At 38.6% G+C, this 63,047-nt stretch overlaps 4 protein-coding genes across 4 annotated transcripts; 3 read left to right on the top strand and 1 right to left on the bottom strand.

Moving 5' to 3' along the window:
- The first annotated feature begins 11,945 nt into the window (after window positions 1-11,945).
- On the top strand, window positions 11,946-13,579 carry LOC102722516 (acyl-[acyl-carrier-protein] desaturase 7, chloroplastic). Its single transcript, XM_015840036.2, has 2 exons — window positions 11,946-12,165; window positions 12,250-13,579. Exons 1-2 carry the CDS (start codon window positions 12,056-12,058, stop codon window positions 13,388-13,390), a joined length of 1,251 nt encoding a protein of 416 aa, XP_015695522.2. The 5' UTR covers window positions 11,946-12,055; the 3' UTR covers window positions 13,391-13,579.
- A 15,602-nt stretch (window positions 13,580-29,181) lies between these two features.
- On the top strand, window positions 29,182-30,524 carry LOC102722238 (acyl-[acyl-carrier-protein] desaturase 7, chloroplastic-like). Its single transcript, XM_006659853.2, has 2 exons — window positions 29,182-29,291; window positions 29,370-30,524. Exons 1-2 carry the CDS (start codon window positions 29,182-29,184, stop codon window positions 30,496-30,498), a joined length of 1,239 nt encoding a protein of 412 aa, XP_006659916.2. The 3' UTR covers window positions 30,499-30,524.
- A 10,994-nt stretch (window positions 30,525-41,518) lies between these two features.
- Window positions 41,519-43,174, top strand: LOC102721950 (acyl-[acyl-carrier-protein] desaturase 6, chloroplastic-like). The gene is made up of 2 exons (XM_040526974.1): window positions 41,519-41,734; window positions 41,853-43,174. Exons 1-2 carry the CDS (start codon window positions 41,628-41,630, stop codon window positions 42,982-42,984), a joined length of 1,239 nt encoding a protein of 412 aa, XP_040382908.1. The 5' UTR covers window positions 41,519-41,627; the 3' UTR covers window positions 42,985-43,174.
- A 6,818-nt stretch (window positions 43,175-49,992) lies between these two features.
- On the bottom strand, window positions 49,993-54,677 carry LOC102715500 (obg-like ATPase 1). The gene is made up of 12 exons (XM_006659141.3): window positions 54,505-54,677; window positions 53,399-53,566; window positions 53,173-53,296; window positions 52,867-52,958; window positions 52,681-52,779; window positions 52,439-52,552; window positions 51,797-51,861; window positions 51,591-51,707; window positions 51,176-51,251; window positions 50,795-50,887; window positions 50,401-50,451; window positions 49,993-50,303 (listed from the first exon to the last, which is right to left on the bottom strand). Exons 1-12 carry the CDS (start codon window positions 54,589-54,591, stop codon window positions 50,205-50,207), a joined length of 1,185 nt encoding a protein of 394 aa, XP_006659204.1. The 5' UTR covers window positions 54,592-54,677; the 3' UTR covers window positions 49,993-50,204.
- Window positions 54,678-63,047: the final 8,370 nt, after the last annotated feature.

Below are 63,047 nucleotides of genomic sequence, written 5' to 3'. Positions count from 1 at the left end.
ATGGGCATTATGGGCTTATGCAGGATGGCAGTGCAAACTTTTCAAATCTAGTATGAAACCACAGAACCAGGTAGAATAAGGCCTGTTCCTAAAATTTTTTTTTCAAAAACATCACATCGATTTTTTGGACACCTAAATAAAATATTAAATATAGATAAACCAAAAAACTAATTGCACAGTTACGAAAGAAATCTTGAGACGAATCTTTTGAGCCTAATTAGTCCATGATTAGCCATAAGTGCTATAGTAACCAACATGTGCTAATGATGGATTAATTATGCTCAAAAGATTCGTCTCGCGGTTTCCAGGCTAGCCGTGAAATTCGTTTTTTCATTCGTGTCCAAAAACCCCTTCCGATATTCGGTCAAACATTTGATGTGACACTTTTCCTAAAAATTTTCTCAATCTAAACACCACCTAAGCGGTCCTGTTTACTTCCAAAATCTTTTCCCAAAAACATCACATCAAATGTTTAGACATCTAAGTGTAGCATTAAATATATATGAATATTAAAACTAATTACATAGTTATGGAGAAAATCGTGAGATGAATCTTTTGAGCCTAATTAGGACTTGATTATCTATAAGTGCTACAGTAACCAATATGCGCTAATGATGGATTAATTAGACTCAAAAGATTCGTCTCACGGTTTCCAGACGGAATCTAAAATTTGTTTTATAATTAGGTTATGTTTAATATTTCAAATGTGTGTCCAAACATTTGATGTGATGTTTTTACAAACTAAATCATGCCTAAATTTAGCTATCAATATGAACATTGACTTTTTAAGGTTGAAAAAAATTAACTCAGCTCCGGATGAACAATGTTATCCCTTTGGAAATGAGCAGTTAAATGGATATATAAGACCAGGACAGACAAAGCTAGTGGTTTTTCCACCATAGTTGCCATGATTATCGCGATAATCATAATTATTGTGGTGAGAAACCAAATTATGCTCCACCGGACGACGGTTCAGGAGCTCTCCACGTAGCATGAACCATGGATAGGGCATTATGTATACATGCTACAGTAGTACAATTGGCACAAGTACCAATTTAGATTTTTGAAGTTCACAAATTTAACTCACTACAGTTAGTGGAGTACGTACTGTGCTTTCCCTCGCCCTATCCGGCACTGTTCTTCTGTGACATTGTTCCTCAGAATCAGAGGAACCTCTTTGGACAAAATCGTCTATTTTTTCGCTTGTTTTTATATTTAAATAAAAATTTAAATTTTAAATTTTAAATTTAGAGTTGATTTAGGGTTTTTCATTATAGTTTAGGGTTTAACATTTTACTCACTAATTATTTTTTATTTATAAATATGTCGTTTAGCTTTTTTTTTTTTCTAAAAACCAATCTTTTTCGTAAGTTTTCTAGTAGCTTATTCCAGGTTGATGCCACTCTATCTCTATCATTTGAATAATTCAGGTCTATGATGCATGATGCCACACGATGTTGCATTGATGATTTTATGGGCACTGATTATTCGTGAGTACCCATGACTCAAAATCGTTATATTCTTAAGTTCATAAATTTAACTCGCTACAGTACAATCAATGCATAGTTCTGTCCTACTGTACCATACTGTTCCTACGTGTGTATTAATTGATTCTCGACAGAAGAGCATCCTGGTAAAATTAAGCATGATAATTTTTTTGGGTAATTAGTTTTCCAAGTTTTTCTTCATTTCTAACTCGTGTCATTCCATCCATCCAACAATCACCTAAGATTTACACTCTTTTCAGTTAGCCAGCACGTATCCGTTGGAGGGCACCATAAAATTGGTAATTGGCTATAGGATAGTGGAGATCAATGATATTATTATTATACCTGCTATAATTGGAGAGAAACAACGACAAAATGTTTGAATATCTCCATGTCTCCATAAGTCAATCGCCTTGTAACAGTGATTGGTTGTGGTTCTTGTCTAGTCCTACTCCCCCTCTCCTCTCTCCCCAAAACCTAAAATAAGGGTGACGAGGGCAGTGACGAAATTGAACCATAGCCGTGCTCGCTCATCAACAGTTCTTTGATGAGCACGGAATCTGTCATACCTATTTGCCAATTGCCACTAGGCGTAAATCGTCACCCGCTGCTGCTGATTGTCGTAGCTGGCCCAAAAGCTATGGTTTGAGGGAGAAAATCGGGTAAAGGAGAATGTCCTAGGTCTAGTTCAAACCAAAGTGATTGGATTAGAATTAGTTGGACTATGGGCGATCTCGTGTTTAATGACTATCTCTCCATTCGTAGTAGACATAATAAAATAATATGACTAATGTCTAGCAACCATTTTCTTTTTTTTATGGTGCCCTGTAACAGAAACACGTTCTTGTGGTGACCAAGAGTAAAGAAAGCAAACTTTGAATATCCCGTAGTAAATTTTGCCAATTATAATATGCAAGGACATGCACATGATAACCATATGGTGTTTACTAATATACTTTGATGATTCATTTCGTGTTATGCACGATATTACCCCATGAGACTCAAATCTTGAAGAAATCAAGATATAGGAGTACAGTCAATATTCCCTATTTTTCACTGAGATCATTATTCAAGGCCAAACTGCAGTACTCTTAAATCCTCTACGCAGATCGATGGTAAGGCGTCAGCTGGCATCGAACGTGACAACGTGCCCACTGCAACTTGCATTGCACCCATGCAATGCAAGCACAATATTGGGACGGCTTTCCCCGGGTCAAACAGATCATCAAGTGACTGTACAAATATTAATTAATGGAGTAAGATCCTACTCTTATTTATTAATTTGACACACGAGCTTCACAACTTGTAACTACCTTATTTATTTCACTGTGTGTTTATTTATTCAGAAATAATCATGGCTCCATAATACAGATATTTTTTTTCAATTTCAAATTCAAAGATAACTCATTAGAATTATTAATAAGATACTTCTTATATGTTAGAAATATATTTATATTGGCCCTTTTTATTCGCTTTATTACATTTGTTCTAAACTCTAACTTTCATCCTTCGGAAATTTGTATAATCCACTTGCCTTCAGATTATTTTATCATTTACTTTTTTATCAGAATATTTGCTACTTTCATGTTCCAAAGCATTTCTAAGACAATTGAGATACTCTCCAGTACTACTGATCACCTACATGTGAACACACATATGTCAGTGAGCATTAATGTAGAAACAGGACGGTAGAAGATCCAGGTCCCTTCTATTCTTCTAAGGTGATTCTCTATGTCTATTCTTTGTTAATACGACCATATGCTCAGCTTTTAATCAAAATTAATGTTGCTTTGGAAAGCGATTAGAATATAGTTTCACGCTTGATATGAAGTTTGCGAGAATGACAAAAAATCTGAGATGGAGGTTATGATTGTCAAAATATGATCATAAATCGACAGTCGAGATCATTTCTAATGCCATTAATTTGCACCAAAGTTAATTTGGCAATTAATGTACTACAATAGGACCAAAGGCAACTAATTGATATCACATCCTTGTTGGAGATGCTCTCTCCAACAGTTTGATCCATACACACAACCCCATGCATGCACAACAGTCTGCAACTACTCACACGATACATCACCTTTTAGCACAAAACACGGTAGTACTGTTTAATTAGTGCTGCCCATAATTAATACAGTACTATCTCCTTCTCAGGTTTTCTCCCTTTTTAATTAATTAATTAATTAAGATTGTTATCTGCAGTGGTGCTTTCGGCGCTCTCTTGAACCACATTGCACGTACGTACGGGGATCCACATATATATTTAATGCCATTGTGCATTGTGGTGATGGTGTACTTCCACACGGCCATACCCCCAGCTAGAATATCTGATCAATGACCATAACGTGGGTACCGTTTGTTTATTAGAGCAAGTATAATAGCAGGATGTAAGCTGACTAAATACTTATGTGGAGAAGAGAGATGAGTAGTGAGCTGAAATCTTATAACCAACTTAGACACACGAACCAAGAAATTATGTGAGAGAGACATGTGTATGGGTAAGCATAAGAGAAGGCTATAAGAAATCTTATAGCCAGCTTGTTGACTATATTATTAGCCTTGCTATTAGCATGCAATAATTAATTTGATGCGACTAGATCATCCTGTTTGTCATCTCTGTACCAAAAAGATTTGTTTGTCACATGATGTAGAGATCACTCCTAGGGATATTGAATTAATGGACGTGTGTAGGGCAATGACGTTGAGGATGGCATTTATATATTTTTTATTTGTGAGGTCAACGGTGAGGTTCTGTTATACCCTCTCTATCCCGAAATACTGCTTTTGGTTCTTGACATGGTATTCAATTAAGATGTTATTTTGACCAATAATATTTATAAAAATATTTATTATAAATAACTTTTTTACTATCATCTGTTGAATAATAAATCTACTAACATAATTTTTAGGTGATCGTATATTTTGATTTTTTAATAATTATTAAATTTAAAATAATTGATTTAGCACTATTGTAAAAATAAGGTCTGTTTAGGGGAGCTTATGACAGCTGGTGCTTCTCACAGAATATCTAAAAGTCATAAGCTCTTCTAAACACTTAACTTCTGAGAATCTGGAGTTGTGGAATCTAGAAAAATAAACTAGAAGCTATAAGCTGAGAAACCTAAACATTTTCAGATTCTGAGAAGGACTTTTCAACTGCGGCTTCTTAGACTCTTAAGCTCCTTAAAGTGACCCATAGTTATACTTTAGGACAGAGGGAGTAGCGGCAAAATAGCGTGTAATTAACTATATTTCCAAAAATAAAACTCTCGACATGGAAATCATACATATTTCTTAAGAAAAAATGTGTAATTTTTACAAAGTAAGCAACATCGAAGGCAAGCTATCCCTTAGTTCTTTTTTTATTTGTCTGATAGAACATCGGCATATAATCATCAACGCACATTCTTATCATTTTTTGATAATATATTTATAGAATTTATTGAAAACATAACTATATGAAAAATTTTCACGACAAATCGACTCATATCATTTGTGCATATCAAATCCCAATACTTTTAACATATATTAGTGGTTTACGTTTTGAGATTTGACTGCATATCAATCAATCTCTCTAACCACCGCACCGCAGTATTGTCAGATGGACAGCTGAGACCATGTTTGGATGCCGAATGTTTAGAAACTAATTAGAAATATTAAATATAAACTATTAATAAAACTCACATACACTCTAGACTATTTTACGAGACGAATCTATTGAGCCTAATTAGTCCATGATTAACGAATATGATGCTACAATAAACATTTGCTAATCATGATTTAATTAGACTTAAAAAAATTGTCTAATAAAATAGCAATTGTTTATGTAATTAATTTTTTTATCGTCTATATTTAATACTCCTAATTAACGTCCAAACATCTGATATGACAAGAGACTTTAAAAAATCTCTAGATCCAAACAGTCACTAAGACACGTCATCGATTTTTTCGAGCCCCGATGACCTGGTCCCACCTCCACAAACGTGCTCAAAGATATATATAAATAAAATATAGAAGGGAGAGAAATTGGAGGCTGCATGCTTCCTTCAGTTTTACTACTGTACTTACTAAAATAGCACATGGTTTATTTGAATGGGATTAGGATCCCATACAGTCCCAACAGGACTGCACGTTAAGCTATTGTACAGTATAACCTTCGTCCAATTTTATGATGACTGATTTAGAGCGTGAGCTACACTAGCAATGCTACGGTACACCAGCGTACATGCTATAGTGCCGGAATGAATTTTAGGCCTTAGATTTGAAATATCAGTTGGGAGTGGACCGTATAAGTTGCAGTCACACTGCCTACACGTGATCTTGATCCATTTGAATGGATCCTCTCTTGGTACTGTCCGGTTAGAAATAAAATGTAACGGTGGTACATGGAATCACTCTAAGGCCTGCGTTTGGCACCACCGGTAAGATAACTAAACCCTTTCGTTTTTTACACACACGTTTCCCAAACTGCTAAACGGTGTATTTTTATAAAAAATTTTAATAGGAAATTTGTTTTAAAAATCATATTAGTCTATTATATATTTTTTAAATAATTAATAATTAATTAATCATGTACTAATCTATTATTATGTTTTCTGCGCTGGATACCTAACCCTCTCCCCCATACCACCAAACGCGGCCTAAATATGTTATTTAGGAGACCCTTGGTTTGGAATAAATTGGAAACCTAGTACAAGTTTCAAAAGCGTTTGTTTGGCCTTCAGTAAAAAATATACTCACTCCTTTTTTTAAAATTTTTTTCACCCGTTGACTTTTAGATTTACATTTAACCATTTTTCTCATTACAAAATTGTATAATTATTAATTAGTTTGTTATAATTTGATTTATTACTAAAACAACTTTAAAAATAACTTATAATTTTGCGTATTTGCACAAAAACTTTAAATAAGACGAATGAACCAACATATATAGATCTAATCATTAACAACATAAAACAAAAAACTGGAGGATGTACTTTCATTTTGGGGCGTGATTGTTTGGTTTTTCGTAGAAATAGCCAAACAACATAATAGTAAATGAAAAATGATTTTTGAATAAAAAAAATATATACATATTCTTAACAATCTAAAATCCAAGCCTGGGAAATAAACTTTGGTGAAAAAAACTCCAAAATCAACTCCAAATATATGATTTAAAATTAAAATTTTGATTTATAAACATAAGTATAAGCGAAAAGGTGGGGGTGTTTGAAAGCTCAAAAGAAAGGAATTTTCATGGTCGACTCCTTACACAAAGCTCTCATTATTACAAATACATAATGTTGTTCCAAGGAGTTTCATCTAAGATCAAAATATTGGATGCTTCAAGGACAAAGACAACACTTTGGAGAAAGAGGGATGCAAGAAGCGGAAAATTGGAATGTTGGACTTTTTTTCTGAGTTTGGTTGGAACTTAATTATTAGAGGTTTAGACTTCTTTCCTTATTGTGTTATGTTGCGTGAGGTTTGTTTGTAACCTTCCTGTAAGTTTTTTTTTTGCGATTATTCATGTAAGGATTACGGGTTTATGTACTCTTGTATTGTGTTTGGCTAAATTCCAAACCTTTTTTTTTTAAAAAAAAGACAAATCAGAACACAGTGTTCCTACTCACCTCAAATCACCTCAAGCTATGTTGGCACCGAAAGGAAGGATGTTCCAAAGTCTAAAAACAGATAGTCCATTCGTCCCAAAATAAATTAATTATTTACTTTTTACCTATAATTTTTGACTTTTTATCTTATTTTAAATTTTTTACGATTAATATATTTTTTATTAGATAATAAATTATGAATAGTATTTTATATGTGATTATTTTTTTAAAAAAAATTTAAAATTTTTTCTAATAAGACGGATGGTCAAACACGGGAACCGTATTTTTGAGACCCCCCATAAATGGTCATCGCATTTCTGGTGACCCACACGAAATTCTGTTTCACAACGTGCAGTTACTCCGCTATGACACCCTCTCCATCTCTCTGCCATTTCATCCTCTTTCTATGACACAGCAGCAAGTGTACATGCACACACAGAGATGACTCAGAGCAGCATTAAACTGAACATATATCCATCCATTGCCGATATTATCACGAGAATTAATCAGGATTTCAGGCTGCATGCATGCATTGGCTGCTCACGCAACTGTTTCGCCTAAAATTAAGCTGGGATTTTTATTGCCCCTGCCTGCCTGCTTGTGCCTACTGCTGCCGCCGCTGCCGCCACACAGGCCTTGTTGGCTGCTTCCCCTAAAATGGTTTTTTTAATCATATTTCAGAGAGATTAATATGGTTCGAAGAAAAATTATAATGCTCTTAAATAGACTAGCGATATATATAGTTTAGACTGGAAGAATAGATAGGTTAAAATAGGAAGATAATTAAGAGCGTATTTGGTTTGAAGGAAGGATTTGGTCCCATAAGAATAGGGGAAAAAATGGAGGAATAACAATAAATGCATAGAATAATCCGTATGAATTTTTCTTTAAGAGATTTGAGTGGGTGTAAATCTTTCTATCATGAATCTCTCACATGCATTGCAAATTTCTTTCACACATATGGTAGCTAGGAGGTCATATATCATCAAGTTCTCTAGCTAGCTGGGAGAGAACTTTCTTCTGCACATTATGCCCTCCTGATTGGTGGTCCTTGCATTGATTCATGACAAGTTGATAGATCTCCTTCGGTTGCATGAGCTCTCTCAAGAAAATATAGGAATGGTTCATAGAAACTAAACGACACTCATAGTAATTATTCTTTAGAAATCCAAATTATCTGTCTTTTATGTAGAATGAGGCCATAGTGGGATATAAAATGGATGGAGCAATGATACCCCAAAGTAAGTAGCTTTGGTCGAGTAACCGAGGAGAGCCAGAGTTCCCCTGCTTCCTCTCGCTCATACTTATAAAGAATTTTGAATTTAATAATTTTATTTAAAGTTCATTGTGTAGAATTTTAATCGTAATTTATTTGTTTTAAAAATGGTAAGTATATATATATATCAATTTTATGTATAAATTAGTTTTTTATAATAAGCCGTAGGGATAAGTACAGAAACAAGGAGGGTGCATCTAATCTCGTGCAAGTATTTGTGGACATAAATGGAAAACTTGAAAGAAAAAGAGAACTCTGTAGCTTGCACCGGCCGTGTACAGCTGATTGCAAAGTCATTGTCTGCAGTAGCTGGGCGGCCTGCATCTGCATGACACGGCTACCTGCTGTCAGAGAATTCATTGCGAAACAATCTCGTCAGATGCAGTACCACGATGTGTTTGGTTAATTTTGTGGTCTAATATATTGTGGCTTTTCAGGTCTATTGAGAATGAAAAACTGGAACGGTCGAATATGAAAAATATAGGATTATGATAGAAATGTATGTTTAAAATAGAGTATTGCAAGCACAGAAGAAAATATAGAAATGGTCGTTCGATTGGACCGCAGGAAAAACACAGGAATTCGAGGAGAGATAAAGACTCAAAGGATTTTTCTATGAGGTTCTACCTCTTGTTAAATTTCCTCCAAAACTTATATTAGAAGAAACATTCCATAGAAATTTCTTATGATTTCATAGGGTTCATTCCTTTGATTCAAAGGACTTTGTAGAAAAAGTTCCTACAGGAATGAAATCCTCTAAAATTCCTATGAATTTTCTTTGTCAAAGGGGGCCTGACTGCACATGTGTAGCATTTAATCATTTATGACTGATTTTTTGGTAACTCATAGTAGTATAGCATAAAGAGAGACCAGGGAAACAATATCTTGTACGATATGACAAAGCAGGTTATCGACAAGAGTGTTGTCAGAAGGCTACCTAGCATCCTCTGCTGTTTAAAGTATCATGAGAGATGCTTATATTATAATACAAGATTTAAATCTTAAAAATACATATATTTTAAAACGAAGAAACCAACCCTGTTGTACAAACCACTTCTCGACGTCTTTTGCATTTCCATCGATACCTATATCTAGTTAAGCTCTCGTAATATTATTTTGTTGACCAAATCACTTAAACATTTTGCATTTTAGACCTTATGGTAAAAACAAGACCTATATACCCACTCTTAAATACGTGGGGACCCACTTGTCAATTTCTCACCCTTCTTCTCCCCTCTCTCTCCCGATCACTCCTCCAGCAAGCTCGGGAGCTTGGACCCGAGCTCGTCGTCATCATCTCCTCCTCGCACATCCTCTGATGGCCAGCTCTCTTGTAGCTTCGCACCTACCTCTCCTCTACCCTCCTTATCTCCTTCGCAGCGTGACTCCTTTCCCTTTTCATGGCCTGAGGTTGCAGTGGCGGAGGTGACCTCAACAACAGCTTAGACGTTGGATCCAGTGACCCCGACTAACCAAGGATCCAAAATGACATGGCCGATGAGTTCACACATGGATGTTTTCATTGTAAAATCCTCCAAAGACCAAAGCCGGTGAAGAGGAGTCAGTTGTCTTGATGTCACCCTCCTACTTTGTCGAGAGCCCTATCTCCGCTCCTCCTCTGGAGCTCATAGTCACAAATCTAGCTCCGGTGTAGAATTATGCTATGGTAGTGTCCGTGGTGATAAGAACCTCTTTTCCCAATCTCATCCGTTGTGTAACTATATTTCTTTGACCATGGGGTCATTGTTTTTTTCAGAGTTAGAAAGGAGGGGTGTTGGGGGAGTCTGCTCTAAGGGTAAAGCTGTAGTCTTGCTCAAAGGCACAGTTGGCTCTGCAGGGACACTGTTTTATCTGAACTAGGGTGAAATGTCTGATGTGGTATGGGGCCACCATTCACTGCTTCACCGTGTCGTTCATGCTAGCAAAGATTCATTTAGAACATTATTGATTACTCAAAAAAGTAATATTTACTTTTCTTTAAGTAGCCACGCACATTCAGATATATATTGAGAGTACCGATCAATTATTCATGTTAATCAATACAAATTTTCGGCCACAATAAATATGGTGAGCCACGCTTTCCAAAGGAAAAAAAAAAGAAAACAATTAGTCATGTGTGGTGTGTGGAACTCAAAGCTAGACAGAGGAAGCCTCTAAAAGATTTTTCATTAGAAGTAACCATCTCAATAACACCTTGATATTATATTTATATAATTATGTTACCAAACTCAAGGACACCACTATAATAATATCTCAAAATGTCATGATACTTCTAGGTATCATCGCCTATCACGGGTGAATCTCGGTAATTATCCTATATCAAGGAGCACAGTCAACGTATTATAGAAATTCATGAAAGTATCTCAAAGATACTGCAAAATTATGCTAAAGATATCATGTTACTTGTATAATATCTTTCAGGTATTAATATATCATGATATTTGTATGACCCTTAATTTCAGGTATCATCAACGTCATGGTATAATATAGTATTGCGGGTGAATCACAAGTATGATCGTATATCAAGGAGTATCATCAATGTATAATACATATTCATGAAAAACTCTTGGAAAGTTTCAAATGCAATAAGAGAAAATCGAAAAAAATAGGAAACAAAGTCACAAATAAATGAAGGGAAAAAACAACTCATCCCGAAAACTTTTGCACATAATCACAACTGCCGTTCTAGTCACCAGCTAGACAGTATGACGTGGCACAGTATTCCTAGAAGTCGATGCCTACCTTTGACTTATCAGAGAAATAAATGGAAGTTCGCGTTTATAAATAAAAAATAATTTATAAATAAAACTTTTATACGTATGTTATTAGCGATTTAAAAAAAATAAAATACTATAAGGAAACCTAACTTTTTATTTAAGGTTAAAAGTTTAAATTTTGACTTATGAGCATAATCATAAGCGAAAGAACATTTTTCCCATCTTTAAAGAGGTACAACGAGATATCACTGTTTTCTATATACCAAAATTTACATAAAAAACAGTGGTATCTCATAGTACCTTCTCAAGGATGATAAAAATGCTCTAAGCGAAAAGAATGGAGGCGATTATTTCTGGAGTTCTAAAAAGTGGGAAATTGTTTTTGGTTGCAAGAGTAACTTCGCTGAGGCTTTAAAGAGAAGCTCAAACAAGATCCGAGGATCATGACCCTGTTGATTCTTCATGCATCAATTGTGAGGGCGACAGGCTTAATTAGCCCATGACGTCGATGCTTACCTTTTAGTTTAATCCTCTTCTTGGCAAAGCCTTAATTTGGACGGTAAGCTTAGCCCCACGTTTCCAAATGTTAGCCGAGTATCCTTCCAAATCGAAAGAAAAATATGCAACCTGCAGAACAACTATTTCAGTTTCAACCCTCCAGCATGCAGAATCTGCTTAAATTTTTTTAAAAAAACGGTCATTGCACGGCACGATATATACCGAGGCACGCAGCAGCCAGCCACCAACCAATTAATTAAAAATAAATCCTAATTAATTAAACAAAATTTGTATTTAATCAAATTCACCCAAGCTATATATATGTGTGTAGAGAGTGAGACGAACGTATGTATTCAAGGCAAGGGTGGCATCCATATATAGTTATCATCCAAATTCAGCCGGCTCGCCGTCGCCGTCGCCGTCGTCGTTCTTGTCTCTGATCAGACCATTCCAGTGGTAGCTAGCGTGCTTGCTAGCTCGACAATGGCGGCTGCAGCGACGTGCACCTTGGTGGCGGCGAGCAGGTTTGGATATCCGAACAGCAACGGCCGTCAGTGGAAGCCACGGCCGGCAACCGCCACTGTCCGATTCTGGTAAGGTTTTTAACTGTCAGTGTCACTAGTGTGGTGAGTAGTGTGTGCGTGCATGGCCGGCGTTGACGTGGCGGTGCGAAGCAGGCGGTGCAGGAGGAGCGCGGCGGCGGCGGTGGCGACGGCGGGCGTCGGCGGCGGGGCGCTGACACGGCGGGAGGCGGAGGGCGAGGAGGCGCGGGAGCTGAGGAGGTGCCTGGCGCCGGAGAGGCTGGAGGTGCTGGACCAGATGGAGCCGTGGGTGGAGGAGCACGTGCTGCCGCTGCTCAAGCCGGTGGAGGCGGCGTGGCAGCCGGCGGACATGGTGCCCGACGCGGCGGAGCTGGGCGCGGACGGGTTCCACGCGGCGTGCGTCGAGCTCCGGGAGCGGGCGGCCGGCGTGCCGGACGCGCACCTGGTGTGCCTGGTGGGGAACATGGTGACGGAGGAGGCGCTGCCGACGTACCAGAGCATGGCGAACCGGTTTCAGGCGGCGCGCGACGTCACCGGCGTCGACGACACCGCGTGGGCTCGCTGGATCCGCGGCTGGACCGCCGAGGAGAACCGCCACGGCGACCTGCTCAACCGGTACATGTACCTCTCCGGCCGCCTCGACATGCGCCAGGTGGAGCGCACCGTGCACCGCCTCATCAGCTCCGGCATGCCCATGCACGCGCCGGCGAGCCCCTACCACGGCTTCATCTACGTCGCCTTCCAGGAGCGCGCCACCGCCATCTCCCACGGCAACACGGCCCGCAACGTCCTCGCCCACGGCGACGCCGTGCTCGCCCGCATCTGCGGCGCCATCGCCGCCGACGAGAAGCGGCACGAGGCCGCCTACACCCGCGTCGTCGAGAGGCTCCTCGAGGCCGACCCTGACACAACCGTGCGCGCGCTGGCGTACATGATGCGCCGCCGGATCACCATGCCGGCCGCGCTCATGGACGACGGCCGCGACGCCGACCTGTTCGCGCACTACGCCGCCGCCGCGCAGCAGGCCGGCACGTACACCGCGTCCGACTACCGTGGAATCCTCGAGCACCTGATACGGCGGTGGCGCGTGGAGGAGCTGGAGGCGGGGCTCTCCGGCGAGGGGCGGCGCGCGAGGGACTACGTGTGCGCGCTGCCGCAGAAGATCCGGAGGATGGAGGAGAAGGCCCAGGACAGAGCGGCCCAAATGAGGAAGAGGCCCAAGACAGTTCCGTTTAGCTGGATCTTTGATAGGCCTGTGGATGTCATCATGCCCTAATTATTACTTTGGTTTGGTGTCTTTTGTGACAATTGCATGATGGGTGTGGAGCTTCTGGAGTAATCTGGTCATCCATGTTGTGTGTGTGTTTTTTTATATTTTTTATATAGGACCAAAGTTGTGTTCCTTGTATTTATCCACCTCAAACTAAATAAAAATCGGAAAGGGCAGCTAAAATGATGCAATATTGCTAGAAAATATGTTTAATCGACAAATTTTTAGCTCTTATGCAATTGATTCAATGTTGTTACTAAGGATAGCTAAAAGGATGTAATGTTGCTAGTATGCATGGCTGCTAGCATGGTAAGGAATGGAGAGGAGATAAGAGGGGGATGAACTAGAGCAATGGACGGCGTCAATGGGGGTAGAGGGTTCCTTTCATCATTGGATGTAGGGACAATGCTGGTGGTGAAGGATGCATGTGGAAAGAAAGATGTACAATAGATGAATTGTTGTAGGCTCATAGGTATGACATTGGTGACGGGAGGGAGAGGAGTGGAAGTGGCCGACTGCCTTCAGTCATTGCAGGAGAAGGGGGTTGCCTCTTGGAGCTATGCCAGAGTCAAGGGCTCAAGGCTTAGCTATGATTGATGCCTTGGTGGTGTGGCCTACTGGTAGGTTGGGATTCATTCCAACACAATTGGAGAAGGTTGGCATTCTTCTTAACCTAGTGGCATGATAGTCTCTTTGGTATTTACTTCTTGGAATGACGTTTTTCATCATCATTAGGCAGGATTGTTCATATATTCCTATAGACCAAAGTCAACTTGGATTCAATTCAAAGTATTTCATATAACGACTTCTCATCCATTTTTAGATTAGCCTTATGGATTTGGGGCATGTGCATTTTGAGAGGACAAAGTTTGAAAGATATGACAGTAATATCTCATGATGAGAGGGCAAAACTATTGGAGGCTTTGTCTAGGTGGTGCTTTGATCACCAATTCTTTGACTCTAGAGTTAAATTTCTAAGTCCGGTCATAGTTGGTTGTATCTAGCACTAACGGTTCGCTTCCTTCTTGAAGGCATTGTATGGAATTCAAAGGCAATTCCATATGAACTTTGTAAATATGATCATGACATCTACAAGACAATTTAGATATTATTTTTTTGTTGAAGTGGTGGCAATGATATCTTGGAGTATAAGGTGAGAAAGAAATTAATGATTTAATTTTCAGTAGCATTGTCCCAAACAAGTTTATGGAAGTTTCATTTCAAGGGAAATTTTGGTCTACATGTGCATACGGCAAAGGAAGCTGATAAATAAATGTGAACAACATGGCTAATAATCTCAGTTAAATTTATTTATGTACATTATTTTCTTGTAAGTAATCTTTCTTTTAATGAAAATCGAAAGTATGAAGCTCTCCTGCCTTTTCGTGGTAAAAAAATTTCTAAAGCTAGAACTGTAAAAAAGGCATATGCCATTTCGGTTGTATTTCAATATAATACAGTATAAGAATAAAATAGTCGGTGCAAAACAGAAACAATAGTCGACATGATCGAGAATTTTAGTACTGTTTTTTTAGATATGGGGGAGGATCTAGATTGCACCACTGAAGATGATGGTAGAAAGAAGAGGATGCTTCTGGTTTTTAATCAGAGAGATGCAAATAATTACTACGTTTGTTTCGTATCATAGTACATTTTAGTCCTATTTAGATTTATTTATGAATTATGAATATATATAATTTATATGTATTGTCTAAATTTGTTAGTATCCATATGGTCTGTAACCAGGGAGATGCAAATAATTACTACGTTCGTTTCATATCACAGTACATTTTAGCTTTATTTATTAATAAATATATATAGTTTATATGTATGTTTAAATTTATTGGTATCCATAGGAATTTAGCTAAAAAAAATCTTAAATGGCGAAACGGAGTGAGTAACTTCTGCATGCCATTTCAGAGAAATATATTAAGTGGTCCTGTTACAAGGTGATGGCATATCCGATGGACAAATGGGTTTAGATTTTAGAGGTTGCAATCGGCTGAAGGGTATTATAGGAGAGAGATTTAAATGGATGGATGTACAATACAGTGCTTTGATATTAAAGAAAATGGTTTAAAAATATTCCTTAAACAAAAAACATAGAATAAAGCGTCTCATATTCATATGTATGCCCATAAGTTTACATATATATCAAAATATAATTTATGATAAATCTATATAGGATGAAAAAAATCTAATAGTATAAAATAAAAAAAGTATATACTAAAACCATGTGAGCTATAGGTTAAAACTCGATCGAATCTTTTTCACACCTCTTATCTAATTAAACTCCAGCATAATTATTTTAATGAAAATGCTAGCATACGCTATATGGTCGACATATGAGTAGTATCGTCAAGCGAGCTCACGTGATTGCTCCGTGATCCAACGCGCGTGCGTCTCCCATCGTCCTTTCATGCACCATTCGAGGCACATGTACGAGGGACAAATAGCAGAAATACTAGAATATGGTGAACCACGCATGGTGTTATGGTCAGGATGGTTTTTATGTACTATCAACCGCTCAATCCGTTACTTGGTTTATTTAGTTATTATTTTATTCAATATATCATTTTTTTATTAGAATTAAGGTATTTTAAGGTATCATTTATCTTTAGAATATTATCTTAGAACCGACGAGTATCGGTGATACCATCTTGATATCACTAGTTATCGATAGGGTATTAATTGATGCACCCTACTATCAGGTAGTACCAACTAAGTATCAGTTAGAACCGTTCTAGTACTGGTATCAGCTAATACATGTGCGACATTAGATCTGATACCGATAATATATCATGTTTAATTTATCGTTGAAATCGTCCAATTTCAAAATAGAATACCATACCAAGCAATTCCATTAATTCAAAACTCACGTGTTTCATCCCTACTACTACGCTACTGATGCATCCCAATTTTCCATCAAAACTTTTGTATTCCTACTCTCAAGTAGTCGGTGAAAATGACACCCAAAATAAAACGCCGTGTATGAAGCATTTCTTTTTCATTTATAATTGTGCACCCAGCATGTTCATCAAAATGGACGGCCCAGAATGTTTGTTCCCTCTGTTGACATCTCTATTTGGGCCGTTCAAAATGGAAGGTCCAACTTATTGTGCCCATCGCAAGACAAAGCCCACACGCAATGGGTACGCATGGAAGACCCACCTGATGGGAGAGGCCCATGTACAAATTAACCATCTGAAAAGTAGGCCCAACATAAGAGCCATATACGACGGATGAGATGGGCCGAATATATGGCCCATGTATGTTCGGACGGGATTCCACTTCCCCTGCTGATATGCCAGCCCATTTGAGAGCGTGAGGGCCCAGTATTAGGCCCATGGAGGTGCACGCAAGTCCTACTGCTGCCAGCGGCAGACCGCCGTCGTCGTCTCCGGCTCCGGCAGACGTGCGCGCGGACGCACCGGTGATCTGGGTTGGTATCACTCTCTTCCGTGCCGGTGCCGGCGTTATCGAGCGTGACCTCGCGAATCCTTGACCTGGAACGGTGGTTTTTAGGGGTCGTTTGGTTAATGTATCCAATTTATTTAAAGTTGTCATAATACCTCTGGCTAATAAAAATTAATCCACACTCCCACTAATATATGATAAGTTTGTCACACTTCATTGCGTGATTAGCATGTAAGGCTGATATATTAAAAATAAAATCTTATTATAAGTGTAACATAAACCAAACACACGGTCAAATTACACAAGGTAAGTTACAAGGTTGCCGATCAACCGACCCCTTAATTGTTGGTCGATCATCAGTTAATCATTCCTGATTTATTTCCTTAATTAATTAAACCTGCACATGCTCTGCTCCTACCCAGGCTGCGGAGGTGGGCGCCAAGTACACACACTCCAACTCGTTCTAAGCGGTGCGCGGCGAGCTGCCCCTCCTCGATGCGCTCTTCGCCGAGCCACTCCGGCCTGCTCTCCTTCGGCGGCGCGGGCGTCGTCGGCTCCCACTGCCAGCCACCGCTGGCGTCGCCTCCCCTACCGATGGCTGCCGGCGCCGCCTCCTCCCTCACCGCCCGCTGTGGCCGGGCCGGCCACCGGCGGCGCCGCCTGATCTGCAGCAGCGCGAGCGCCTCCTCGCCGGCGTGAGAGCCCCTGGGGCGCGGCTTCCCCCAACCCCGCTCGGGCCCTCCTCCTCACCCTGGTGAGGACCGGGGGCCTCCTCAGCGCGCGCCTCCCCCCACTGCTCGAGGACGCCACCGGCTTGCCCGACGACGTCGCCGGCTAGCTCGGCGTCGCTCCGCCCTCGGCCCCGCTCAGCGCCGCCTCTCAGTCCTCCCCTCTCAGATCTGAGACTGAGAATGTGAATTGAGAGAGATGGAGAATATTACTAAGGGGCAGAATAGTCCATTCATATTTCAAATTTATTTTTTTTAATTTATTTAACCTAAACCCTAACGGCATGCATCAACCAACCAGGTCAGACGTGTGGTTCGCCTTTGAAAAAAAAGGGTCAAATTTGCAAAGTCGAAAAAAAAAGGTCAGATCCATATTTAACCTTCAAAGTAGGATCAGATATACAATTGTCCCTTTTCAATAACAAGTCACGTTAGATTTATTGCAAGTTAAAAAATCTTTTAGTTTGATAAAGTTTATCAAAATTAAATAATATTCGCAAAAAAATACCATGAAATATTTTCAATTGTAGATTTAATACTCCTCCGTAAAAAAAATATAATCAGTTTTAGAGGTGGGCACATGTGCTAAGAAAATAGGTGAGGATGATTGGAGGAATGTTGCGATTAATTGAAATGAGAAGACATGAGGGAAATAATGATATTTTAAAACAAATAATGGGTGTTAAAAATAAATTTATTTTAGGACGGGGGAGTAAGTTTGTATCTCTTGTTCATAGGTTATTCTTGGACACAAGATTTTACTTTTACACTTATAATTTTACATTTTTTAATTTATACAAGTTAAAACGACTAGTGATGCACCGGCCGGGTAGGCGGGTAACGAAGAAAAAGAAAAGGCTGGATGAGTTGATGGAATCACAGGAGGCAATGTACAAATTTTAAAACAGAAACAATGACTTCACGTATAGAAACGTGCACAGATACATTTAAGATAATACATATATTAAGTTTTTATACAAATATTGTTTTTAATACAATTTAAGTGTTTATCACATGGTCATCGATCGAAAATTTAGGACCGGACCTATCAGCAAAGTAAAATAATTAAAGGATTACAGTCACTACTTACTGTAGGTAATATTTAGATCAATTATATTGATCCGGCTTTGTGAAGAAAGCCCGATAAATATAGTTACAACCTGAAACAAAAATAAGGAAAACATAAGGACTGCGGTAACGAAAACCAAATTTAAATTTTTAAACTTAATATTGAAGTTGATTTTTTGGTTTGGCCATGGTAATTTATTTTATAAAATATTGTAAAACCATAACCTCAAATTTACATAGTATCTCTCTTGCACTTTTATCCTCGTTTCATGTAAAATAGTTAACCCAGAGATGCTATGCTTGGAGTGAGGTGGGTATATAAGCCGGCCCAAACCTATCCAAACTATCCATGTGAGACTAACCCCACCTGCCGAACATTTAGACCTAATGGGCTGAACCGGAAGAAGAGTGCACAAAAACGCTATCAATGGATTGGAGTATTACAATCCCCCTTCGGAGCTGATGCGCTTGGTAGCTTGTTGCTACTCGACATGATATCCATGATATCCTCTCGGAACCACAACACTGCGACGTATCTCCCTATGGGCTACCACATACGCACACCCGTGGAGTGTGGGTTGATATTCTAATATCACCTTTAACATCCTAGCCTCCAATCAATATAGTCCACTCTACATGATAAGTGGGGTGCTATGTGAACATGGTTTCACCCACCATATAGATTTGATTATGTGGATTTGGGGCATGGGTGTTACATATATGGTTCCCCTATTGTATGAAGATGACTTTAAAATGTTAAAATTGATAAAATTCATATCAAGCTATAGTGCTCGCACTCATTCTCTTGAAATAAATAGTTGGAGCTTCACCATAAAACAAGGCAACATTCATGTCGATCAAAATACTTAATATAAAAAAGAGCAAAATTAGAAAGCTCTAAAAAAACCGTCCTATGTTATATCTACTTTAGAATATGGCATTATCTTTAAAATGCTAACTTTATCAATAATATTCAAAAATACATTGTTTCAAATAAAAATATTTGTATATAATATTATGGTTGTTTGCTCAACGATAAATATAGCAACATCATTATTACGTAATCAATATTTTTTGTTATTAACAGGCAAGTTAAAAATGATTTACTTAGCACTATTTTAAAATTAATATTAGGAGCAAATATGTATGGAATACATGAATTTTAATGTCATTAATTTCTCTTAAAAATCAGGGCAAACATAAGTTTCAGTTAACAAAATAAAAATAAAATCTAAAAAAATAGTCGGGGGGGGGGGGGGTGGGTGGTGGGTTAAGAACGCAATTATACGTCCTCGGATGTAATGCATCTGTGTGTTCGTATGTTGATTAAGGATTAACGATAAAATATGAAAGATTATCTTTTTTAAACTACTAAAAAGTTTATAATCTATTTTTAAAATAATATAATAAACTTCTATATATAAAATTTTTTACTGGTTAAAAGCACGTGCGAAAATCCGAGAAAAAAAAGAGAATAAGCAGGAGAGAAGAACAGGTACTAAATTGAGACTTCATTCACTGTAAAGTGTAAAGCACTGTTCCGGTAAGGGTTATGTACTGTTCAGGCGCGTGACTGAAGAATTATTCCGGTAAGGATCGTACTGGCCAGTATATTCATTGCACTGGATCGGCTCGGCTCGGCTGGTGCTCCCTACATTCAATAAATAATATAAGGACGGTTTGGAGTTTTTTCTGGTCATTTAGTTGGTGTTTGGTTCTTTATTCCTAGAACTAAAAATTAGTCAATGAACTAAAATTTTTAGCCTCTACTATTTGGTTAGAGGGACTAAAAGTGCATCATATATAGAAATTTTGGTTAGGGGTAGGTGTAAAAGGAAGTTTTAGTCCTAATAAGTACCTCTAGAAATGACTAATATACTAATATAGTCCCTCCTGTCTGGGATTTTAGGGACTAGGATTAAATAAGACTAAAGTGGAGTGACTAATGGATTAGCCACCTAAACCAAACATGGCCTTAGGCCGAAAGAATGGAGGGTTATATTGATTAAGGCCGTGTTCGGCAACTCAAGTTAGATATATAATACCCCTCTTTTTTCGCGCGCACGCTTCCTGAACTACTAAACGGTGTATTTTTTGCGAAAATTTTTTATAGGAAAATTGTTTTAAAAAATCATATTAATCTATTTTATATTTTTTTAATAATTAATAATTAATTAATCATGTAATAATCTATTACTACGTTTTTCGCGCCGGATAACTAACCCACCCTCCCCTCCAAACGAACGCAGCGTAAGATGAGTAAATAAATGGAAAATAAGGAACTATTGTGATTGGTTCAGATTGATTGGGATTAGTAGATATGTGAACATATAACCGTATATTGTTATACCAAATTCGAACTATAGATAAATGTAAAGTGTACTAAATTAGTATTTCTATCAAGTTTATTATTATTAATTATCTGATGCACAAGCCAGTACTCCCTTTCACCTGAAGGAATATTTATATTTATAGTTCAAGCTTCAAGATAATAAAACTATCTTTATAGTTGAAATGGTAATTAATTTCAAACAGAGGTAGTATAAATGTTTTAGGACCCATGTTCGGAAGTAGGGTGGTGTGACTGCTCTGACGAACATGTTCGATCGGCACCAACGCATAGCCTGTGGCTATAACACATGCTTGCAACCCGATCTCCGACATGACCAAAGAATCTGTATGGAAGCGTTAATCACCCCCTGGGTGACCTGCGTAATCATGTTAATATTGGTCAGGAAATGCCCCCGACATAGCTTAAAGTTTGGTTTACAACTCAAGAAAGAAGAGAAGCTAGGGAACTCATCTATACACAATTCTATCTTATTTCTAACTTTTATATATTCTTAATTATATATGTCATATCTTCTAATCCGACTCATATTATTATTTGAAATTGTTAGACCGCCAACCGCACCCTGGTGCCTGGTGTATGGGGGCGGAATCAGAAATGTACGAAGCATAGGGCTTAACAATAAAATATAAATTTTTTAAAATAAATTTTAAGTAAAATATAGTAATTTTCCAATGTTAGCCCCACGTCTGGTGCCACCCCTGTATATTTGTGACATTTGATTAAAAAATTATTCATATAGGAGTTAAAATGGAGTATATGGGAAAGAAAATGTACCTTTCGTGTGTGTATAATGCATCCCTCGACACTTCACCACATTATTATTACTTGGGAGTAATTTGTTTACTAAAAAAATCTTGTGTAATTTGTTTACTAAAATAAGAGGAAAAGGGGAGACACTTATGAGACACGATCTCTATTACAAGTGCGTTTTTCTCCCGTTTTTCCATTCTCTCCGTCTACCTTCCGCATATGTGGTTTCTCTCGCTTTCCCTCTTTTTTGAGTAAATAAATAACTTGACACTCTCTCTAAATAAATAACTCGATCACAGGGGTATTGATCTAGACACAAATTTAGCGTAATATATATTCTAGTAAATATTTTACTATAGGTATTACATAATTAAAATGTATGGATTAGATATTCAAGAATAATTTCTCCCGCAACAAAGATTTTACTACAACTACTATGCAAAGAAAATATGAAGAAGGCAATAAATGGGTGGTGGTGGCTTTCTGGGTACGATGTGAGGGGTTTCTTTTAGCTATACTATACCCAAGATGTAGTATATAATAAACATTAATCTCTCTCTCTCTCTCTCTATATATATATATTCGTTTATTAATTCTCTTCACGTCATCGAATCATGTAGAATTTGACAATTTTATGTTGTACTACTAGTGAAAATGGTCAATAGAGAGATGAATTAGTTTGTCATTGCACTGATGGGGCCAAGACAATTAAGGTTGAGGTACACTCTTCAACAGTTCATGTTTGAACACGTACATCATCTATAGCTGTAACATTTAATCTGCAACTACTCAGTTATAATTCACATCTTACACAAAACAACAGTGTTGGCCCCACATAATAATCAACCCATTTTTATTCAATATACTAGCTCTGTTTCAAAATATAAGTATTTTTAGAAAACAAATTTTGTACCATAACATAAAAATTCTTACACAGATTCTCATGATTATGATTATTTCAATGATTCTATACCCAATCAGGAGCTTGAAACAGAATCTAATTAATTAAAAAATTATAAAAAGTGACTGCTTAAGTGATTAATAAGAAATATTTAACCTAACCTTAGCAGTTGCTAAATAATCTACAAATACTAATATAGTTAGAACAAAGGTAGGACTATGTTAATGATGCTTTCGCACTTTTTTATCCGCACCTTTAGTGTTGTTATAGTCTTGTGCCAAGGTATCATAGCTGATCATGGACCCCACCTAAATACTACTACCTCCATCCTAATATATAAGAGTTTTCTAATTTTTTAAGCAAGGATTAAGGTTGAGAGAAAAAGACTATGGTACCCCTTAATAAATGATGAATGGATGAGGGTGATAGGGTAGGTTGGGGCAAAATGGGAAGAATTTTAAGTAGGAAGTGATTGATGAGACATGTAGTAACGTGGATTGTGCTAGAAATGCTTGTATTTTGATACAAGATTCAAATACTAAAAATCCTTACATTTACAACAGAGAGAGTACCACTAGAGTATCTAAGATATCAAAATACTATTATGGATCCATAAATATAAGAAGTTTTAGCCCTATTTGGTTCGAAGGAATTTCTTTGGAACTTTAAGGGAGTTAGATTATTTCTTGTTAGGGTCCGTAAAATTCATGTCTTTCGAAGAATATCTTAAGTAAAGTTGTACACATGTATTTAATTAGAAAGCATGTGTAACTAAATGGAGAAATATTGTAATTGTTTAGGAGAAGTAATTAAGGATAGGAAAACAAAATTAATGGCTCCTTTGAAACGATGGACTTTTGGTAGATTTGAAAATATATTAGATATCATCCAATCTGATCCGCTCTAAATCCATCTGGTGTGAGGATAGGGTAAGGGTTTACAGATATCCGATGTATATGGATTCGCATGCAGGTTTGGATACGAATGTAGTATGGCCAATATCCAACAGATGTTGATTATTTGTCATTTCAAGATGGCTATCTAATAGTCATTTTGACGTATAATATGACTTTTAAGGCCATGTAACCATTCTATTCGTCCCATTAGAAATGAGTTACCTCATACAACCATCCGTACATCAAACCCAATAGCCCATCCATCTTAACATAACTTAGTAACTCTCTTTGGTTCCCTCTCTACTCATACGAACAAACTGCAAAACTCTAGATCATTTCCATTTGGCCTTTTCTATGTATTGCTATGTCGTATTTACAACTTATTAGTAATATTGTGTATGTGACTATTAGTGTTATGGATATGCCATATCTTATAGTCTTTTAGTAATATGTCCCCAGGAATACTATTTGGGTAGGTCTCATGGTACTTTTGAAATCATACAATAATAGAGGATGGGAATTGTGTCCGAATAAGGAAACATAATTAGTTCGATCCGGGTATTATCCAACCTACCCAGTCATATTAGCTAAAGTCTTCTTTATTTCTGACTTGGGGAATATAAGTACAAAGGCCTCCCAATAGTGGATGTGAACATATCTCAAGACAAACACAAGCCTCATTGGGTCAAGGATCAAGGGAGTTGCCTCTCTACTAGTCGTCGACTTCAATCCCACAAACTTGCTTGCCGCTTTGTAGTTGGATAGGCTACAAGAGTATTTTGCAGCCACTTTGTACTCAGAGTGACTTCTACTAAATATATATAAATAGGAGTATGGTTATTACTAATTGTTAGGAAGCTTGAGCTTGCATAAAAATCCATGTGTCCTTCTCATTGCTACTGTCTCGTGTATACCTTGGTATTAGTTTAACTCTATGTCCTCAAATACTATAGTTGGATCTCCATTCAATGAGAATGACAATTAGACATTATTTGTGGGCCCTATGTGTGATGTGATATTATGTTGTGTGTTTGTATGTTGTCGCGTGTTGATTCATTGTTTGTTTTGAATAAAGAGACAATGGATATGCTAATCATTTAATGCGGTATATTATGATGTGTGTTGTCATGTGTGGTTGAATTGATGTTTCATCTAATATTACTATTAAGTGCTTGTGATATTATTATTGTATTGTTAATTGTTTTATTGATGAGTTAATGTTCTATTGATTGCACATGCACATCTTATCCAATGATTTTAATCTATTTTTGAGCCGAGTTTGCACCACATTTGCCATCTGGAATAATCCACTCCACATTCTCACCCCCTTTAAATTCAATTATATATATACACACACACACATATAGTATAGGATATGCTATTATCACGATCCTTCAAAATCTGATATGATTTCATACCTTATTGTAGGTGTAAAAACATATAATTATAAAACATTAAAAAGGATAGAAATTATGGTTTGAAAATATCACCAAAAAAACACAGGAATTAGATAAGCAAGAGTTATTCAAGGAATTTTTCTAAAATGTTAGAGCTCTTGCTATTTTTTCTTGAAAATCTACATTGTGTCATTCCTTTGGATTTTCATAGAATTTGATAAACTCTAACACTTTGTTTCAAAGGCTATATAGATAAAAAAAATATTATAAAATTTGAACCCTACAAAATTCACGTACAAGCCCTAAACAGGGGCAAAAAGGTTAGGATTGGTTGAAAAGAGAATCTATGTAAAAAAAATACTTAGGCCGTGTTCGATTGGAGTAAAATGGGTGTTAGCTATCTGGCACAAAAAACATAGTAATAATTAGTAAATAATTAATTAATCTATTAATTATAAAAAATATAAAATACATTAATATGATTTTTAAAATATTTTTTCTATAGAAAATTTTCGCAAAAAATTACACCGTTTAGCAGTTTGGAAAGCATGCACACGAAAAACGAGAAAATCTGCGATGAGGAAGGGAGCAACTGAACGTGGCCTTATAATTTATAATTTAGGACTGATTTTAAATACTATAGGTAGAGTATCTATGTATGTCTAATATAAGGACGATTTCTAGCTTGTTGATTACCCTTCTCATTCCAAAATATAGCAAACTAGTATAGATATGATATATGTCATACTACTAATATGGACATACTAAGTTGATATATCTTATAAGAGAGAGAGAGAGAGAATGTAATAGTACAATTGATGTCGTTAGAGCAATGATAGCTAGGGAAGCGTCCTCTTCAAGAAGAAAATCTAAACTTAAATGTTACATAATTTCTTGAAGAAACTGTATCTAAAACAAACATAGATTGATGCTCTAAAGATACCGTGAATAGATAAATAATGATGGCATTAATGCATTATGTCGATCATACGTCCCCACCCTAACCACACACAAAGCATAACACGTGTAGTGTTTTGGTTAACGGAAAAGCTAGCGGACGGATTCATGTCTGACGGGATGATTAAAATAATCCCCTGCCTCTGCCACATCTCCTCGCACAAACTGATCGTCCTGTTCAACTGATCGCCCTGTTCCGCTCGCCCCACGCGGCGAGCGTCGTCGCCGGTGCTTTGGTCAGCGTACAACCCTGACGCCCACTTCTTCGGCCTGCTTCTTGCAGTAGGCGGCGCGCCTCTGCGGGAAGTTGTCGTCGTCTAGCACGGGCGACACCGTCGCGTCGGCCGGGATGATCCGATATCCGACGTCGTTCCCCATCCTCGTCTTCTTACCCGGTTTGACGAATGCCAGGTCGGCCGGTGGTCCGCTAGCACCGAGGTCTCCTCCCCGTCCGCCTCCCTCTCGGCTACCTCGCGCCGCACCATCCAGTAGCTCCTCCTCGGTGTGTCACATCCGGTGTCGCGGATAGCGGTGACGGTGCTCTTGACAAAGGAGTTGTTCGTGTCGTTGACGTTGAGGTCCTGGTGGTACGTGACGTAGTAGTCGTGGTACACGGCGATGGTGTTCTCCGACACCAGTGTGCCGTGCGCGTCCTGCTTCACCTCGTCGGCGTGCGTGTACACCGTCCCCTTCACCTCGAGCAGCCTGGTCAGAGACACCTGCGACGACGCACCATGAATCGACAAGCTAGCACTACACTCATTAGATATGATACCTGTTGATACTAAATGGTATCATGCGATACCACTTATTAACATATGATACATGTTGATACTATCTAGTGATACCATCTGATATCATGTGATACATGTTGATAACTTCTGATACCATGTGATACCACTTAGGACCTAGTGGATTGATACCTGTTGATAGCTTCTAGCATCTTTTGGTATCATCTGACACATGTTGATAGTAATCGGTATTATCCGGGTTTCCATATGGGAATCAAGCGATAACTATGGATACTTATTGATACATGTTGATACATGCTAACATCATATGATACCACTTAGAACTATATGGTACCGCTTTGGTACCAGTTGGTACCCTGTGATACATGCATCTTTTTTGAGCTTCTCTTGTCGCACGACATTATGATACCAGATGATACCAATTGGTATCACACCAGTGGTATCATCTGATACCATCTACACTGGTACGTGAGGCGCATCTGAGCACGAAGACGATGCGACACGCTGCGGCGAGAGCGCGACGTGGCGGCGCACAATGCGACGTCGGTGGAGGCGGGCAGACGATGGCGGAGGCGGGCGGACACGGGCGATGGTGGAGGCGAGCGGAGGCGGGGCGGCGGGGACATGCGGGAGGCGGGGCACATGGGTTTGCATGTGCGGGATTTGAATCATTAAATATCCCATACTGTAGCGGGATGCCGTGCTCTAACCGTTCTCTTTGGTTAATGTAAGAGCTTGCTTGACATGTTTGATTAGTATAGCTATATATTGTTGGTTATTTAGGATGGAGTGAACTATATTTTGATCACTTTTTGTCACCCAAATTTCACTTTAGATTACCCTTAAACTTAAATTTTCTGTTTAAAATGGGTAAATTTATCATTGTTAATTTTAGACAGTCACAAACAACCTTTTTAATGCAGTACACCAGCAAAGTCCACATTTATATGCAATCCACGTATTTACCAACGTAATACTAGATATTGTTAATTAGAAAATTGTGTTTGGTGGCTAAATAAAAAAAAGAGAAATATAATTTTTCAGGCTGGTGGTATAAATAGAAATTAAGTCTCATGACCCAATTTCTGTTATTTCGATGAAAAATATAATAACATATTAGATAAATATAGTGACATGTTATATTTTGTCCCATGTGACATTCTATTATTCTGATAAAAACAACCTACTTAAAGCACTAGAACTATCATAACGAAGTTAAATCACTACACGTTCCGAACTATATTATAAACTATAATAAAAAACATTAAAATCATCTTTAAATTTAAGATTAAAAATTTAAATTTTGACTTATAATTGCATAAGCAAAAGCCAAAAAGATCGGGGTGATTTATGTGATTTATAAATTTTTATTTTGCATGTATGCATGTAGTTTGGTATCTGTGACCCAACTGCTCTTTTAACATGAATTAAATATATTATTAGGGAGTTATTGTTCTTCTTGATATTAGTGTTCACACTTTTTATATGATGATTAAAGTACTACTCTCTGCGACCCAAAATTTGATAATTTTCAGTTTTTAGGTATAATATTTGACTCTTCATCTATTTAATTTTTATAATTAATATTTTAATTGTTGTTAGATAGGAAAATATATTTTATGTGTGACTAATTTTTTTATTATTTAAATAACACGCATGGCAAACGACGTAGAAACCAACAAAATACACTTTTTTGGATGGTCAAAATAGCTTTAGATGATGTGACATATGCTTATAGCCAGCAATTGGCTATAACAGTTTACTTAAATCGTGATGCTTATTTAATACAAAATTTCTGTCATACGTTGACTATTGAAATTAAGTCTAAGACCCTATTTATCTCTTCTTTCCATGATAAATATGATAACATGTTATGTAAATATAGTAACATGTTATATTTTATCCTATGTGACATTGTATTATTCTCATAAAAACATCCAACTTAAAGCACCGAGACTATCATAACGAAGTCAAATCAACACAAGTGTCTAAGGCTTTGTTTAGTTTCTAAAATTTTTCTCCAAAAACATCATATCGAATTTTTGGACATCTAAATAAAGCATTAAATATAGATGAACCAAAAAACTAATTGTACAGTTATAAAAGAAATCTTAAGACGAATCTTTTGAGTCTAATTAGCCCATGATTAGCCATAAGTGCTATAGTAACTAACTTGTGCTAATGACGAATTAATTAGACTCAAAAGATTTGTCTCGCGGTTTCCAGGCTAGCCCTGAAATTCGTTTTTTCATTCGTGTTCAAAAACCCCTTCCAACATCCGATCAAACATTTAACGTGACACTTCTTCCAAAAATTTTCTTAATGTAAACAGCATCTAACTATATCCAACTTAAAATATACAACTACCTAGTACAATGATAAGACACTATATAGTACAGCGAATTTAGATACATCCTTTTTAAATTCGTTGTATTAGTTAATGTCCCATCAATATACTGTATTAGATAGCTATATTTACGAGTTAGCTCTACAAATAGCCGTGCAACTCGCCAGCTAGTCTCATCCAAGCCGATTCCTCCTTGTCGTCGTCGTCGTCTGATCGATCGACTGCTCGAGCATGGCGGCAGCAACATCCTACACCTTGTTGGCAAGCTGGTTTGGGTATCCAAACAGCAACCGTCACTTCTTGAAGCCACCGGCTGCAACTGCCACGCTCATCCGATTCTGGTGAGCCTCTAACCGCTGCCACTGTGTGTGTCAGCTGCATGCATGTGTTGACGTGGTAGCTAGTGTGCACGCTTGCAGGCGGCGCAGGGCGAGTGCGTCGGCGATGACGGCGGCCGGCGGCGTGGCCGGAGGACGGGAGCTGGCGGTGGAGGAGGCGGAGGAGCTGAGGAGGTGCCTGGCTCCGGAGAGGCTTGAGGTGCTGGAGGAGATGGAGCCGTGGGTGGAGGCGCACGCGCTGCCGCTGCTCAAGCCGGCGGACGCGGCGTGGCAGCCGTCGGACATGGTGCCCGACGCGGCGGCGCTCGGCGCGGATGGGTTCCACGCGGCGTGCGTCGAGCTCCGGGAGCGGGCGGCCGCCGTGCCGGACGAGCAGCTGGTGTGTTTGGTGGGCAACATGGTGACGGAGGAGGCCCTGCCGACGTACCAGAGCGTGGTGAACCGCTTCGAGTCGGCGCGCGACGTCTCCGGCGCCGACGGGACAGCGTGGGCACGGTGGATCCGCGGCTGGTCCGCCGAGGAGAACCGCCACGGCGACGTGCTTAGCCGGTACATGTACCTCTCCGGCCGCCTCGACATGCGGCAGGTGGAGCGCACCGTGCACCGCCTCATCAGCTCCGGCATGGCCATGCACGCGCCGTCGAGCCCCTACCACGGCTTCATCTACGTCGCCTTCCAGGAGCGCGCCACCGCCATCTCCCACGGCAACACCGCGCGCAACGTCCTCGCCCACGGTGACGCCGTGCTCGCCCGCATCTGCGGCGCCATCGCCGCCGACGAGAAGCGGCACGAGGCGGCCTACACCCGCGTCGTCGAGAAGCTCCTCGAGGCCGAGCCGGACACAACCCTGCGCGCCCTGGCGTACATGATGCGCCGCCGGATCACCATGCCGGCCGCCCTCATGGACGACTGCCGCGACGCCGACCTGTTCGCGCACTACGCCGCCGCGGCGCAGCAGGCCGGGGTGTACACCGCATCTGACTACCGGGGTATCCTCGAGCACCTCATACGGCGATGGCGCGTGGATGAGATGGAGGCGGGGCTCTCCGGCGAGGGGCGGCGCGCGCGGGACTACGTGTGCGCGCTGCCGCAGAAGATCCGGAGGATGGAGGAGAAGGCCCAGGATAGAGCGGCCCAAATGAGGAAGAAGCCCAAGTCAATTCCATTTAGCTGGATCTTTGATAGGCCTGTGGATGTCTTCTTGACCTAAGTAGTTTTTTTTTTCCTTTTTTTTAGCAATAGACCACGGCCGTGGACCGAGTCATCGATAATCTTCTGGCTCTAATTTAATTAAATAAATTAAATTTTAAAATTAATTTATTTGGTTAAACTAGATCTGACCGTGAATTATCCGTGGGCCCTAACACATGCCCCTCCCTACCTTTACAGGTGATTTGGTTACTCACAAGGCTGTGCTCCATGTACGGTTGAGGAAAATAAAAGGGGACTCTACCCATGTTGTCCTTTTTCAATGTTTTGCTGTTGATGTTGTCAAATTTAAAAAATATATCAGTTTCAATGGTTATACGGTATGCTAACTTGGTAAGCCCCCTCCCCGGAAAAAAGTCATAATGAACAATAAAGATAAAATATTTATTATAAAATATCTTATTTGGTTTTTCTCTAAGAAAAGGTACGACTCATTTGGATGTAAATGAGAAACGTTCTCCCTATTTACAGCTCCTTCTCAAGTATCAAAACGTGTGCAATACGTTTCTCGCTCAATTCCCAATTCACATCTATCTACCACTCTTATTTCCTCTAACTAAGGAGTTAATAGCCTAACTTCTCATGCATGGTTAGGGTTAAAAATTGACGGGTATTTCCTGAGCGTCCGCCCGCCCATATTAATTTAGAACAAATTCGGGTCAGATATTCGGGTACTCAAGATTTTATATGGATCCGGAGCTGAATCCAGATATTTTAAGAGGGCAATATCCGACGAATAAGGGTTATCCAGGCTATATTATCCGGTTAACGGGCAACATTTCCAGCTTTCAACCTTTCAAGGCCCAAGCCAACCACTATGTCTCTCTGTCTCTCAACTCACGGGTCACGGCTCACGCTGTCACGCATACACGCACATAACCGGCCACCGCCCAAGCCTCCGGTCCGCCACCCGCCATGCGTCCGACGCCACCGGGCCATTCTTTTTCGCCCGACCACCAAGGCACTGAGCCGCCAACCGAACTCCACCGCTCGCCGCTGAGGTGCCGGCCGTCCTCCGTCGCGCATCCACCGTCGCTCGCCCAGCCTCCAACATGCGTCCACCGCCGCCCGCTTAGACTCCATCGCCGCTGCCCTGATTTTTGTTGCTCCATGTCTACTACTGTATTGTACCTAGTTACCTAATTGAAACTTTGCAATTGTACTGGCATGTTGTTGTGTGTACTACTGAAGTATTGATACTTTTGCTGCTATTTCGGTCTCGGTAGACATTAATATGCTGCTAGCCCATAATACAGTCGTATTTTGGGTATATGCAAATGTTTAATAGCTATTGTTTATGTGGTATATATGGTTGTTGTTTTGACTTAATATCCGCATAAATATTTATACTGTGAGTGTTTGTATTTGTCTTGTACATATTTGTATCATATTTGTACCCAGTATAATCAATGATTATATCCGTATTCGATAATATCCATGTTAAATCTGAATCCGATTGTAAAATATAGATTAGCATATGAAAAAGACGAAATCTGACCAAACCCAACCCGTTTTCACCCCAACGCATGGCCCAAACGCAACAGTTAACGCAGCCGGCGGCTGCTGGTTCGCCATTAATTCTCGGCTCCGGGTCCGGGAGACCTGCACGCAGACGTGCACCACACCGGCGATCGACCTGACGTGGTCTCTTCGTCGCCGGCGGCGGCATTTTCTACGTGGCCGGCCGCGTGAATCCATAACTTCCGCGCCGCGATCTTCTCCTGCTCGATTAATTGTTCTTGTTTTCTTTTCTTTGTATATAATGAACATGCTAATTAACGCATATGTTCAATAGCTATTGTTCATTGCTGCTTATTTTCTCCCCTTGTAAAAAGTCAATTAGTAGAACGATGCGCCATATCTTATCACCACACGCTTCCCTTCATGAACCTAGTTGCAGCGCTTCCCGCACCTAGCCGCAGCCCACAACGACGGTTCCATTAGAAATTAACACAAGGATTATGGGGTGGAACTGAGTCTGGGACAACTTGGGCCTTAACGCTACTCTTAAAACAAATATAGTGAATTAGTACCTATATATTATCGAAAAAAAGTTAAAACTCCAATAGTACGCCCACTCGTATGGACCAGTCCCACACAAAGTCTTTGGAGGCCCTAGGTTCCTAGCCCAATAGAATAGGTGGAGTGAAAAATATCAACAGCACTAGAGAAGAACTAGGACTTCAATGGCGAGTTTAAGTCCGTACAAATTCGTAAATATGTGTTGAATTCAATAAATAAAAAGCACATACTGTCATAAAATTGGAAGGTTTTTCAGACCCTAAAATTCTTTTAGTTCCAATAGTCTGTACAATCCATCACAAAAGGTCTGTCTCCACAATTCATGGATCCGTGTTATGTAAAAAAAGAAGCACGAAGTAAGTATCAAACCACTAAACCAGCAAGCTATGTCTTGAGATCATATAAAATCCCATTTAGCTTCGAAGTTACGTACAATCCATCACAGATTTTTTTTTCACACACTTCTATGAAAAAAAACAAATGAGAAAATGAATAAGTAATTCGGATAGATTTATAGAAAATTACTTTTGAACAATGAAAAGGCTACTTCCCATTAATGTTGAAGTTACTTTAGAATTGTGAAACTTTCTTCTATAAAGCACGAAACTTTTACATCTTATACATGATTTGTTTTTGTTACTTACTTCATCAATTAACGTTATTTACAATATTCATCACCTGTTTCATCTTCTTTTCTCATACTACATGAAAAAAGGTGAAAGGAAAAAAATGAACCAATGCGTAAAACAAATTTATAGTAAGTTACTTCTGAACCATGTGAAAGTTAATTCCCATTAATTAACATTGAAGTTCCTTTTAAAAATTGTTAAACTTACTTCTAAAGCCATAAAACTTTGCATCTTATAAATTATTAGTTCTCATTAGTTACTCCATTAATGTTATTTACAATTCATCACGTGTTGTGTCTTATTTTCTCATACTACATGAAAAAAAGTAAAAGTGAAAAATGGATCAGTGCTTAATATAAAACAAATTTATGGCAAGTTACTTGTGAAGCATGTGAATGGAAAGTTACTTCTAAAGCCCTAAAACTTTGCATCTTACAAATGAATAGTTCTCATTAGTTACTCTGATGCTGTTTACCCACTATCGTAGGCTTTATCTTTTTTCTTATGCTGCATGAAAAAGCGAAAGGGTAAAAATGAATCAGTACTTTAACAGAGGGTAAAAATGAAAAATCTATCCTTTTAGTCATATCTGCCCCACGTCACCTATAATTTTTTCTTAATTTTTTTAACATAGGGGTATTTTTACCTGGCCTTGTGTCCAGTCAGATATATACAACCTTTTTAAATTGGGAGCTTAGCCTAAGTATGAAACTAGCACCTCAAATAATCTGATATGAAATTCACTACATAGGAGATTCGAACTCGATCAGAACCTTTGGTGTTACATTGTATAGCGAAATGGACAAAATCATTGCCAAATCGAGATCGACTGGAAGTCTACTGCAAGCTACCAAATCACCACAATTGAGATGTTATAATGTGGGATTTGGAGAAGAAAAATGTGTTCTCTTCTAAATCTCTTTATCGGTTTCTATCTTTCAGAGGTGTGGTAGATAAGAGAATGGAGATTATGTGGGATGCTCCTATCCCTTTGAAAAAACATTTTATTTGGCTGTTGTTGAGAGATAGGATTCAGGCGACGAAAACTTTGAAAGATAAACAGTGGGATGGCTCTGAGCTTTGTAAGCTTTGTGGAGAGATTGAATCACCTTAGTATCTAATTTTCTGCTGTCCTGTCTCTAGGTTTGTTTGGTGTGTTTGCAGAGATATTTTGGGTTGGCAAATGGTGCCAGGAATTTCCTTTTTGGCGCAGTGGAGCAGCTTAGCAAGGCGGGATGAAGAGTCGCAAGTGACTGAAGTGAGGATGAAGTTTCTGGAGGGGGTTTACAAGTTAAGTCCGAGGAGGGGTGTGGCCTAGTTTTAGTTTGTTTTCTGCTTCTAGTTTTAGTCTGTTTTGGATGTTTAGTGGTCGTTGTTACTAGCTCCTGTTTTGGCCTGAGCTCTTCCTGTGAGTTTTTATGATAGTTGTTGTCTGAGTCTGACTTTTGTAAGCTGACGTCCCCAGAAAAACTTTATATTTGCTTTTAAAAAGCAGGGCCGTGAGCCTTTCCTCTAAAAAAAACCCCATGCACCTCCAACAACAAGGTGAAGTTAGTACATGCTCTTCCTCGCCAAATCAACCACCGCATGAACACTGAACTGCACGATCAGGTGAAGAAGCTAGCCGCCGTGGCTTGCCCCAGCTAGCACGCGCAAGTTAACTGGATCGACCATCATGTCATCGCCATTGCCGATGTGGTAACCATCCTCACTTCGCCTAATTTGGATGGATATTATCTTCCTCAACGAAGGACTCGTGAGTCAGGCCTCTCTCTGATCATGTGATGTGGTTCCCAATTTTGACTAGTGGTGCATGGTTGGTTCAATCAAAACCCACATATCTACATAGTTGTTTCCCTCACTCGCTGCAATCAACAGGTGATCGAACACACGCTGCATAGATCACAATGACAGCCACAACCACACCAAAAATCAAGAAAAAAATGCAAAATAAAACATCACGATCACAATGCATCCGTCATAATCAAGAAACGAACCAAATCCATCACAACGTGACAAGCTAGCCATTACAGGGAAGAGAGCCACTCTAGCAGCTGGAGGATCGATCGATCGAGGAGGCAGATCCAGCCTTCCTTGCCACTACCATGGCTGAGCTGTGGATATCGCCGTTGCTGAGCCGCTCACCATGGCAGCCTCGCGCGCGCATCCTCCACTCGCGTGCTCCTGCGGTGGAGTTGGGCTGCTGGTGTCGGAAGCGGCGGTGGAAAGAGAGTGTTGGGAATAGTCCTATGTTACAAGGTTTAGAAAGAGTTGGTATCAACTTAAAACGGGCTGAGTCACTCGCCTCAAAAGCTAGCTTTTGGGGTTTAGAAAAGTTTTCTCCAGGTTAGGCTAGCCTCTCCCGGTTTTAGACCAACAAGTGGTATCAGATTTGGGCCCACGATCTCTCTAGAGTCGTGCACACTCGCGATTCAGGCCGCGTACGTTCAGCACCGGCAGCAAGTTATATAAATCTCCTTGTTTTTCGCTCGCACGCTTCCGGAACTGCTAAACGGTGTATTCTTAAAGAAAAATTTCTATAGGAAAGTTGTTTTAAAAATCATGTTTATTTTATCTTATATTTTAAATAATTAATAATTAATTAATTATGTACTAATTTATTACTACATTTTCCCCGCTGGATAACTAACTCATTTCCCCGTCCGAGCGAACGTGGGCTCATTGTTTAGCTTCTGGTTTATCCGATAAAATTTAAATTTATGATCTTAAATTTGAAGTTAATTTGGTGTTTTTATCATAGCTTTTTTTAACCTTTTTTAGTCAATATATATATTAATACTTTATTAATTTTTTTTTAAATATGTTCGTTTGGCTCAAGTCAAAACGATTACCCATTTAGATAATTATGAGCACGGTCAGTTAAAACACCGTAATCTTTTTTTACGGACAACACTCTTTGCTGACCGCCAAAAAAAAAATCAAATTTTTGTATGCGGCCCCCTGCAAAAGAAACATATTCCACATATGGGTCTCTTAAACGATGGTACGTGAAAATTCAATTATTGCAGGCGGGTGTTTCTGTTGTCAGTCTGTAAAAATAGGTTTTTTTTTTCTTTTTAACAGTAGTGAAATCGTATGAGCAACCAACAGTCCAACACATGCATTGATGATTCATTCATCGAGCAATCAAGAGTAACTGCTGCAAAGCTAGCATGCTAGCTACAGCTCCAAGATCCAGAGTCTCAGTAACGTGTTCTCGATACTAATGCTATGCATGTTGAGGGCACTTCTAATACTAATACTAGAAACTATCGTGGTTTCAATATTTTAGGATATCGTGTCAAGAAAATATCTTCCACGTTATAACTTTTATATCTTTGTTATCACATGGTCCACTCATCTCTCACAATTTTAGTCTTGTTTTACATGAAGATACTGATTCTTAATCTAGAACTAGTTTTTTCATTTTTGTTTTTCTCTTCGATACGTAGGTACGGGTCTGTGCCCTGCGGCCATAATAACACATGGCTTGCTTGAATAGTTGCATCAGACATTTCGATCGATCGAATTGAATCTCTTACAAAAAAAAAAATAGTTCCACTGCGGACACAGATGTAAATTAATATTGCTCAAATTCATATCCAACACCATGCCATAAAGAGCATCAATTGCTTGTAAAGCCATATTTTCTCTGCTGGAGATATATATATTAATTGTGCTGGCAGATTAATCAAGTTAGCTAGCTAGCTCTCTCTTCATTGTGCTAATAACCAGCTACATATGTTAAATTAATTACGATTTGGAAGGAAGGAAAAAAGGAAGTAATTAAATTACAACATTATATATGGACTCAAATAACAATAATATAGAAGCAACAGCTATATATACTTTAATCAAACTGACATGTGAAATGATACGTGCGTACTCCTTTTTAACATATTCACCGGATTACTAAAACGGATTGTTTGCTCCACGTTTTGAAAAATATGTTTTCTCACAAAACTTTGTTCTAATACATTGATAATATCCACGATAACTAATTAATCTATCTCAAACAAGGAGCCTATCTAGCTTGTCGTCGTGTTGGTGAACTATTAATAATATCGTCCTCCCAGCAATGGTCTCTGCCTAGATCTGTTGCTCCATGAATGTAGCATGCAATATTACTTTCTCTGCTCGATGATGCAACTCAATGGTCCGTCCACGATTGATGTAGATGTCGTGACAATATATGGCAGAGCATTGGTTGAAGTGTTTCACGTGGTCATATGCATGCCTGCATTAATTCATGCATGCCACCGTGTGCAGTACTTGTCTCTCTGTGTTTTATTAGATGAATCGTTGATTTTTTTTTCATGTTTAATCATTTCTCTTTCTAAAAAATTTAGTATACCACGATGATATAAATTGAAAATAAAATAAATTTAGTAATAAGTCTAATCATAATAAGATATATAAATGATAGTTACCTGAGTTTTTGTTTAATGTTTGTCAAATTAAACTCAACTATGCTATTATGAGTATTCTGAAGTAGGGATGGCAATCGGGTATGACAGGTACGGGTATTGCCTACCCATACTCGTACCCGTGAGAAAAATCACGTCCGCGGGTATACTCGTTACCACATTACGGGTAAAAAACTCTACCCATACCCGCCGCCCGCGGGTGCCTATACCCGTGAAAATACCCGTTTACCCGACAACGCAAAGGCAACATAGAAGCCTCAAAACCGAACAGAGAAGATGAACACAATAGCAAAGAAATTTGTACAATAAGGCAGTGGATTCTAGAAGAGAGCAAGTGCGGGAGATCAACGCGTATGGGGCAACGACAACATCAAAATGAAAGTGATAATAGGGTCGGAAGGGGCAGCGAGTCGGCAACGGCGAGGATGGGGGCGATGTCGGATGAGGGCGCCGAACTGGGGCGACGATGGTGTCGCATGGGGGCGCCAGACCGGGACGAGGGCGGAGTCGGACGTCGGCATCGTTGAGGACGGGGCAGCATCAGCGGGGATGGGGACGGGGACGGGGGCGGCGGCTTCGGACACCGACGTCGGCGGGGACGGGGCCGGCGGACTCGACCGGCGTCGGGCGGTAGCATCAGATCTTCGACGACATCATCGTCGTTGTTGGGCGGCAGCGTTGACGGGATGGAGCACCGGCGGCCTGGCAGTGTCGAGGGGACGGGGCGCAGGCAGCCCGGCGGCACCGGCGACAAGGAGATCGAGGGGGAGGAAGTAAGGGCGGCGGCTAGCTGTATGAGTGGAGTAGATTGGGGATTTAACTAGGGGATGGAAACCCTAAAATTTTCTATATATATATATATGGGTAGCTGGGCCCACCTGTCATTCCCATAAACGGGTAAACGGGTAAAGCGGGTATGGGTAGGCACCCATACTCGTACCTGTTTACCCGTTGGGTACTAGTTTTGACCCAATTAAATACCCGCGGGTATTAAATAGAAAACAAACCCGACCCTGTTAGGGTTTTTATCCGCGGGTAAACGGATATACGGGTATAATTGCCATCCCTATTCTGGAGGGGGTATTTTTATGTAGTAACATGCAGTGCCGCATGCATGTCGCCGGCCGGCCATCTTCAATTATTACCAACCATTCATATGCAAGATGAGCATACCACGGGTGTCTTCTAGTGAAACATTAGTTTTCTCTTTATTTCTTGACGGATATTATACACAATTTGTCATATACTTCTAATGTTTAGGGGACAAATATATTTGTTTGATTAGTTTAATGCATTAAAAAGACAGTAAAAATGTATCCCAATATTAATACCCTTTTCGTAATGACTACTTCTAATGTTTAGGGGACAAATATATCATATACTTCTAATGTTTAGGGGACAAATATATCTACACCTTTTGGAACATGTGAAATGGCATATCTCATCTCCCTTAAGTGCTCATGTCACTGCAATAGAAGATACCGTCAATACTACTTTATTGGGAACTCACATCTGTGTTGAATCCACGAACTTTCGGCGTTGATGACCATGCCTAATCAGAGCTGGATGTCACACAACCGACCTGATAATATTCATGAGCCAAAAAAAAAAGTGCTAAAGCCAATTGTTTCAAATCCAGCATCAAGCGGAGATCGAAACCCCAAATCCTAACCTCCACCCCTCCAACCCAAGATTGTCGACGGGGTTGATGAACAAATTAACCCCAGATATATTCTAACCCCCTAAATATATAACCCTGCAATTACAAATCCATCTAGAACCCAATCCTCCGACAAGCTGCAACCATCACAAATTCCAAACAAACCTCACTAATCTAAGCAGTAAGAAAAAAGAAAGGAAAGAGCAAAGGACCTCCTCAAGCCTGTCATTGCATCGCTAGATCAAGGAGAGTGAGCACCTCCTCCTCGTGCTCATCACTGCCCTGTTGGAGATGTGACGTCAAGCACCATATACAAAATTATATGTCAGGTTTAAAGTGTTTTTAGTAATAATAATTATAACAAAATAATAAATAGTCATGTATTTTTTAAATAAAACGAATAATCAAACGTGACTTACTTAAAATCAACAAATAAGAGTCGACCCTCGCTATTAGAAAGCATTTTGGTAGGCTGAGGTAGCCCCAGTACTGTACCAAAAATGCCTTGAAAATTGCCGAAACCATCCATAAAAGACTTCGTGTTGGTGAGCTGCCACACTAAAACACTCACGAATAGATCGACTGCAACACCTATCTTTTTCTTCTACTTATACTTATAAGTTAAAATTTAAATTTTTAACTTTAAATTTGGAGTTGATTTTAGGGTTTTTAACCAAAGTTTATTTTTCTACATTGGTTTTTAGATCGCTAAGAATACATATATAAAATTTTTATTCACAAATTATTTATAAATATGTCGTTTGCCTATTTCCACCCCACGCAAATAAAAATTTCTTACTCCACGTGAGGATCATTTTGGAGTAGCAGTGAACCACCGGCGATAGTTTTCTAGGCTGCAACTACTGCCAAGGAAATTAATGAGGATCATTTTGGTTCGCACGGCACCACAACGAATTGATCGAATTCTGGATTGTGGTAGTGTAATGGGCCTAATAGTTTGATAGCTCAGCTAATGCGTGTGATGACTGGTATTTTAGCATCGCAAGTGCTGTACGAAATGTTTACTAGTTGTTAAACAATTAATTACAAAGACTTATCAGTATCCCTCAGGTTTAGTAACGCCAATTTAAAACCTTTTTGGGGAAGCAGGGATGGAACCGAAAGTCAGTTTATACATAAAATGTCAGTAGTCCATAGCAAAATACTGAGTATATAGTAGTGGTGATTTCGGTGAAATTACTTGCTACTCCCATCAGATTTTTATGTTTGATGTCATTTGCTTTTACCTATATTTGTTTGATAACTTATCTTATTTAAATTATTTTGCAAATATGTAGGGACATAGATCAAGCTTAACGTATCTTAATGATGAAACTAATCCCAACAAAATAAATAATAGTTATTTTCTAATAAGAGAGGTGGTTACACACAATTATCTAGCAGTCTCAACTTTTCGCTTCTACTTATATATGCTTATAAGCCAAAATTCGTATTTTCAGTCTTAAATTTAAAGTTGATTTTGATGCTTTTTATTGTAGTTTATTCTTCAACCTTGACTTATTGATCGCTAAAAATATGTATATAAAAGTTTTATTTATAAACTAATTCTCATATGTAAATATATTATTTTTCCCTTAAAAAAACTAAGCAATCACCACCAGGTCAACGACGTTCGATACTACAAGGGAATCGAGGAAGTAGTATTTAATAATTATATATATTTTTAGATAAAAAGTATGGTCAAACATATATCCGAAAGTTAATTGCATAACTTTCGTTACATACATAGTCACTCATACCTATATAAGGGGCTGTTTAGTTCCCAAAAATTTTCACCCAAAAACATCACATCGAATCTTTAGACACCTAAATAGAGTATTAAACAATGATAAAATGAAAAACTAATTGCACAGTTATGTGAGAAATCGTGAGAGGAATCTTTTGAGTCTAATTAATACATGATTAGCCATAAGTGCTATAGTAACCCACATGCGCTAATGACAGACTAATTAGACTCAAAAGATTCGCCTCGCGGTTTCCACGCCAGCTGTGAAATTCGTTTTTTCATTCGTGTCCAAAAACCCCTTCCGACATCCGATCAAACGTCTGATGTGACATGCAAAAATTTTCATTTCACCGACTAAACACCCCCTAAGAATCATTAATGATGTCGAATAAGAAAAATAAGAGAGGGGGAGCATCTACACTTCTTTTATTGCTATGGTCATAACTGAACTCGATGTGACACATAGCCACGTACGCAACCAACTGGTAGAGTGGAGTAACTGCAAGCAATTTATGTGCCTATAAGTAAGCAACACCAGCCTTCGACCTGCTCAAAACATTCACGTTATCTCACTCACAACTTAACACTTAACTAGTGCAGCTCGATCTCCACTCTCTTCTGGCTAATTCGATCGATCTCTGCATCATGTCACCACCAGCAGCGATGCCATTAGCAACTATACCTGGCTCCAAACCATCAACAAGAACCCTAAACAATATCGGTATGCAAATCACCACGAGCAGCAGCCATTGGTACGTCCATCGATCGTGTGTTAATCCAAAACAGATTTAAGCTAAACGAATGATAAATTTAAATTTGTATTTATCGTGTGTTCGTTTATTATGAGTTTGTGATGCTCGTGCAATGCAGGACGAAGTGCAGGAGTACTTCTGCTGCTGTTAGTGGCAGTGCGATCATGGCGGCGGCCGTGGTGCGTCAGCGGGAGGAGGAGGAGGCGGAGTGGCGGAGCTACCTGGCGCCGGAGAAGCTGGAGGTGCTGACGCAGATGGAGCCGTGGGTGGAGGAGCACGTGCTGCCGCTGCTCAAGCCGGTGGAGGCGGCGTGGCAGCCGTCGGACCTGCTCCCCGACCCGGCGGAGCTCGGCGCCGAGGGCTTCCACGCGGCGTGCGTCGAGCTGCGGGAGCGGGCGGCCGGCGTGCCGGACCTGCTCCTGGTGTGCCTGGTGGCGAACATGGTGACGGAGGAGGCGCTGCCCACGTACCAGAGCTCGCTGAACCGACTCGAGGCCGTCGGCGACCGCACCGGCGCCGACGGCGCCGCGTGGGCGCGGTGGATACGCGGGTGGTCGGCGGAGGAGAACCGCCACGGCGACGTGCTCAGCCGGTACATGTACCTCTCCGGCCGGTTCGACATGGCCGAGGTGGAGCGCACCGTGCACCGCCTCATCCGCTCCGGCATGGCCGTCGACCCGCCGTGCAGCCCGTACCACGCCTTCATCTACACGGCGTTCCAGGAGCGCGCCACCGCCGTCGCCCACGGCAACACCGCCCGGCTGGTGGGCGCCCGCGGCCACGGCGACGCCGCGCTCGCGCGCATCTGCGGGACCGTCGCCGCCGACGAGAAGCGGCACGAGGCCGCCTATACCCGCATCGTCTCCAAGCTCTTCGAGGCCGACCCGGACGCCGGCGTGCGCGCGCTGGCGTACATGCTGCGCCGCGGGGTCGCCATGCCCACCTCGCCCATCGCCGACGGCCGCCACGACGACCTCTACGCCTGCGTCGTGTCCCTCGCCGAGCAGTCCGGCACGTACACGGTCTTCGACTACTGTGCCATCCTGGACCACCTGATACGGGAGTGGCGCGTGGAGGAGCTCGCGGCGGGGCTCTCCGGCGAGGGGCGGCGCGCGCGGGACTACGTGTGCGCGCTGCCACAGAAGATCCGGAGGATGAAGGAGAAGGCCCGTGATAGGGCCCAGAAGAAGCCCATTAGCATCCCGATTAATTGGATCTTTGATAGGCACGTCAGTGTTATTCTGCCCTAAGTTACTTAAGTTAATTTAGTTACCCTCTAATTAAAAGTAATTAGTTATGTTATTATATTATATTACTACCAGCGGTCAGAAAAATTTGAGTTGTAATTGGTGTGCTAAATCATAGCCCTGTAATATATTGTGTGGTAAGAACTTCTTGTTAATTCAATGGAACGGAGTAACGGTTAATTGGCTTGCATTATTTCCAAGTCAGTTTTTGCAAGTTAATACAGTATACAAAACCTGAATTATTTTTTTTGTTAATCTGGAAAAAAGTGTTGATGTTGCTTATGATTATCTCTAAAATGAAATAAAAAAATAAAAGTGTTGATGTTGCTTATGATCATCTCTAAAATGATCATCGTATAAGAGAAGATAGCTTATTAAGGCCGCATTCGGCGTGGGGGCATAAGTGCCCTGGCACGGAAAACGTAGTAATAAATTAGTACATAATTAATTATTAATTATTAAAAATATAAATAGATTAATATAATTTTTAAAACAACTTTCCTATAGAAAACATTTGCAAAAAATACATCGTTTAGCATTCGGTAAGTGTGCACGCTGAAAACGAGAGGGGCTTAATTAACTAACTGGTGGTGTTGAATGAGGCCTAAGGCTTGGTTGCAATGCAAAACGCAACCATCAAGTGATTGCATTCATCCATTGAATTAGTTTTGATGTGGTTTGCGTGTTTACATTTGCAGCAAATGATATTATAAGTGTTTGAATAAACTAGATGTAGCTTCAGCCCCCTTTCATTATATTAGAACAATGAACAGTAACTACTCCCAACCACCATGATAGATGGTCTAGGTGGCAAGAGAGTAGTAATTACTCTTGACTCCCAACTATAATGACTCTCGCCTCTCCCTCTTACATGCAAGGGCACTAGAGGCGGCGACACAAGCGAAGCGGGGTAGATCAGGCGGCCCCTGAGCTCCTTTTCACTGAATCAAGCGGCGAGGAGCTAGGAGGCTGCCAGATCTAGCCCCACACTATCTCATCCACCACATGATGGAGGCCGGCAAATACTAAATGAGGCGGTGGCGGGCACAACAGAAACTCTAAGGTGCAAATGTGGCAGCGACTACACGAGGCGGCTCGCTGTGGTGGCAGCTTTATCTGGTGTGACAGTAATCACTTCTAGCCCCACACTTTCTCTTCGTCCTCACATGCATGTGTTGGCAACAACGACTTAATCTAGCTTCTTCTCTAGTGTGACAGCGAAAGTGGACACGATGGGTCTGGATATGGACACGATGGGTGCATCATGTATCTTCCTCTCCCTCAGTACGATAGTGGTGGCGACTTATTCCTCTACCTCCTAAGGCCCTTCACCTGGACGACAAAAGTGAGTACAATCTGACAATCCTATCTTTTCATTTTTGCTTATGTTTATAAGCTAAAATTTAAATTTTTAACTTTGAATTTGGAGTTGATTTTAGGGTTTTTTCACCAAATTCATTTCTAATATTGGCTTTGAGATCACTAAGAATACGTATATAAAATTTGTAATCATAAATTATTTTTTGTTTATAAATATATCGTTTGGCTTTTTTCGTAAAACACCTAGACAATCAACCTGAAGTTGTTTTTGGTTTTCTTGTTATAGTGCGAATGATAATGGTGAGTCCTGGTGTCTGTAGTTCTGCTAGCTCATAGAACCTGGTGGTTATGCATATTAAGTTAAGTCTAATACTCTTAGAGCAAGTATAATAGGTGATGTAAGTGGGTTTTAAAAATTATCACGTCATATTAATTTATACTTAAGTGGAGGAGAGAGCAAAGGAGAGATAAGAAAAAAGGGCTACAAATTTATAAACAGCTGCAACACAAGCTCCAAAACAATATGTGTATGAGAGATGAACCATGCATTAATGATGTAACATATGTTTATGTATAATTTATTGTACAAATTAACTCTATGTTAGCTCTTAATTAGTGACATAAAAAGATTTTGAAGCTAGTTAATTAGCTTTTCTATTGATCTTTTTCCTAGTCTGATCCATGTGTAATGGAATCAATGGTTGATGAAGTTGAACATAGCGTGATCATTAGATCGATTTTGCGATCCACTAGCTGAGTCGATTTTTACTTGTCAAAGGCCATTAGTCCCGGTTAATTACAGATCGATCCACTAACGATGAGTATCCCTCGTCGATCAATGCCACAAATATAGAACGGTATAGATAGATGAGGTTTTGGAACCGGCACTTGTGTAGCAGCGCTAGGCACGTTGCGTGTAGTAAATGTACAGTACAATACACATGATCACTCATCGAATTTAGTTGCGTAATGTGGAGAAAAGCATAATGTTTCGGGACCATATATGCAATCGACTGCTGCAAGCTTGTTAGTGCCTCCCTTACTAAATATATTTGACGCAATTGACTTTTTTATTTTGACCATTCGTCTTATTCAATTTTTTTAAAAAATATGTAAAGCTATGTATATGCATAAAATATATTTAACAATAAATAAAATGATATAAAAATAATTAATAATTATGTAATTTTTTTAATAAGATGAATACTTAAACGTGTATAAAAAAGTTAACGACGTCAAATATTTAGGGACGGAGGGAGTAGCTAGCTAGCTACTCGGATCCACTTACATCCACACAAATACCCTCTCTAGTTTTTTTATATAAAATTATTATTATTTAAATTTATGTTTGATCACTCATCTGATTTAAAATTATTGTGCAAATATATAAAACTATGACTCATTCTTAAAGTTTGTTAAATAATAAATCAAATCATAATAAAATAATTAATAATTATATAATTTTTAAAGAAGATGAATGATTAAGTCAACGGCAAAAAAAACAGAGGGTGTACAGTCACAGTCATTTGCCATTTAGTTTCATTTACATCTTTTCTCTCGTTAGAACCGATCACAATTATTCTTTATATTTAATTTCACCCACATTTCTAATATCGTACTCTTGCAAAACTCAAAAGGTCACAAAAAAAGCCAAACAACATTTTGAATTTGTCTTAAGTCAAAATACTCTAAGTTTAACAAATTTTATAAAAAGTATATCAACATTTACCACAAATTAAATATACTAAAAAAATAGAATTTAATGACGTCGTGTTGTAAATGTTGACACAATTTTCTATATTTCTTTCTAAAATAAGCACAAAGTGAGTGAAACGGAAGGACATGCAGGGTTGTCTCCGTGGACGTTTGACACACATGAGTACACACGGCCCCAATTTCTAGGAGGCCCTTATAACAGCGCGTACAAATATGCTTATTAGCTGGCTCTCTCAATTACCACATAAGTATATTTGGTAATGTGAAGAAAAGAGAGAAGGAGAAAGAAAAGCTGTTGTTAAAGAAAAGCTGTTGTTAAAGAAAAGCTGTTGTTATGCATGACAACGGCTTACAGTCAACTCTTAGTATTTGTTAAAGTAAGCTTTCTTGCATGAGTGTAAATAAAAAGTAAACTATTGTGATAAAAAAATATTTTATCGCATTAACGAAGAAACCATACTTGATTGTACCTTTATGTGCGTATCATTATAAATGATGCTAACATGGATTAGATAAGAGTTGATAAGAGCATCCCAACAACTCATCTAAAGTTGGTTATTCATATCTTTATTTAGATGATTATCTAAAACAATTTTATCATTCATATATTTTTTACTCTAGCAGACCATCCAACATTCTCCATATCTGTTGAAGGATGGAGAGAACATCTAAATATAGAGTTTTTCTCCTGATATAGATGACATCTAAAAATAAAAAATTAGATATTCTGTTGGAACTATACTTTTATCCTTTATTTTATATTTATAAAGGATGAGATAGAAAATCTGACGAAGATGTTCTAGTAGACTAAACATGCAGTAACCAAGCACGTCGGTAGGCCTATTGATTAGTGAAAGAGGTCAAACAGTTGCCGTGGAATTAGCCATATAATAATAATAGGATGAAGCACAGCGACTTGCGTCCATTCATTTTCTTTCGCATACTCTCGTCATTCGTTTCAGCAGACCCATGCTCTTGCCGTCTCACTGTCAGCTGTGCCCATGCTCTTGACCCTGACATAATTAAAACGAAGATATAATTGCACCGGCTAATTAATGTGCCTTGCTTAGTTTTTCTTCCTCGTAATTGCGATGGTATATCTTTTTTTATTACGATACTCTTACAATGAAACCAAACATCACCTCGTCACCATTGGCTAAGAACCCGCGTGTCATTGACATATTGGATGATAAATTTTTAATCAATTATTGTAGCAGTGATAAATAATTAAATGTCCCGCCACAAGAAGGTCCGCTAAGTTTTGAAAAATTTTAATATTTTTACGGATGAGTGGTAATAGATTTGACACCGTACTTTTACATAGTGACGTGACTCATGTGAGAGAGATTAAATGCACCTGGTAAAAAAGTGATAAAAAGTTAAGGTACATTCTACTGCTAGCAGTAGTACTGTAGCAAATTTAAATATAACTATGTATTTTTAAGTATATTAAATATTTTATTTAAAACTTGATAAAATATATTTATCAACTCATCTATATTAACATGATATATGAGATACAAATTTATCTAATGTTATATATTTAGTTTCAATTTTACTAGCTATTATAAAATTTCTACTACACATACTATCGATAAAATATAATAAAATCAAATCCGTTAAATCCAAATCAACAAACGGCTTAAAATTATTCGAGTGTATCTTAAAAATTCTAAATTTATAAAGCCTTACTCTATTTGGTGAAAAGAAGCACAGTAGATCTAAGGGGATGATTCTTTGGCTCGTTGTATATGTAAAATAATCTGTGAATAAAATTTTTATATACGTATTTAGAGTGACCTAAAAACTAAGATTAAAAAATAAATTTCATCGAAAAACCTAAAATTAACTCTAAATTTAAGTTAACAATTTAAATTTTGTCTTATAAGCGCAAGTAGAAACAATAATGTTGGGGTGCAATTCGGAGGTGAAAAGAGACATGAAAATCCCTGCGTCGCCAGGCAACCTGAACGGCACTCTTTTTAGCAGTTTTATATGGTACACGTATCCATTAATACACTGCCTAACACAGGCTGAACTGAAAGAGATGGAGACCAACCTTAATTACGAAATTGTTGTTTCATCCACGCAATCTAGCACAAGCTGAAACAGACGGAGATCACCTTTATGAAATTCTTGTTCCATCTACGAATACGAATACATAGTCTAATACATACCGAAAGAGATGGACACAAATCTTATTGAATTCTTGTTTAGATATCAAACTTACTAAATTCTTGTTTTTTTTTCTTGTGTCATCCACCAATACACCAACATATGACAAGAATTAACATCCATCATATGTTGGAGCAAGTTAGGAGCAGGTTAGTCCTTCTAAGAAGAAAATATGTAATTCAAACAATATGTATGGTCATTTTAAAGGATTGTCATTGGATACAAGACTATTTTAGAGAAATCCACAGTTTCATGACCATTTGAGTGAAACCGTTCAGTTTCACGGCTAAAATGACAAATTCCTCGCGAGGCAGGGAGGATAGGGCAGAGGGGTGGGGGCAGCGGTTCTTTGGTCATCGCCCATGCTGCCCTAGGGGGAGCGACACGCCTGCTCACTTTTCAGTACGTGGATCCCTTCGTTCATTTTATTTTGGTTAGATCCTGGTGAAGGACGTTTGTTTTTAGACAATTCTGAGTTTAGTGAGTATGAACTCGGCTATCTTTTGTCATTTTGCAAGGAAGCAGTATATAAGTTCTATTCGATCGTTTTTCTATGTTTATTTATGCTCTCAAATTGCAGCACGCAATGATGTATAGATATATGTTCAATAATTACCTGTCCAAATATTCTAGGACTAAATCAGTATAAATGTTAAACAATCACATGTCCAGTCAAAGCAACCGATTCTAACAATCAATGTGCACTGCACAAGCATTTCACTTTTATGTTAGTGCAGCAACACAACTGACATTCTCAAGCTCTCTTAGACTGAAGTTTCAATCTCTTAGACTATATTGACATGACAATAACAAATTGTGCAGTTACAATCTTCAATTTGTGGCAACAATCAGTCTCAGATTGAAAAAGAAATTTAATCACCACATTCAGTTTTGAATCAAAATCTCGTTTTACAGTGGTTTACAATCCGAATTCATATCAACTATACGCTCAACCTAGGGGGGTTCTCAAGCTGCTACCGTCGTCTACCTCTAGGAGGCCATGGTGATGGTGGCCATGGCTGCGGTGGTGTGGGCATTGCGGCAGCAGTTGGCTTCTCCATGGTGGTGCTCTGATGCGGATGGTAAGACATTGGGGCAAGGGATTTGTAGCTAAATGGAAACATTAGGGAAATTTGTTTATATGATATTGAAATATTGCTGCCTAAACTCATTAGTAATTTCATGTCACTTTTCTAAGATTGTATATCCTTCATCATTTTACGCATATATGGTTTAGGATTTTAATTTATGTCAATGAATATTATTTAGAGCCCTTTGCAACAAGCAGGTATTATGCTAGTAGCAAAAAATAATGCATAAAACATGTGCAGAAATCAACTATTTGTATTGGCCCACATACCACAGTTGAGAGCACAACAGCGAGTCTGGGAGTACCACAAAACTTTGCAGGAAGGTGTTTAGACGAGGCTAAATTTTTTTAATCTATCTCACATCGAATATTTGGACACTAATTTAAAGTATTAAACATAGACTAATAAGAAACTAATTTCATAAATAAGAGCTAATCCACCAGACGAATTTTTTAAGCCTAATTAATCTACAACTAGCAAATGCTTATTGTAACATCACATAGGCTAATCATGGATTTATTAGGCTCAATAGGATTTATTAGGCTCAATAGATTCGTCTCGTGAATTAATCTAAGGTTATGAAATAAGTTTTGTAATTAGTCTATTTAATAATTCAAATTAGCACCCAAACATCCAATATGACAAGGACTAAAAATAAGTCTTTGTTTCCAAAACACCTTAACCATTGGAATTACAGGTGGACTAAGACAAGACAAAAACATGCCAAGATACTGGATTGCAAGACCGTACATTTTTTCCCAATGATTTTGAACTTTGAAGGCTCATTATACAATCCCTGGATAATTTATGTCCTCATGGTACAAAATATCGAATCATAACTTGTTATTGCTACAAAGATAGATGTGTAGAACTCCAAAACTAAGTGCAGGCCACTCCGTTGAACGTCCTTCAAACAGTAAATCACTTCTTTCCACCTCCAGACACGTTAAATTTAAAGAAGATGATGTCCCCGTCCTGTACCACGTAGGTCTTCCCTTCCTGCCTGTACTTTCCAGCAGCCTACAATTCACAGTAAAGGGTATCTTCATTTTAAGTACGTATCGAAACAGGGACTTGAACAATATCAATTTTTGGTAGTTGCACATGCATTGCATACCTTCACAGCAGATTCACTGCCCAGTTCTTTTAGATCCTCAAACTTCATTACCTAATCCAAGAGAAAAATGGCACTTTATATATTTCTGTTTTAAATGTGCACATGAAGCTAAAAGGAACAGTACTACTGGACTAGACCAGCCCCATCAAATTTATCGAACATAGATCTAAGTAAAGAATTATATCAACATAGCAAAGTAACATAAAAAGAAAATCTAAATCAATGCGTCCATTGAGTACTGTGAAGTTGAGGACAACTGTAACAAAACGAGGTATGTTAAAACTAGTGAATTATATGGACCAGCTACCTGTGTGTTCTAATAGTGCAATTGTTTGCAAGGATATAGAGCCATGTTAGCATGTCATATTCTAACTAGTATATACTGCATGAGTACCTCCGCGCATATGAAGCCTCTCTCAAAATCAGTGTGAATTGTACCAGCAGCTTGAGGTGCTTTAGTTTGGCGCCTGATCTGCCAGCACCTTACCTGAACAGAGAATCTCCCCTTGTCAATAATTCAGCAAAATTTATTCAAACATTTCTACCTTGAATGTGAAAACAAAATATATAAAAACTAAAATTTTGCTTCACTTGCATCTGAACAATTTATGAAGCTATTACTTAAAACTAAGCACAGTAAATTGCACAATGCAATTGTTAAAAGGCAGCTGTGCTACTGTCATTTAGCAGCATGTGAAATAAAAGATGGATTATATTAGACCAACAAGTAAATAGTGGAAGAAAGATAAGCATCACATGAACCGAAGAAATATACCTCATCAGGGCCAGCAGTAAAAAAGTATATAAGATGGATTGCTGCAAAACCAGTCTTGATAATTTTTGAGATCACACTGCGGTACAAAATAGAGAATGTTGAGGGACAAGTTACAGCTTATGACAAATCTGAAAGTTTGAATGATGCAAAAGAAGAAGCTACAATATATGATAAACAATATGCAATTAAAAAAACTATTTCCGCTTTATTGTAGTTTTGATTACTACTTTATTTTACAAAATCATATAATGTATCTTCATATAGATAGTATGACCACATGTAGTGACCCAAGGAAAAAACCAGACAAGCAGTACTGCATCACTCAGGAAATAACATCCACAACAATTTACCTTGTCTTTCAACTAAGCTAATCACTAGAGCATGTTTAACGGTAAAATAGTGTGACATGGCTTGCCTTGTTATTTGGTTTTCAGCACAATATTTAGCAGCTTCATCCTGCGGCATATCAGCTAGGTTCCTTTCAAAAGCACAGCTAAAAGGAATAATAGTTTCACCACCATGTTCTTGCACCCTGCAAAAATGGAAATGAACAGATCACATTATTTTTTCTTACTTCTTAATACACTCGTGATAAAATTGATATATACTAGAGAACAGTACCAAGCATGTATCTTAGGCAGGAACTTGTTCTTTTTCCTCTGGTAATCCTTTTCACTCATGTTCACCTGCAAAAACAAAAGTGAATTAACAATCATTAAACAATAGATAGTTCCAATGTTCAAAAACAAAGTTGGTCTGTACAATGCCATATGCAAGGAAAGGTAGCATCGCCCTTTCAACTTTTTGAGAAAAAGGTCAAAACTGAAATAATTGTGTTCATTTAGCTGGATATACAACTAATTACACGATTATTACTATTTGGCTTTTATTTGATTGATGCTCTGAAAAATAATACATGATGTAGAGCTCTCATACATAAAACAAGAAAAATAGTATTAACTGTTATAGAATATGCATGATGCCTCAAAATAATCATTACATGATAGGTGGTAGACTGACAAACAAACAGGGTACAGCAGAAAAAGTCCACCATGCAAGTTCAACATTAATCCACCATTAACTTGATAATCAGAAAAAATATGCAATATACATGGGCATAATTATATAAATTCAAAAATATTCATGGCCTTAGAATGAACCAAAGCTGTGACATTGTTAATGGGTCTCTGAATGGAAACAGTAGAGTTTAAATCTCAGTTGAAAGAACTAGTGTGTCATACCAATGACCGAAAAGAAACATACCAAATAGACAACCGGCTTAGCTGTCAGTAGCTGGAAGGTATTCAAGATCTCAATGTCAGCACTTTTCCAATCTCCAAAGCGGACATCTTTTCCATCTTCGAGATGGGCTTTGACCTGTTAGGAAGAAAATCCAAATTTAAATTGCCACTCACTGAAGAAAAGAACAATTCAAAATATTATACAAGACTGTTAACAGACAGAAATTTAGCAAAGCAAAGTAATGGCTATAACAGGTCCCCCACCTTCTCACATAATTCATGCTCAATTTTCAGCTGCTTATCGTTGCTTCTCTTCATTGACTTCTCAAGGTCCTCAATTTTGTTACGCACAAACTCTATATCCTGCAAAAGAAAATGCAACAGAGTACAGTTAAAAGAATGTTTAGCCAAAGCATTACTGACATGCAAATCAAGCATCCCTATAAAAACCTTGAGTCTCAGCTCTTCGCCAATAGTTTCCAAATCTCTAACAGGATCCACTGAATCATCAATATGAGTAACTTCTTTGTCTTCAAATGCTCCTGAAAACATAAGAAACATTCATGAAGTACATGACCTTGTGATTACTGATTACACAAATAAATGCAACGAAAAGATTTGAATCCAAGCATCAAGTTTTTACTGGAACAATCACAACGTTTACTTTGCTTCATGTTGAAACAACACCATGACTGATGTATGCTAGATGCTCTAAAATGCAAGATCAAATCAAAACAAGAAGCAACAGGTACATACTCAATACATGAAAAATTCCATCAACAGCACGTATATGGGATAGGAAGGCATTGCCCAAACCCTCCCCCGCATGGGCTCCTCTAACAAGCCCAGCTATGTCATTGATTTCCAGATATGCACACACCTGCAAATGTTTTTCAGAACTCATCTTGTTGTCTTCAAATACAAGAGAAGTAGCTGCACATTATATATAGAATTAGTCAAGAAAAGATCAAAAGAAACAAACCTCATTCTTTGGCTTGTGAAGTTGGCAAAGCCAATCAAATCTCTCATCTGGAACATTAACCCGTGCCTCATTTGGTTCAATGGTGCAGAAAGGGAAATTCTCGGCTGGGATAGACAGCTTTGTCACTATGTTAAAGAAGGTGGATTTGCCAACATTTGGTAACCCAACCTGCAGAGATAATAAATACAAAAAATTTGATAAGTCCTGATAACTGGTGACACACCCAGGATAAATCAAAAGACTAAAAATGGAACTATAATTATGCTTGGGCGAAAAAATGGAAAAGCAGCTATGCACAGAATAATTAATTATCAAATCATTTGCTGATCAACAATGAGCAAATTTAAACATATGATGGTATATAACATAAAAAGAAAATGCTTGACATCATTGATCAATAGCAGGTGTCTGAGCAATATCAAACTATCAGCACCCAAAGGCACATCCTCCATTGGGAACAACCTACTAGTAGGACGGTATAGGTATCTATCATCAGGTATAATGCTTATAGCCGAAAAAATAACTACACAGAGTAGCAGGAGATCGCCTAGACAATTATATGCATAAAAGATCTGGCGTAGACAGTTTTTTACATAGCATACTTCCAAAATTAACTACAACGTATGGTTGCCCACTAAAGCTACATTCAACTAATACCACGCCATTCTGAGTCCTAAGTCCAACATCCGGTATGCGTAATTCACATCATCCACTAAAACCACAGTAAGATACACGGCCACTGGTAAAAAGAAAAAACAAATCGTATCTATATATAAGCGCACAGCCGACGAGCCTAAACAAAAATCTAAGCAACGACCAAATCCCGCTGGCCACCAGGCGGGGGGGGGGGGGGGGGCAAAAATCCGAGAACCCAACTAAAATCAGTTCCTCGAGTTGGGGCATGCTCCGCTCCACGCCATAGAACCAAACAGATATCTATCCCCGCGAAGCAGCATAGCTCACAGAAGCAGTAAGCCATAACCCGCGCATCCGCATGGATGACCGCCTGCGTGAAAAGCGGCGAGATCCAGCCGATCGATCACGGAACACAAACCCCGACGCCGAGGGCGTGGCTGGGGGGAGGAGTTGAGGGGAGGGAGGCGTACGATTCCGATCTTGAGGTGGGAGGAGAAGCGGCCGAGGAGGGGGCGCTCGGCGGGGGCGGCGTCCTTCTTGGACGCCTTGGGCGGCATCGTCGTCGGCGGCGACGAATCTGGGAGTGGCTAGGGTTTTTGGTGGGAAAAAAAGCGAGCAAGGTTGTTTGCGGCGAGGGCGAGGAGCGTTGGATAGTAGATTAGGAGAGGAGCGGCAGCCGGTATATATATAAGAGTACACCGGCCAACATAAGAAACGATTAGGGATATAAAAGGAGTCCAAATAAATTAATCATGTTCTAATATGACTCTAACTACCATATCTCTAAGGGGTTGTTTAGATAGGGCTAAACTTTTTAACCTCATGTCGGATGTTTAGATATTAATTTGAATTATTAAATATAGACTAATAAAAAAACTAATTTCATAAATGAGTGGTAATTCATGAGACGAATTTTTTAAGTCTAATTAATCTATGATTAGAGTATGTTTACTGTAGCATCGCATAGGCTAATCATGGATTAATTAGGCTCAATAGATTCGTCTCGCGAATTAGTCCAAGATTAGGGGTGGGTTTTATTAATAGTTTACGTTTACTATTTATAATAAGCGTCCAAATATTCGATGGTCCAAACACCATCTAACATCCTCCTGCACTCCAAGCATGAGCAGCACGGACACTTGGACTATAGAAGAAACCAACAAGAGTGCTCAATACAGATGATAACCCTTTGTGTCATTGTTAACGTAGCCAAAGCGATGGGTGCGAGAGAGCCATGGTTGATGAAGCCGTGCGTAGAGTAGCTATGATCATTGTAGCCTAAGTCGGTAAGCTGATGTCGAGGTTGCCGAGCCACAGGGTGCACATAGGGCGCAGTAGAGTGGTCATGGACGCATGGGAAGGCGTCGTGGACCAAGGTGCGTGAGGATGAGCTGAAGACGATGACAGTGACACAATCACAGTGGTCGTTGAGGAAGATGACATTGAAGAGTTGATGTAGCCGAACCGTTAAGAACGATATGTCACGCCGGGTTTGCTAGACCTGGGGACAACTCAGGAAGAACACGTGTAACGGTGTTGCTAATACCGCGCAGGCGAGGCAAGGGACCACCATGAATCATACGCCAATGTCAGAGAAGACTAGCCGGTGTAGAGAGAGAATTGCCGGAGTAGCATGCAGCTGCCAGAGAAGAACGAAGTGTAGTAGAGGAAGATACGACGACGTTGGCGATGAGACATGCTGGACAAAGAAGAAGTGAAGTAGAGGGACCAACGGCCTAGACAACAATGTTGATAGCCATGTAGTGATAGCTGGACCACTAGCCTAGAGCAGCGATGATGGTAACTTGGAGATGCAGTGACAATGCTCGAAGTAAAGGAAGAAGACCCTGAGCGGTTGACAATGGCCAGTGCGGATGACGAGGTTGTCAATGCGCGAACGGCGATGAAGACGACGAAAGCGGCGAGGCTGCAGTCCGAGAGGACAACACAACTATAGCTCCATGTCGATGTAGCGGCGAGAAGTCCACGAGTAATGTAGCCATGATGAGGAGGGCGTCTCTCAACATTGCAACAACCAGTGGATGGGTGGACCACAGGCAGCGATACTATGGCCCAAGGAGAGAGATGTTGCGGTAACCAGAAGCTTGATTGTGTAGACACGTAGTTGAAGACGATCGGCAGCAAGGTATCATCGTAGTCGGGCGCTTGAACGGGTGATCAGTCCATCGATGCGCGGGACGAGATGATGTAGTCGAAGCAGAGTCGATGCGGATGTCGGAGACGCGCAGATGTCGACGAGACAGTGGGCCATGCAAACCCAATCACCGATCGAGAAGGAAAAATTGACGAAGAATGACCACATGGATAGATCAAGATCGATCTCTCAGCGACGAAGTAGAACGAAGAAAAAAACAGTGGCCACCCTCGGGAGATCAGATCGCTACTCCCGGAGGCGGCGGCTGCGGAAGCATGAGAGCGGCGACTAGATCGTGCGCTCTGATACCATGTTGGATAGTAGAGGAGTGAAAGAATATTGCGAATATTGGATCTATTGTATTGAGCATAGAGGGGCCGGTATATATAGGAGTACATGGGGAAAGAGATAGGAAAGGATTACATATATATAGAATGAGTCCAAATAAATTAATCCTATCCTAATATGACTAATAAATTAATGTTTTTGTGAAGAGCCCTACCCAGCTGCCACGCAGCAGCTTCTACTGTTGACTGTTCATCTACTGTTTATTCGTAATATTCATCTACTTTCACCATTTTCCGCACTGTTCATGCACTGTTTATCCGCACTGATTAACCATTGCATTGTTCAACTATTTTTCACTGTTCATGCAATTGATTAACATGATAAGTTAGTGTTTTAAAAAACACCCTTTAAGAATAGTGTCCTTTATATATCAATTTCCCACTGTAACCATATCTACTTCACACGGCAACGCGCGGGGTTATCCACTTGTATGGGAAGATTTTTGAACATTAAGTGATTGTCGAGACATACAGTGATGTGAATAGTATTAGAAATATTTATATTTTGGTGTAAGATTCAAACCTTAAAAATATTTACATTTTTAAACGGTAGTTTTAGAATAATATTTTTTACCACTATTATAATTAAATCAATTAAAGTAATTCCAATAAAAATATTTGACATTTAGTACCAAAATTAGTCAAACTTGTTTTAGAAAAAGTATCATTGGTATCTTGTCATATGCTTAGTCTAGAAAGAAATAATTGTATGAGTATATTTTCCTTGAAATTAATTGTCGTGGTATTATAACCTTACTAGATATTGAAAACTTGATCTCATATAATATTGTTGCTCAAATTTTAAAATTTGACCAAATTTTATTCTAAATGTCACAAATTTATGGCCCAAGTGAGTAAAAATGGGTAAAGCCTATTTAGCAAACGCTTGTTTGGGGAGGGGGCGCGCCAACACGGCCCACGAAGGCTTATTGGGCCATCAGCATAGGGATTTGGTGGGCTAGCCCAGTGCATTGATGCAAGGTGTGATGTTTTTTATTTTATGAATATTTTTTATCTTTATGTGTGTGTGTATATATATATGTGTGTGAGAGTGAGAGAGAGAAAGGGGTACCGACATAAAAAACCGATCGCTGGCATTGAGGACGCGCGATTACGCATCCATTAGACCGACCCGTAAAAAAGACCCTCTTTGGGACTACATCTATTTTATATTATAAGATGTTTTTGTTTTTCCTAAATTTATATGGATCCTATAATATATATATATATATATATATATATATATATATATATATATATATATATATATATATATATATATATATATATATATATATATATATATATCCTTCAATACTGGATCCAAGATGTTCCATCTTTGCATTTATTGCGATTCTTTCTCAACTATTATTCGAATTGGAATAGTTTTATTACTTCAATGAAATCCATTTTTATTTTGAAAAAAGAAAATAAAAGACTATTTCGATTCCTATATAACTCTTATGTATCAGAATATGAATTTTTCTTGTTGTTTCTTCGTAAACAATCTTCTTACTTACGGTTAACTTCTTCCGGAACCTTTCTGGAACGAATCCACTTTTCTAGGAAGATGGAACATTATATATATATATATATATATATATATATATATATATATATATATATATATATATATATATATATATATATATATATATATATATAAAAGAGTAGCTACACCTGGTAGTAGGATCTAATTTATATATATATATATATATACATATATATATATATATATATATTATATGTAGCTTCATTGAAGCATAGATAAATCTAGATATTGTTGTCATGGGGACGTAACTATTTAGCGTTGTTGAGATATAACCTCCCAAAATGCAACTACAGTATTAAAGGATGTAACTTTAGTGTTATTCGGATATAACTTTTAGTATAGTTGTGATCTAACTTCAATATTGTGGGATGCAACTTCAATATTAAGGTGATGTAACTTTGTTGTTAGCCGGATGTAACTTTTTTTCTAGCAATGTTCGGTTATAACTTCACTGTCATGGGGATGTAACTTTTAATTTTTTTTTTGGGATCAATGATGTAACTTTTAGTATTGTGGTGATATAACTTTGATATTCTAGAGATGCAAATTTAATACCAGGATGTAACTTTAACGATTTAAGGTTCATCTTCCTTTGTCATGGCCACCATGGGTTTTCTCAGGCCCATGAAAGAAAATTGCAATGTTTGCATGAGGGGGTATATTGCATGTTTTCCCTTTCTTGGAAAGGCATACGAGCGGCAAATGAAAAGGATTGAAACTGTTTTTAGGCATCCCACGTGAGCGAGTGTGCGTTGTTGATGGGGTTGCCTCCTCCATATAATTATTTAAGATTTTATAATTACTAAATTTAGGAAAAACTAAAGAGTCCATGGTATTTACAGTTGCATATTTTATCTAACATATTTTTTTAATAAGGTCCATGGTTACAATAGTACAATATATCTGATCAACGCCATAGGTTTATGGTTAACCATGTGAGAACTCTCTTAAAATGCTCAGTATAGGTATATATAAAAATAGATTAATAATACCATAGATAAAATAGGTTGTATTGTGTATAAAAACAGCATTCATATATCTACTGGATAATAGTAGCATACTATCATTGCCATGCTCACATGAGCATTTTCTAAACTCCAAATGCATGTATGTCTGGTCGCCTAGATCTTTGGTGAGTTATTAGTTATTGTTTTTGTTGTCGCACAACTTTATTCAATGATGAATACTGCTAAAGGTATTGGTGTAATTTGAGTTTTGTTCTATATACAATGCCCTTTCAGGCCCCCATTATTTCGCTTATGCTTATACTTATAAGCTAAAGTTTGAATTCTAAAAGTTAAATTTGGACATGATTTTGTTTTTTCATCATAGTTAATTTTGTTGTATTTGCTTTTGTATTGCTAAGAACACATACGAATTTTTTACCCATAAATTATTTGTTAATCATTATAAGTCATTTTTCTTATATGAAAAGCAAAAAGATGAGGTTGACAACCTATCTCAACATAACAAGTACTATCCATAAGAATTTTATGTGAACATCCTTACTAGAGAAATAAATATTGACATGTTGTAGAGCTACCAAGCAACCATTCCAGCAAGTTCATAGATAAAAAATAGTTACAAATGAAAATGATGAGTGTCGTGATGAATGTAGGCATTAGTTTCAATAGGAAAGGGAGGGATCGGGGAATTAGGATGAATGAAAAATGCAGCAATTCGGATTTCCTCAAATTTCATGTTCAGCAGATGAATATTAGCTAGTTCTTGAAATTTGCTTCGTACGAAATGCCTCGATAGATTCATGCTAGGCGAACATGGTCACTAAATAACTTCAGCTACAAAGACAAAGCTCATCTTGAAAGAAGCGGGTGATTTGTTTACTTGAGTCCATTCAGTTGGTCAAGATCATTTGTTTCACCTTCTACTCACATCAATTGCTTTCCTATAGGTAACTAAATACAAGCAAGCAAGAGGTTTTCATGTAATTAATGGAAGAAAGTCGTCTCAGCCTATATATATACCGATGTACACAGCTATAGGTGGGATACTTTAGACCAAATTGTAGTGTCAATATGAACAATACTGTTGTTCATTAGTTTTTACAGTATGCCATACTTCACCAATATAACTCAACAAGTTTGTGCATGGGAAGATTTTTTTTCAACCAAGTATTGGAAATGGTGAAATCCAAAAAAGATAACAATATAAATGTGTCGATAATCTAGATCAAAAATAAATACAAGGTAGCAGATGAGAACCTAAGATTGATGGTAAGCAAAGATAAGGGTTACCTAGGTTTGTGCTTTCTATACGAGATAACACTATACTTCCCAAGTATGTGTATTATTTGGTGTAACAGAGCACAATCAAGAGTTGCACAAACTTCTACGTCATTATCCCTCAAGTTCCCCCTTATATACCAAGAGACAGGGTTATAAGAGATAGAGACCTAATCTAATAAGACTAAGTATATCCTACTTGTACCTAACTAGTTATAGAAACCCATACATACAATACTAAATCTTGGCATATCCCAAGTCAATTACAGTCCAATATCTATTTTTACATCTTTCTTTACAATTCAAAACTTCTCTCCCTGTACAAATATATACAGTACATGAGTATACCCATATCCAGGCATCCTACAAAATGGATTACCTGTGTCACATAGTTAGCTATAGTAGGGAAGGGAGGATGAAAATTCATGTTGAAGCTAGTTAGGCAGCTGATATGAACTAAGGAAAAAGTATGTCGCAATTATCGGTTGCTAGGATTGGAAGTATACACGGAAAGAGAGAAACTCAAAAAATAACTAGAAGTTTGTATGACTTTAGAATCTATGGATTTTACCACCACCACTCACTAGTTTCGTGTAGTTTGTCTGAAGAATTTTCCCTCAGCGCATACATGTTATTTGGATATATATGAGAAATATAATGAAGCCGATTATTTATGGCTATAAAAACATTATTGTTGTAGTCAGTATTGAATTATAAGAGATATTACTCTAGCTTCAAAACTTTTCATCAGATGGTTGGTGTGCTATTTACATTTTTGACATACCATACATTGAGAGTACACATCGCTCATACAAGATAAATACTCCCAGAAGGCAAGATCATGGCATCAAATTTGTTAGTCAGGACAATATGGAAGCAAATGAAAGACATGTAGCTGTAGTGACAGTGCTTTCGTACATCTAGACAGCTGAAAAGATCGGTAGGAATGATAGGTAATGGGAATTCAAGTTCTAAGTAGACCGGTCAAACTAGAGCAATTTTTCCTTCATCACTTTAATGACATGGATCACTACAATTCAATTGCATCGCCGTGGATGCTTGAACTAGATTTGTGATGGATCTTTGTTCAACTCTCTGATGGCCAAACTCCCAGCACAACCTCAGCAGGAGCCCTCTGCTACTTACATATGGCTATGATGATAGCAAGACAAAGCTCACCTGATCTAAATTGATGGTTCTAGAGTTTGGTAAAGATGTAAAAGGCCTGTGATTTTACCATTTAGAAAAAAAAAAACTTGATAGAGACAAGATCTAGACTAGACAAAAACCTTGTATCTAAGGGAAGATGAACGGTGATGAATTTACATGAGTCTTCAACTGTCAGATCCACCTCTTCACTCTTCAGAGGTGTCTCTTCACTTCTTCAGCACCAAATACTTATAGATAAATACATGAACTATTTTACCATACTCCTAAGCTGTTTGTACCGTTCATTGGGTATGCATCCGATGAGTGGTAATTCTATTGCCTACTAGGAGGTAAGAGATTTCACTCTCATTTACATCTTTAGGGTTGTAAAAAGAAAAGGCCAAATGACATGTTTGTAATGGCAAATAATTTATGAATAAAACTTTTATATACGTGTTCATAGCGATCTAAAAGCCAAAACTGAAAAAAAAAACTTCGGTGCGAAAACCTCAAAATCAACCTTAAATTTAAGGCTAAAAATTCAAATTTTGGGTTATAAGCATAACCCAAAGCCAAAAGATGGATGCCCATAATTTAGGAAATAAATATTATTTGTTCACCCACTATTATGATTTTCTATTTGGTAAGTAATACTCCTAAAAATTAATCATACATTTATAAAGTTGAATTGCAGTTTCAAAAATACATACTAGTAAAAGTGTTATCTGCCATTAATTTTGAAATATGTTTGAAAGATAATATCAAATAAAAACTATAAATCCACACTAAAAAGCCAATACTCATTATATAAAGAAAACATGTGTGAATCAGTTTCATACTGCAACAAAATTTTTTGGATTATTCGTATAGTGTTTGGATTGAAATTACAGTAAACATGAGAATGTTAATGATAGATCTCTAACTCTCTATGGTGGCATCCTAATTCATGCATGCATGATTACGATTTGTAAAGGAAGCTACTTGCATTCATCCTTCCCTTTTTATGAATCTTGCAATTATTTTTATCAAAAAAATTAAGTAATAATACATAGATTGAGAATATAATAGATGAAATTAGTAGGTTGTGTTGCTTGTAAAAACAATAATATTAATATATCTGCTTTTTTTAGATAAAAGGTTTCCTAAACTCAACCAATTACATCAAATTGATACAATCGTATTGAGAATACTTCCGTCCACATTACTATACTAGTATACCATCTACCGGACAATACTAGTATATTGCAACTATGATGCTCGCGTGTGTGTGTGTATATATATATATATATATATATATATATATATATATGCGCGCGCGCGGGGGGGGGGGGGGGGCGTGCGCATTTTCTAAACTCCGAACGTGTGTCTGCCTAGTTGCCTAGATCTTTGGTGAGTTGTATTATTTATTGTTTCGATTAACACACAATGTTACTTCAATGATGAATGTTGTTAAAATGTCCAAGCGTCCTTTAATTTGGGTTTTGTTCAAGGGTTTTGTGTGATTTGTATATGTATTGCACTTTCAGCCTACCTCAACATAACAAACACTGTCCACAACAAATGTTAG

The sequence above is a fragment of the Oryza brachyantha genome, chromosome 8, assembly GCF_000231095.2.
Source record: "Oryza brachyantha chromosome 8, ObraRS2, whole genome shotgun sequence".
NCBI classification, from domain to species: domain Eukaryota; kingdom Viridiplantae; phylum Streptophyta; class Magnoliopsida; order Poales; family Poaceae; genus Oryza; species Oryza brachyantha.
This window is presented reverse-complemented; position numbering and strand designations above follow the sequence as displayed.

What these genes read in the sequence shown, in the direction of transcription:
- LOC102722516 (XM_015840036.2), top strand. Translation starts at nt 12,056, where the DNA reads ATGGCGGCTGCAGCGACGTGCACCTTGGTGGCGGCGAGCAGGTTTGGA. An exon ending in ACCGCCACTGTCCGATTCTG is followed by an intron (nt 12,166 to 12,249) that starts GTAAGGTTTTTA and finishes GGTGCGAAGCAG; the next exon opens with GCGGTGCAGGAGGAGCGCGG.
- LOC102722238 (XM_006659853.2), top strand. Translation starts at nt 29,182, where the DNA reads ATGGCGGCAGCAACATCCTACACCTTGTTGGCAAGCTGGTTTGGGTAT. An exon ending in GCCACGCTCATCCGATTCTG is followed by an intron (nt 29,292 to 29,369) that starts GTGAGCCTCTAA and finishes GCACGCTTGCAG; the next exon opens with GCGGCGCAGGGCGAGTGCGT.
- LOC102721950 (XM_040526974.1), top strand. Translation starts at nt 41,628, where the DNA reads ATGTCACCACCAGCAGCGATGCCATTAGCAACTATACCTGGCTCCAAA. An exon ending in ACCACGAGCAGCAGCCATTG is followed by an intron (nt 41,735 to 41,852) that starts GTACGTCCATCG and finishes CGTGCAATGCAG; the next exon opens with GACGAAGTGCAGGAGTACTT.
- LOC102715500 (XM_006659141.3), bottom strand. Translation starts at nt 54,591, where the DNA reads ATGCCGCCCAAGGCGTCCAAGAAGGACGCCGCCCCCGCCGAGCGCCCC. An exon ending in CCCACCTCAAGATCGGAATC is followed by an intron (nt 53,567 to 54,504) that starts GTACGCCTCCCT and finishes TTATCTCTGCAG; the next exon opens with GTTGGGTTACCAAATGTTGG. An exon ending in TTACTGCTGGCCCTGATGAG is followed by an intron (nt 50,888 to 51,175) that starts GTATATTTCTTC and finishes TTCTCTGTTCAG; the next exon opens with GTAAGGTGCTGGCAGATCAG.